This window comes from Delphinapterus leucas, chromosome 6 (genome assembly GCF_059928025.1).
Source record: "Delphinapterus leucas isolate spDelLeu-1000000601 "Yukka" chromosome 6, BTC_Dleu_Yukka2, whole genome shotgun sequence".
NCBI classification, from domain to species: Eukaryota; Metazoa; Chordata; class Mammalia; order Artiodactyla; family Monodontidae; genus Delphinapterus; species Delphinapterus leucas.
This window is the reverse complement of record NC_143134.1, coordinates 16,104,599-16,166,827: the sequence shown is the minus strand read 5'-3', so window position 1 is coordinate 16,166,827 and position 62,229 is coordinate 16,104,599. Positions and strand designations below refer to the sequence as shown.

The 62,229-nt window shown below is 51.9% G+C and overlaps 1 protein-coding gene across 1 annotated transcript; it reads right to left on the bottom strand.

The window, feature by feature from the left end:
- Positions 1–12,196: 12,196 nt before the first annotated feature.
- Positions 12,197–36,323, bottom strand: LOC111185376 (XK-related protein 6). Its single transcript, XM_022594926.3, is given in 3 exon segments — positions 12,197–14,490; positions 35,850–36,048; positions 36,050–36,323. Coding segments are annotated over 3 exon segments (1,245 nt in total). The 5' UTR covers positions 36,131–36,323; the 3' UTR covers positions 12,197–13,525.
- Between the last annotated feature and the right edge of the window lie 25,906 nt (positions 36,324–62,229).

Here is a 62,229-nt window from a genome sequence, read left to right as displayed (position 1 = left end):
CTTTACACTGCCCTGTTAAGACAGGTGGAATGCCATTCTTAGCCCTTACACCTTCCACGGTTTCAGGCACTGTTTTTCCTCTCTTGCTGCATCACCCATGGGCCAGGACTGTGTTGTGCATACAACAGGTGCTCAGTTCAATGAAATTAAATCAAGTTTTAAGAGCTTCCTTTTCCATCCAAAGGGGTCCATTAATTAGGCAGCCTAGGTTATCAGCCAAAGACATAAGGCTTCTCCTTGGCCTGTAACACAGGCTTCCCATAAGCAGTACCTGTGCAGGTCAGGTGTGATAAAGGGCAAGGGTACCTCCTTAGCCGTCCCCCACCTCTGGCTAAGCCACTCCCACATAGAGCTGCTCCGGAGAGAAGGGGCTACAAATAGGCTCATTTACATTCCCTTAGGTTGAGAATTTTGTCAACAGCAAGGTGGCCATAAACCTGCTGTATTTGGGAGGTTCAGCTGATAGGCTTAACCTTCAGCCTAGAGTTCACTGTAAGTTATCTTTAACACCAGCAAACTCAAGAGTCAAGGAAGGCATGGTCTGAGCGGTGGAAGCTGTAGTCACCCAGCTGCTTCATGAAACGGAGGAACTAATGATGAAGATGAGATACAGGAGAAGGGAGGGAGAAAAGATTCCCAGCGGGATGCGAGGGCGAGTCTCAGAAGGATGACTAAAGCTCCCGCAGCAAACTCCCACCTCGGCAAAACAAGAGAGACTAGGGCACTTATCATCCGATTGGAATTGCCAAGCTCTAGAACGTTCCTTTTACAGGTGCGTGTCGGATCATTTGTTCAGTGGGGGGATGGGGGCAGCAATAGGTGGAATCTCAAAATGAATGGTGTTTATGACTCTGCTTCCTTCAAACCCTCAAATACACATCCAAACCAGTTTCTCAGACCCAGCTCACACTCAAGAGTAGTGAAGAGAATATTTTGTTACCCCTTTAGGGAAAATTACAAATATTATGCACTCAAAGCTTTGAATTACCTGAGAATTTCAAATAGCTTTGCTCTATAAAGAGTCAGTTAGCAAGTCATCAGCTTCATTGGGGTTAAAATTGGAAGAATGATTGGTAGAAAAGTATCCCAGAAAAACTAAGCAACCGTCAGGAAACGTCCTAAAAATTAACCATTATCTGGGGAAGAGAGATTGGATTCCAGCCTTTTGACCCTGCAGGCAGCCTCCCCTCACCAGGCAGATGGGTTGGGAGAGCCAGTGACCAGGTGAGCCCAGAGGTGCCCAAACATCCCTGCAGGGTGAGCTCAGCAAGGCCAGAGCCACAATTCTGTGGCCTGTCTGCCAGGCATACGGAATCGGAACGCTGAGAAGCTCCAATAGCTGCCAAACCACAGTGACGACCCGCAGATGCGGAGAGATGGCAGGGACTTGATGAGAGTCTATTTCTCTTTCTGTCTTTGCCCTCTCTCCTCCTCCCTCCCTCCCTCCCTCCCTCCCTCCTTCCTTCCTTCCTTCTCTTCCCTCCCTCCTTCCTTTGCTCCCTCCCTCCCTTTCCTTTCCTGCTCATGTATTTTCTTCGAATGTGCACATTTTTTTTTAAGTAAAAGAAAAAAGCCACATTAGTCCCTCCAGGATGGTACTCCCATATTCCTGGGTCCCACCTCCGCATCTCCCTCCCTGTAACACCAATAGAAAAGAGCCTTCTTGGAAACACGTCTTGTCACAAGAGTCCATGCAGGGAAAAAGATAATGGAACTACTATACACTGGGGACTGGTGCTGGGGATAAAGGGACAAAAAACTGGGGGAGGAGGTGTCACGCATGCTCCTGGCGTGGTGGTCTGCAGCAGCTGGCAGCGTGCCACACCACCGGGGGTTGGGAGGCATAGACGTGCACATGTGACAGGTCAGGGGAGGGGACCCCAAAAGCTGCTCCTCTGGAGTGGGCTTGAAAAGGTTTCCAGGGGTCTTGTTCAGACTCTGTGGTTTTTCTCCCACCTGACACAGGTGTTTTGGATGGCAGCTCTTGTCTGGATCCCAAACATTCTTAGGACATGGCTCCACCCCTGGCTTTCCTCACTCTTCCGGTCAGAGGAGAAACCTCAGAATAGGATGCAGGTCAAGAGAGGCTTGTGACGCAAAGCACAAGTTCAGCACCTTTTCCCTCCTGGTAACCCCCAAAGCTCTTTTCCCCTCTGTGGAAGGACCCTTCCAGCATCGCCACATCCCCTGGCACTTTGGGTCACGTGCATCCCGTCACCTGAGAGGGAGGGAATTCGAATGACTTTTCCACTCCATGTACACCTGTTTCTTCCCAGGTCTGTCCCCAGATTTGTGACTGTCACTGCACTGGGGAGGGATGCGGCCCGGTTCTGAAGTCGGTTCTGCCTCCTAAGGGCGACTGCTCTGAAATGTCTCTGTTAGAGTCGCCAGAAGGGGGGTCACATTCCCCGAGTCGCTGGGGGCTTCACTAGGCAGCCTCACACCACCTGCAGATACTCATACTGCACGACCACACCCGTCAGGCGTGAGTTTCAGTGGCCAGAGACGCTGGTGGCCGAAGGACATCTAATGCTGCCTGGGCTCCAAGCAGTAACTTCCCACCTTCCTTGTCCACCTGTGCCTCCCTCTCCTTCCGCTCTGAGGACCACCGTGCTAACGATCAGAGTTCCCAGGTGTGATCTGAATTCTCAAAAGTGGGGAGCTCCTCAGTGAGCTGCAGCCCGGAGTCTCCGGGTTGCTCTGGAGACCTGCTACCCGTCCCAGGTGTAGCAGAAGCAGGCACATCCCAGCCCAGGGGAGCCTTCATGGCCCCGGCCAGGGAGAAAGAAAAGCCCATCTAGGCTGGGTCTATTTCAAGTCCGGCAAGAGCCCTAACATCAAAATACTCTGTTAGAGCGACTTTTTAAGCCCTTTAAGAAAATGACATATACAAATGTGTGTGTGTGTGTGTGTGTGTGTGCGTGTGTGCGCATATATATACACAGACACACGTGTCTGTGTATATATATACATATACGTGCCCAAGATTGGCGTATTTATGTATCTCGATGTGACTAAGAAGCTTACACTGCAGTTATATGATCATGGACTTCAATCAGGCCCCTCACTTCTGCACAATTCACCATAATCTCAAAATCTCAGATCACCTCACAGCTATGTGTCCACTCTCTCTCTCAAGCATTTCATAATCACTATAATTCCAAAAAAATAAAAATGAAGCCCTCGGTAAGGAGGAAGACAGCCTCCCCTGTGAGGTTGGAGGGGCCCCTACCGAGCTGTGAGCAATAACTTGCACAAAGGCTTTTTGTTATTTTGATGAGAGGATGCCCTAGATAGCCCAGGGACTGAGAAAACTTGTATTTTCACTTGGAGGCCCAAGTTGGCCTCCTAAGTTATTGGAGAGTGTCCCGGGCTGTTTAAGTAACATAATCAGCCCCTCTCTCCCACCCTCCAGCTTGAGCGTCTCTGCTGGGACCCAGGGCCGTGCCTTTTAAAGGCGTATGTATTTAAATGAAGGAAGAGAGGGAGCCTGTCCTTGACCTCAGGCAGGCTGGCCAGCGGAGAGGCTGGGGCCACAGCTCGGAGTCCTGCGCAGTTAGCAGAAGTATGCATCGGTGGAGGCATCCAGGCCAGGGAGAGGCTGAAGGGGCTGAGTCTGGACAAGCGGCCCCACCCGGAAGCTGTGTGCGCGTAAGGACTGGCCTCGTGGAAAGAAGGCCCTTTGGAATCAACGCCGGGCTTTGGGAGCTGTCAGGAGAGCACAGGCTAGAGAAGGGCAGAGAGGCGGCCGCGGAGCGCAAGATGCTCTGGGGCCAGGCAGCGCCAAAGCTGAAGACATCCTTTCCTCAGGTCCTGCGTCGGAAGGAAAGGATCCAGAGCCCCTGTACTACCTTGGGTTCCTGAAGGAACTCACACGGGGATCCCCCAATCCCGCATCCAAGGTAGAGGGGACCACTGTGGACCACTGAGTCCCACATCTTTTCTCAGTCACAGAAGAGCCACGTTTCAAACCTAATAACCTTCCCTTTCTCTTTGTTCCCTCTTCCCTCTGAAAGGCAGAGAAAGTAATTCTCTTCTTTCCCTAAAGACTGTCGTCGTATCATACTTTTCAGAGTAACAAGCGGTTTCACTCATGTTCTAACACACAGAGGAAGCCCCGCTGAGCTCTGAGAATGTTCTTTCTGGGGCACGAAGATTTCTGAGGATTCAGGGAGACAGCCCTAGTAATGCTGAAAGAGCATTCCTAAAACTATAGGGGACTGGGGGCACTTCCAGAAGCTTTGATTTGGGGCTAGATTTCCAACCTGCTTAGCTCAGTCGGTGGTTTTGGCTCTTTTGGAAACTAGTGAACCTTGGGCACAGCACTGGAGAAATAAATTGAGATGTGCTATACTTTAGATTATTTCAGAACCCAGGCTTGATTCCTTGAGTGTGTTTTGGAAGGGAAGAACTTCGCACGTGGAAAAACAAATGTGAAATTTAAAAAGGTTTCATCTTATGTGAGGCAGCTAAGGAACTCAAAATTCCCCCACCCTGCTGCCGCCACCAAAGAAAAAAAGGCAGTCACATGTTTTGATTTGTTTTCTAGCGAAGACCCTTGCCTTTGGAAGCCAAGACTTTCCAGCAAACAACAGTGTACCAGACTCTCCAAGGACACAAACCGACCAAAAAGCACCCAGCTATTCCAGCACAGCATAAGCAACCGTCTTCTGGGTCTGGAGAGAGAAGATGGAGGCTATGGTAAACTGACGCTGAGCCCGGAGGTATGACGGAAACAATGGAACCTCATCTGCTGGTCACAGGACACGCTCACTGACCCCCAAAGGGAGAAGGGTAACCAACATTTGTTTGCTTCTCAGAAGAGCATTCTCTGATGGAAGATTTATAGCTCTCCCTTCTTGCCCAAATACTTGGGAAAAAAAGGAGAGTAGCCTTTTTGGGGTAGAAAGACAGAGGACATATTTCCTGACCCATATTGAGAAAACTCTGTTAATTCTGTCCTCTTGTATTGTTTTAAAATATTCGTTAATCAAAAAAGAGAAAAGGAGCTAGATCGTCTTCCCCTTTCTCCACGGCACCCAGATGGTGCCTTGCACACAACAGGTGCTCAATGAATGTTTAAAAGGATTTTAAATAGGAAGCAAACTTGACAATAGTGATACTTTTATCCTCAGAGTGCTTTCCCAGACATTAATGACTTTATCCTCACAACACCCCTGTGAGGTAAGTAAGTAATACTCTTCTCATTTTATAGAAAGAGAATTTGGCCCCAAGAGTGACTTCACTTAGGTCTGCAGAAGGATAGAGTCCTGGGTTTTTACTTCCAATGACATGATCTGTTCATGAGAGCATGCCTTTCCTTCCCATAGATGCTTTCTCTGACCCTTTACTGAAACAATAATGCTTAAATACGTCACTCCATAAAATCAATTTCCTCTTTTTGAAAAGAATATGCCTTGATATTTCTGCCCCAGAGTGCGCAGGAAGTAGCGATTAGATGGTGGCCGCTATTTTCTTTCCACATACTTCTGGAAACCCTCTTCTCCTTTATCACTCTTCCTGCACATCTACTGAGTCATTTTGTTCTCTGTGGCTCCACGTGGCCAACTTCGAAGTCCTTGTTCATAAATGCCATACAGTTCGTCCGCCATCCATCCTGGTCAAAAGAGGAGTGCCGATGAGAATGGACGTCTCATTTATTCCTTCCTCTGGCTACCATCAGAAATGCTTGTGGAAAGAAATAATCCCAGCACGATTTGGCCTATCCACAGAACGATCAGATACAAAATCAAACAGAAGTCATTATTGAATTCCAAACTATGATCTGGTCCCTTGTGCTGTCAAAACAATAATATTAATTTTGGAGAGCAGAGTCAGAGCAGGTGGGAAAGGAGCTCTCGTCAGAGCTGCACAAAGAGCAGAGGAGGATTTGCAGCAGTACCTGGACCTTTAGGACAGGCTCAGGAGGTGCCTTTTTTTGTTTTTCCGTTTTTTTCGGGTGAGAATTTTTACATGAGAATACACCTGAACTCCCAGGAAAGGACCAGAGCCAGAGCCAGATTGACTGAGCTACAACTGGTGAAGCTTCTAGAATTTTCCTCTCCAAGGAGGTTCTCAGAGCCAACAGAAAATCAGTGTTACAGCTGGCCCTCCCAGAGAGCTGGTGTCGTTCTCCACTGCTCCCACCTGCCCTCACTCTGGTTTAGACCCTAAGAAGTATCATACATGGAGGTCCTTAGGATGGGTCTGCTTTCTTGCTCAAATGGTATCTTAATAGTTGAATTGATAATAGCCACCCCATAGTAAAAAGGAAAAAAAAAAGAAAAAAAGGAAAGAAAAACTCAACTGAACGTTTCCAATTCAAATGATGAGGGAAAAAAATACCCGGATTTGGATAAAAACCATTAGTGATATATCCAGCAACCCCTGTTTGTCTCTGAATCTTTGCCTGCAGGCTCCACTCAAAGCACACCAGGGAATGATTAAAACCCAACATTGGGACCCACATTTTGGCTGAAGGGATTGAAAAAAAACAACAACAACGAAGTTTTGTTTCTGTATTCTGCAGAGAGGCAAAGAGAAGGCCAGTCCGTTTGATGAGAGGAGCCTCAATGTTGAAAAAGATTGTAAGGAAGAACAAAAGCGAGAGCTATTTCCTAAAGAGCTTTCAACCACCTTAAAAACAATCTCCAAATACTCTCCAAATTCACCCATCCTCTTGTCTGCCCAAAGCTTAATGAATCTCAGTTTTCAAATTGATCCGTCCCTATATTCTCCAATACTTTAGGAAAAATTAACATCAGGACATTTGGTTTTAGAATTACGAGGGGCCGGCTTGAGCCAGGGGACTGCCGGTTGCCTAACCGGAGTCCCACTGTGCTGGGTTCACAGTGCTGTGCAGTATCTAAGAACTACGGGGATGTGAGACTTTTCCCTGTCCAGCCGTGCTGCTTGTCCTGGGAGCTTCCAGGTGGCCCTGCACCCAGAAAACACGCTACCTTTCTGTGGTTCCACTTCCCAAGTAACGAGGCCACCACTATTCCTTATATGATGCCTCCGCTACAGGCAATAATGACTGAATCCTCACAGCATCCCTGAGCAGGAAAGAAGCTGGCCTTCTTTCTCTCCACTTTACAGATGGAGAAACCAAGGCACCGAGAGGTGAAGTGAGTTATCCACGATCACAGTGGGGACCCTGAATCAGCCTGTGATATTTCCTGATCTTTCTGGGTCTAAAGATGAGCTTCTAGGAGGTCTACAGCTGACACAAATCTCCCAGCCCCACTCTAGCCCGAGGACCCCTGAGCTATAGTGAGGATGGAGAAATCGACCAAGGGAGTTCATCTACTAGGTGACCAGGTGTCTGTACCCACCATGTCAAATGGCCAAAGGCCGCTTCTAGAGAGATGTTTGCTGGGTGACCGCTTGGCACTATATCCAAAGGAAATTATTCCTTTGTTCTCCTTGGTCTGAGGATGTATTTTAGGAGTAGACCCTCCTGGACGAGCATGAGTGAGCTGACTGACTTCAGTTTCCTGCGTGGAGTCTTGCGATTCGTGTTAGGGGTTGGCAAGGGCAGGCAGCTCCCATTGGGGCGTGCATACTGTCCTGCATGGGATGGGGCACACCAGGGCAGGAGCCCCTGAGGCCCTGCCTGCTCATTTCCCATTTGGTCTATTCTTAGCCCTTGACACAAAGTGTTGGCTGTGTGCAGGGGGAACTCCCACGGCGTCCGCCTGCTGCCCTCAGGAGCTGCCATGAATAGGACTCCCAACCTTTGGCTCCAACACATACCAGCCTTGTCCTGCCAGCCACTACGCGGAAAGGTACAGAGGATAAGAAGGCACAGCTCCTTCCCAGGAGGAGGGGAAGAAGCAGATGGTGCCCGGGAGAGTCAAGTAAGGCAGACAGAAAGAGGCAGGCAGAGGAATAAAGCTGCAGGTAGATCAAGGCAGTGCCTTTGTCTTTTGATATTTGGCCAATAGCATAAGATGCAGTGTTTCAAGCAAGAAATGAAACCTTTCAAACAGCTCAGGATAGGTGAGAAAGATTGCCACTGCAGGAAATGAGACTGAGCATCATCTCTTTCCCCCAGGGAGACGCTTCGAAAAAAATCTCTGAGAAGGCAGGATGGCCTTTTCACAGGCTTTGCAACTGGGACAGGGAAACACTGATTTCAGATCCTCTGGGACAGTCCTCTTACGAGCTTATGGGTTTGTAGCCTGCGATAGGCTGACCACTGCAATTTCCATGTCCAGGAGGTCAAGCTGTGGATGAGGACGGAATGTGGCTTATGTGGATGGAATGTTTGTTTCTGTGCCGTGTGTGTGACTGTAATGTTCGCACAGCAGTGGCCGGTGTTGGATGAAGGGATTTCATGCGCGTCTGGGCTTTAAGAAAAGGAGCGGAGGTTGACTTAGATTCACTTCCTATAGGACACCTGTGTGTGCTTCACGAGGAAGGCTGCCAGACAGAATCTAGTACTCGATCAATGTCTGAGAACGAAATGAGCAGAGCTGCTACGTCTAAGGCAGATGCAGGCCCTGGGGATGAGTCTGCCCTGTGCGTCCTCCCCTTTCCCCTCATGCGGAGGCTCTTCCCGGTCTCCCCTGAGCTCTTCGAGATTTCCCTGGCCATTTTCTGGTCTATACTGGGAATATCACTGGAATCAGGGGAAAGTCATTGCAATAAGCCATCTTCTCTTCCCACTCTCCAGATACAGACCCCCTTCCCCATGCCAAATCTGGTAGTGTTAATTTAATATTTTTCAGTTTGGTGAAGAAATAACAGATTTTAGTTTTTTGATGAGAAAATCAAATGAATGTGCACAAGGAGTGTGCCCTTCACGAAGACACCCCCCCCTCAGCTGCTGTCATCATACATCAGAGGCCTCAAAAGGGCTCACTTTGAGTAAGAAGCCACTTTCCTTGGCAAAGACAATGCCATCATGTGGGCCAAGCGAATGCTAGGGGACCGACCCCTCCTCCCCATCTGAGAGCCAGCAGCAGGAGGGTGTGGAAGCTGTGTGTAGAAGACGCCCCAGCCCCCTTCAATGTAGGGCCTGACACCCTTTCCTCCAGCCCAAAGGCTCTGAGCGGGCGCACTGTTGTTCTCTTCTTCCCTCTGTTCCTAGGTAACGGAGAAACAAAATTTTGCTACGGTCTAGGGCCATTAGGTCCTGGGGCTCCTTAGAGCTCTCCCAACCCCCAGGAGCAAGGAGCAGAACAGAAAGGGAAAGAGGAAGTATGCCTCCAGCAGAGGGCCTGTCAACACCGTGAGGGGAGTCTCGGCGCATACAGTAAGGCCATGCCTGTTCAGAGGGCCTCTGGACAAGATCAGCACCGGAAACCTCTTCTTCTGCCCCTATGACCGTATGGGAGGGGATAAAAGTAGAGGGAGAATGGGGGAAATGATGTCATTCGATGCTTTTTAAGAACCTATAGATTTTTCTTCCTGAGAATAAGGCTCCTATTGGGACAGGGTCTGATGTCTGTGGTCCACCCTCAGGACCACGGTCCAGACAGGTGTTTGTACTCTTTTAAACCACCCTGGGACTCAAAGGGGCTGTGGCTACTGAGGGGATGGGTTAGGCCTCTGGGTGTCTGGGGTGACTTTGTGCCTGGGGAGGTGGGGTTTGGGGGATCTGGGAGGGATGAAGAGGCCCCCACGGGCCGTAAGAAAGTATTGTCTTTCTTGACTGAAGAGGGACATGCCGGCAGCATGTGCCACCAAGAGAGATGGAGCCTGCCCTCCACAGCACTCCCGGCCCCCTGCCTGCTGGGACAAGTCTGACCCCGCAGAACAAGGGGAACCTTCTGGAGACAGAGTGGAGGAATGTGTTGGAGAAATGAGAAACTCTGGGGGTGGGTAAGGTCATTGGGGCTCATCTGCTGAATTTAAATCCTCTTAGCTCTAGTTTGGGATGTCACAGGCCTGTGACAGTGAGCTCAGGGGACACTGCCTTGATGCTGTGTGAGGGGACTGAGGTTTCACGCAGGGGCCCAGAGAAGAGGCAGACCTACTGAGCAAGGGAGAAAAAGAGCTTATAGAAATGATGCTAACAAAATCAGCCTGATTTTAGAGATGCCACCATCTTTATTCTTCATTCTTTTCTGAGAATGAAAAGAAGGGCCAGATTTTCTGTGGGGGATTGTGGGCATATCTGATGGGGATGCAATAAGGAAAGTTAGTTTCCTATTTTATTCTCTAGGTCCTGGTACAGTATGCTTATCTCCTACCAGAACTAAATATTGGAGCTTGTTAATTAGTTTTCATCAGGCATTTCTGGGCAAGAAGTGGGCCCAGAGAGTTTTTTTTTTTAAACATCTTAAGCGTTCCCTTGGGGAGCAGCTGGGGCAGCATGAGCTGGTGCCTTAACGCCCTTAAGGGTTTGTCAGGGGTCAGGCAAATGCCGATCAACATGGGATTCCTGGGGTGGGCTGAGGCCACCACCTCTCATGGGGTAAGAGGACACATGAAAACTTTAAGTTTCCCTCCTCCCTCCCACCCTCCCATGTTCTTTACTTCTTTCTTGACTTTTGTTCCTTTTCCTGTCTCTTTGCAGAACTGGACCTCCCTGCTGCTGCTCACAGATGCGTATTTTCATCCTTAGGAAAGGCTGTGGCACGATGAAGGGAGTGGGGAATAGCATGTCAGGGGAGCAGGGCACCCTCCTGCCTGAGTCCTGTGGAGCCCAGTCCAATGCAGGTGGAAAGAAAGGCTTCCTGAAACATCCTGTGGTCTTCAACTCTGTTCCCAGTGGCTAAGCCTCCAGAGAGCCCTCCCTGAGTCACCCCGACTTTTGGCGCTCCAGGTCAACGGACGTCAGCAGTTTTCTCGGTTGCGTGTAAACACACGCACGCGCGCGCGTGCACACTGAATGTGTATTAGTAAAACGGAGGTGGCAAATTAAAGTCCGTGACTGCGTCGAAATGAAAAAGAGAAAGGAACTAAATCTAAGAACAAACAAGTCTGAGTGGCCGAGGTCCCAGAGGGATGCACAGGATGGACAGCATCAAGCCCCACTCTAATGGCCTCACCTTCTCCAGCCTCTGCAGAGTAAGCCATGAGCTAATAAGCCCTTGGTAGGGAAGCAGAATAAAAAGGAAAAGCACCTCTGACCAGATTGGAACTCCCAATTAATCTCCGAGGGCCCCCAGCCCTCAGAGGGGTGGGGACAGGCCAGCAGGGCTGGTCCTCAGCAGGCCTGGGTGTGCTCTGTGCGGAGTGCTTCCTGGACATGCCCTCCTGCCCTCTGCCCTCCGTCCCGCTGCCAGGGAGAACCCGAGGGGACAGCCACGTCGGGGAGGGAGGGGGCAGGACGGCACTGCAAATTTAGTAATAATCAAGGAAATCAAAGGGGTCTGAACAGAGAAAGGAGAATCCAGTTTTACAACCCAACTGAAATTTAAAATTTGTGGGGTTTTCTGTTTTGCTTTGTTTGTTTTTTACAGGTTTAGATAAACAATGAAGGGAGGAAAGGAGAAACCTCTTTGAATAATATATATTTTTAAAAGAACCCCACAAACATAAAAAAAAAAAATTCCTCAGTTTTTGAACTTCTCCTAAGAGTAGCTCAACGTGAGGTCTTGCACCCTAAACAGTTATATCTGGAATTAAGAAAAAAAATCGCCGCTACACACAACAAAGACTAACTGTATTTTTACTTAAAAATATTGTGTGTATATATAGAGAGACTTATATATATATACCTTTTTTGTGGAGATTTTTTTTCTTTTTGTCATTTTTTTCTTTTCCTTTTTTTTTTTTTTTTTTTTGTGTGCCCAAGTAGAGATAAGATGGGATTGAAACGATGCCCTAGAACAGAATATTCCTTACAAGAGCAATACTTTGAAAGAGAACATTTAAAAAATGGTTGAACATACTCGCAACACCTCCAGAAATTCAACTTGGTACAATGAGGAAATAAATAATTGAATCAAATCTTCACCCAAATGACACGGTCTCTAAGACCCAGAGTATGCTGCTGGTGTGACTCTTGCCATCATAAAGGGGCTCAAGGTAAAGCAACATCCCCTCCCCCTGCTCCCCACTTCCCAGCCCCTTACACTCCACCTCAGCAATACCCAGAGTCTGTCATATATTGTTTTTTCTACATTTCTGGCAAGACCTTGCAGCAGACACACAGACACACAGACACACACACACACACATATGTGTGCTCTGGGCGCACACACACACACACACACACACACACACACACGACACACACAAAATTTCCCACTCAACCCAGATGCACCAAGTGAGCTGAGTAACTTTCAGCCAACCACAATGGTGAAAGACAGAAGCACCAAACAGTCTTTGAAATGGGTCAGTTATTACAATTTAACTTATTTTTTATGTTCTAATTTTCCTCTTTGTGTTACTATTTTTAAAAAGCACAAACGAAAAATGAAGAATTCTTTCCAGATCAATTTAAGGCTTCCCACCAAATGGAAACAGAAGAGGCCTTACACAATATCACATGGGATAAATGTATACCTTTCACGGCCTTAAAATGACAGAACAAATCATTTTTGCCAGTCACTGATTAAGTATTGTGCCTTTAAATTGATGTCATTCTTTTTGCTACTATGCTGAGTTTTATTATTACTGATTCTCTTTGATTACATATATGGAAATCTCCTTTAACTTGCTTTAGAATTTCCCTTTCTTATCGAATTATTAGGGTGGTTTTTGTTTTGTTCTGTTTTGCTTTTTCACCAGGAAACAAATGTGATTCTTAATAGGTGAACGCTAAAATGGCACCTAGTCAGCCTTCAAGGAGCTTTTCCAACCATCTGAATTTCAAATGGCCCTTTGGCTCCAAGAAGGGGCTGAGAAGTTGGGGGCAGGGACGGGAGAAGGGGGAGAGAAACCAAAAAGAGGGAGGGGTTTCTATGCTTTTGCTTTTGGTCAATTTGTTTTCTTCAATACAAATCATCAGATAGGAAGAATGATTGCTTTGTGTTTTATTTGTTGGTTGGTTTTTGTTTCGTTTCTAGATTGGTTTCATTTGATTGTTTAATTTTCCCTCTCCCAGTGCAAAAATCACCAGAGAGTTTTGCATGAGAAAACGTGACAGTACTTAATGAAACTCAGCACCTAAGGGCATAAGGCAGTTGAAGGTTTTGTTTGTTTGTTTGTGTTTGTTTTGTTTTGTTCTTTCAATCAGCACCAATCCCGTAAATGACCTACACTTGGTGTAAAGGTATAAAACTTTGTTTTTCTTTTGGAGTGGAGACAACTCCTTCTTCTCCACCGTATGAACCATAGTGTGGGATTTTTTTTTTTCAATACTGTTACTTATGTGTAAAAAACAAAAGAAAGGTTTTCTTTTTGTTTTTACTTACAAAACATAGAGAATATCTTTGTATACATACAGCGACTGGAAAGAAAGCTTATCTGAAGGGGTTGTGACTTATTTTCTTTTTGTTTTTTGTAGCATTGGCGGTGGTGGTGGTAGTTCTGTGTATTGAAGGAAGGGAGGAGTTATATTTCTTGCAAGCGGCGTTTACCGCAAACCAAACTTAAGGTCCCCTTCTCAACTTGGGTCAAGATGCTCTTAGAGTGAAGACTCGTACTGTAGCAGCTCGTAAAGGAGCGGTCCATCTCGATACCGAATGCCTACCGCGGCGGGGGTGACATACTGCAGAATGTTAATAGTCCTTCTCAATCTCCTGTCTACAAAATGAGCATCCCAAGCTGGGTATCTCTTTCTTGGCATGTCAATCTTAATGAGGGGCCCTTCTGGGAGGTAAGGACGCCCCAACGGGGTAGAGGGCCCCATGGGTCTCACTTGGAAAACGGGCAAGCAAGTGTCAGCCGTGAGATCCTCCTGTTGTTCCGTTACGGCTCTGGTAGGCGTGACCTGGGTCCCCCGGTACCCAGGGGTCTGAGGCGCCATGGGCTCAACATCGGGGGGCAAAGGGATGCCCCAGAGCAGCTCGGCACAACAGGAGCTGGCCAAGATCTTAACTCGCGGCCCCGTGGGATGCAGCACACCATAATATAAGAGCATCAGTGCAATCCCAGCCACAAAGCTAATAAAGACACAACACAGTGCTGGCACCGCAAAGGAGTCAGTGGTCTCCGGGTCTCTGTAAAAATACCAAAGGAACGTCAAGGCAGCATTCTCGGTCAAGACTATCGTATAATATGCAAACATTCGATATCGAGTCCGCCCTTCCTTGACGTTAAACCAGCAGAAAATGTACACGATCCCTACCACCATGTTGAAGAGGATCTCCTCCCACTTGGACATGCAGAAGTCTGTTCCGCCATGGATAATCCAGAAGGCCATGGCACACCAGTGAACCACCACGAAGATCCCGAAGTAGAGCTGGAAGATGGAAGCAAAGAGGGCAAAAGAGATAACTCTGGATGAGATGGTGAAGAGGCGCCAGGAGAGGTGGACGAGGGCCCCTCTGTAGCTCATACTCTTCTTGTCGTCCCTGGAGTCCCGCAGAAGCTTGTGATAGGAGGCTAGCACCCAAGCCAGGGACATCAGGGAAGTCACAGAGGAGACACCTGCCGGAAAGACACAAACCCACACAGTCAGAACCGTGGACCTCAACCGCCGGGCACAGCAGGGCTGCCAGCCGAGGAGACGCCCACACACACCACGATCTAAAGGAGGAGGGAGAAAGAAACACAAAATCAGGACCCGAACTTGGAGGCCATGGCTGACCCCTAAGCTGACAGCTTGTGAAATCTAGCTTCGGTGTCAACGACCCAGGCCAGAACTTCTGGAGACCCACGGCTCAAGAGTGAAGCTGAGGTTGGCGTGCTCTGCCAAGGGGCTGGAGAGCCAGGACCGCTGTGCTGGCTCATCACCTCTGCTGTGGGAGGGACCCCACGTGTTCTATTGTAAGAGATCATAAGCTCACGGCAGGGTCGGTGTCCTTGTCACCACCAGGCTGTGCTCTCAGAGCAGCCAGTAGACGGGATCACCGATTGTGAAGACCGAGAGCTTACTAATGCCCCAAGGTGCACAGCTGTCCTACTTTGAGAAGGCTTTGGAGTCACCCTTCCCCTTCTCGCCAGCTCGCTCAAGGCCAAGGAGCCCTTAAGGGGATCTTCTTCTATCTGGCCTTTCCCCATCCACTCCCTAAGGCCACCCTGATCAAGGACCCGGGGACAGCCTGTGTTTCTCTGACTGCTTTCGCATTCACTCTTGTCTCTCGTGGTCTCCCCACGTTCCTTGTTGCCTTCTCCAATCAACCACTGCTCGAGGTTCCCTGAGGCCTTGACTGGTGAGGCCCTGTCCTTCTCTGCTTCTGTCCTGCAATGAGCAGTGTAACTTGGGCTTTGGGGATGCCTTTCCCCTCCCTAGCCCGGTGAGCTCCCCAAGGCCTCTGCACATCATTACCTACATGTCTCCTCAACGAGCAAGTGAATGTGTCTGATCCCAAGGGACGGTAGAGCAATTTTATTTATGACGCTGCCTATGTGATATTTGTAACTCAATCAATCTAAACACAATAAACAGTGGCTGGAGTCTCTCCAAGTCCACCCATGAGCAGGCGATCATGAAGTCAGGCGTCGTCATACCATCTCCTCTGGAGCAAGACCCCCTTGCCCCTCTGCTCCTTCAAGCATTATCTCCACTCAGTCCGTCTAGTGCCTCTTTTGTTTTTCTTCTCTCCCCGGATTTCAGAATTAAATGCAGCTAAATTCAGCTGGAGCCCTGAATACTACCCCATGGGCCACCATCTCCTAATCAAAGTCCCCACCTTCACCCCAGAGCACGATTCCCCTACGGCGTTCTCCCAGGCTGACATCAAAGTGACCTGGTCGTTTTCTCTCTTAAGGCCAAAGGTCAGATCCAGGAGCCTCATTCATCAAGAGACCCATGAAGCTGGCCCAGAGTTCCAGCCTTCTGTTGGTCTTTCCCCGGCCCCTCCTCACCTCTCCACTTGACCCTCAGTGAAGGATCAAAGTCCTCTGTCACTCCCTCCCCCCCGCCCCACGCATTTGTCCTTCCCCACCCAGCCCACGCGGCACCTCCCTTCCGACATTTCAGGGAGATGCGCCGGTTTGCAGCTTGCAGAACATTAGAGTCTGATGCCAAAAACCAGTGTGCTGGCAGAGCACAGAAAAAGCCTGGAGGGTTAACTGTGACGATGAGTCTGTGTTGCTTTTGCAAGAATCACAGCCAATGTGGAAAATAAACAGGGAAGAAACAATCCCAATTTCTCCATAGAAGCCAATCTTGAAAACACCTGATGATTTTCCTCTCACTTTTCTGGAAAGTTCTGAACACATACTTATGTGTGTCCTGCTTTGCCCTTTGTACACACAGGGCATTTCCACCAGCCTCTGCTGAAGCCATGTGGTCTCTTGCGACCATGTCACAGTGGCTATGCTAACCTTTCAGAGCCCCCTGTGTTCGTGTTCTTTTGAGGCTGGGGCAGGGAGGGGAATGGGTTCCCTTGGGAGTCACGTGATTTAGGCTGTAGGTTTCTGGACGGCAGGGAACGTGCAGTCATCTTGATCGTCTGGGCCAGGCTTATTACCAACACTGGAGCATCCTCGGAAAGCTTCTTTGCGGCATTACCCCTCTCCTGGTGAACCCATTTCTTGATGCTAAAAGTGATGCATCTCAGAGGTGCTACCGACCCTCAGTGATCAGGGGGATCTCTACAGCAGCTGAATGGAGAGAAGGCTTGCTTTTTCTGTTTCTTCTAATAAAGCAAAAGGTATTACTTCCCCTGTTTGCAGAAAAGCACAAGCTCATGAAGCAAGAGGTTAGCTTTTGCCGAAGTGTGGTCTAATCCAGTCTAACTCTGAGTGTGCTCTTGAACAAACTTGGGGTGCAGAAGCAGGACAGCCCCTCTGCTGTCACCGTCCTGATTTCATTGTTCGGCGTGCTGTGATGGTAGCCCCATCCATGCCCAAAATGAGCAAAGGAATTCAAACGTCCACTGACCACAATGGTGAAGCGAAATTCAATCCTTCATCGTCAATCTATCTTCTGGGTCACCTACGCCACTTCCAGATCCATGCCTGTGGTTTCAGGGTATTGCAGAAATCACTCCCCTCTAAGCCGACGCACACACTGCCTCGGTCCACGGTCAGCGCTTCTGGAAGTTCTCTCTAGGCTGTGGTATGAATGTTCCGCAAACGTCATAAGACATCGCTGCTAAATTACAAGGGGGGCTCGGGAGACAGTCACGTGGAGGACCGAGAGCCGACACTTGGCCGGGGGCCTGTGGGCTGGCTGATGTCCAGCCCCCGTCTTACCTCTCTGCCTCATCTGCTCCCGACATGGTGAAGTTGCAGATCGCCAAACCTTATATCCTCTGGAGCTTCACAGACCATCCACTTCAAACCCACACATCCAACAGGAAAGAGGCTACCCCAGAGAAACTACACACCATGATTCACTGAGCATGTATCTTATTTAGAAGAACCCTGTGATGTAGGCACTTGTTATGGGCAATGTCCCCACCTCTCCCACCCCCAAATTCTTATGTTGAAGCCCTAACCCCCAGGACCTTACTATGTGACTGTATTTGGAGATAGGGACTTTAAAGAGGCAATTAAGGTAACATGAGATCATTAGGGTGGCCCTAATCCACCCTAATGGCTATTGTCCTTATGAGAACAGATCATTTGGGCCCACAGAGATGCCTGGGATGTGCTCACAGAGGAAAGACCACGTGAGGACACAGCAAGAAGATGGCCGTTTGCAAGTCAAGGAGAGAAGCCTCAGGAGAAATCAACCCTGCCGACACGTGATCTTGGACTTCCAGCCTCCAGAGCTGTGAGACAATAAATTTCTGTTGTTTTAGCCACCTAGTCTGTGATATTGGATACAGTGTTCCAATTCCGTTTTTTTGATGAACAAGATATTTTTCAAAAATCATACTTCTATCAAGAAGTAGAATTGGAATTCAGACTTAGACTCCATGGCCTTGAAAGTAGCCACCGTACTAAACGGACCCTCCAGATTTGGTCTTAGAAGGGACTGGGCCCTCTGGGTGTAAAGGATTTGAATCTTTTGCCAAGAATGGATGGGAGGTGTAGAACCTACAGGTATCTGAGAGAGGGCCCTGATTATGGAGCTAAAAACCAAATCTGAATTCTCTTCCACTTTCCTCAGGAAAGTAACATTCAAGCCACAAAGAAAGAGATGACTCCAGCAGAATTAACTGAGATCACTTTCCCTCTGTTAAGTGATTAATCTTCAAAGGCCTGCAGCGTATATTATTACAGAGGGAGGAAGTGCAGGGTTTTCCTCCTGCAGTGGCTCACTTGGAAGATTTCTGTCTGGCCCGAGGTCAACCCAAAAGTCAATGCATTATCCTGGCCAAGACCCCAAGACCACAGCAACCGGCTGTGGAAGCAGCCTCGTGGCCCCCAGTGAAATTCTCAGACAGGCCTGGGCACATTTATGATTCCTCTCACTTACAGCTCCATCATTTTCTGCATTGCAAAGATCAGACTGGAAATTGTAAAACACTCCACGTTCGGCTGTGACGAGTTCTGGGCAGTGACCTTCACGGCTTGCTCTCTTTTCCTGCTGCAGACCAGGAAGGGGGGATTGCAGCTGGCCCACTGGGTGAACCAAGTTCAGCCCCACCATCTGGGAGGTCACTAAGCCAGAGCCTCGTGGGGGCCACCCCCTGAGAAAGGCTTGGGACAGGGGCCTTGGGGCTCTGATCACCAGACCCAGGGGCTAAGGTTTCCGGAAACAGGATGTCCACACCTTATGACCAACGGAGCAAGAGCATGAGGGGCTGCAGCCTGCAGTTGGAGGCCCTTGACCAAGGAGGGGCAGTCCTCTGGGAAGTCACCATCACCACCAATTTGGTGGTGTCCCTGCAATACCCAAGGGTCACTGTCAGTTGAACTGTTGCCAGTTGGGGAGCAAAGCAAAAAATGAGTGTGGATGTCCCACCACGTGAGAAGCAGACAGAGTGACAGGGTGTCTGGGGGAAGATCGGGACCCTAAAATCAGAGAGGGGTGGGGAGCAGATGAAGTGGAGGAACCAGGAGGAAAGGTGTGATGCCGTGGAAGGGACCAGGGTGGCAGGAGGGCCGTCATCAGGGTGAGGTAGGGAGGCTGCAGTCTGGCAAGAAGAAGCAGGGCCATGACCCGGATGGACCAGAGCAGAGCGGCACTGGGGGCCAGTGAATGGGCACCAGAAAGGGGACTTGAGGAGAAACCAAATCACGAGACAGTCTCGCCGGGGGAACGCTGCACGCGGGTTCAAGGAGTCTCTGAGAAGCCGCAGGAGCACCTGGATTGGCCCCAAGGCTGTTTGTGAGCCTGGGCGAGTGGGGTCCACTGCTGGACTTTGTTTCCCAGAGCGGGGGCGGTGAATGTCCGGCCCTGTCACCAGCTGCCCTGTTCTCCCTTCTGCCACAAAGAGCTCCCTTCTGGTCCCACCGCTAAATCACACACTGGAAAACACTCGAGGAGGAGGGACTGGATGGGGCGCTGAGCAGAGCAGAGCAGGCGTAGAAGAGTCAGCTGTGCAGACTCCTAGCTCCCAGTTCCCTCCTATCAGCGTGTCTCCGTGGGCAAGTACCGCCAGCTTACAAAGAACAGCCCCCTGGACCCTGCACCCTCTGCCGTGAGATCCCACCTCTCCCGTCTCTTCTGCAACCTTCTCGAGGGTAACCTCCTTGCTCCCTTAACTCTCCCACCTCCCTTCACTCCTGACCCCCGAGTCACAACCGAGAGCTCTCGGTGAGGTTGACGACCAATTCCTAAGGGTGGCATTCAGAGGACTGGGTCCATGCACCTCCCTCTGACTCTGACATCTGTCATTTGGATCTACTCTGTCTTTCACACTTGACCATTAGCTAGTCCCCAGTTATGGCATCCTTTCCGTGCTGGGCTGTTATCCTCATTTTACAGGTGAGGAGACTGAATCTGAATTTAAGAGATGTGGATGTGGCCACACTCCCGTTGTGACTCACCTAATTTATATGGCATTGTACCCCCATGGGCGGGTCCCCCAGAGATTCCCCAAACCAAGAAACAGGCTCAAGTTGCTATGTGTCTATCCACACGTCAAGGTCAACATCTGCCTCTCTCAGCCCTCACCTCCTCCCTCCTTTTACCACTGAAGCCAAGGTTTGGGGGAACTCCACCACCTGCTTTTCTAATTTCCACTGTCTATTTTCTCCAGATTGAGCTCCTATTAGACGGGCAATTCTTCTCTTTCCACCCATCAAACTTCACCCATCTTCCTACGTTTTAAAAAAGCCCAGTCTGTGCTTAGAAATGCTCTCAGAAAAAAGATAAGGCAGCTGTGGGCACAGCTCTCTAAGCATCACTGCCCGTCTCCTGTACTAACCTCCACCCAGGAGACACAGCAAGGGAGTGATGATACAAAGGTACTTTCCTACCCGGGCCACCAGGGAAAGGAAACCAGCCTCAAGGATGCCATCTGTGAACCAGGCTCAGAGACGTCAAGTAACTTGGCCAAGGTTACACAGGAGTAAGCAGGAGTGCGACCACCGACCCCTGGGATTATCTCACTCCTCACTCATGGTCTGTGTGCTGGGGCCAGTCATCCTGGCTTCCGAGATCCAGTTGTCAAATTGGCAGGAATTTTGTGGGCTGGCTGATGTCATGTGAGAGGCCTGAAATAGGTGTGGTGGGAATATTTACACCACAGAAATTGGCAAATGCTACAAATTAGGGTTCCTTCCAACCCTGCTAAGAACTGGTTGTTAAGCATTTACCAGCACACCCCTTAAACTTGCTGAACATTGTTGCCAATTAGAGGAGCCTCATAATGCTCTCCTCCACGTTCCTACTCCACACTTCTAAGCAAATCAGACGCACTGCCTGGCGATCAGTCAGAATTATATTCTGTAAGTCTGATGTGGCAGCAACAAAGAAATCAATCTCTTTTTTCAACTTACACTGAAAATACATCCACAGTAAATAACTTAAGGTCTAACAGTTTTCTTTGAGCTGTAGACTTTTGCAAGCACTGACATATTCATTTTAGTCCCATTTGGAGATAGCGTGATCCCCACGTGAGGTTACCACATGGGGTCACCTTAAGACACTCCTGACATTTCCAGACTGACCTTTAGGAAGGGTCATAATAAAAGATGGCATCCATCACTGTGGATGTAACCCTCAGGACAGACACATCGGTGGCTGAGGCAACCTGAAAAAACCCAAGGCCAGTCAGGGTGGCATGGTGTAAACACAGGAAGGAAGGGAGGATTGGAATAATTCAGGAGAGCTGACATCTGAGAAATTATACCTTAACATGCTCCTTAACGTCAGGGAGATGGTCCAAGGGGGACAGAATTCAAATCTGGCCACCACAGCAGTAGTCTCCGTTACAGAGCATTGTCTTACCATGGTTTCTGTGACAAATCTCTTTATTGACTCTGAATTCAGGCTCATTATGTCACCTGCTAATCTCTAATAAGTTTCCATAACAATAATACCCCCTCTACTGAACAGCTACCTTGGCCCAGACTCTATGCTGTGACACCCATTAACCGGATCATTCTTCCCTATAAATGTATCTGAGGCTGATTTCAAGATGCAGAAATGAAGGCTCACAGTCTAAGCCACTTTTCCAGATCAAGTAGTTAAGAAATCACAGAACCGGGATTTGAACACAGGCTACCTAACTCCAAAACTCAGATTCTCTTTTGAATCTCTGGAAAGGCATGTCTTCCCATCCCCATTCATGAGTGAAGGAATTAGCATTCAGGTTTATACATCAATTTCTTAACAATTTGGTAATCGAGCCCCTCTGATCATCTCTGTGAGCACCGGTGGCCAATCTGTAGGCCTGCAAAGCCGAGGACCCACCCTGGAGGTCCCTCCCTGAGCCTGCCAGTAAGTGCAGAGGTGGTGACACCTCTTTTTCATCTCTCTTGCCCAGATTGTTGGGAGGACCTCCTAGTGGGTTTCCCTGCATCTGCCCTCGTCCCGACAGGCCACTCGCAATTCCACCTAAGTGACTAAGCTGAGGTACGTCTCTCCTCGTGGCCTCCCAGGCATGGCGGCCTGTCAACGGTGCCTGACTTTCAACCTTTTCCCAGGGAGGATATGCCTTCCTGCCCTGCTGAACTCAGCTGTGCCCGTGACCTGTCCCAGCCACTGGCACATGAGCAGAAGCATGTGTGTGTCACATCCAGGAGGAAGGGCATGCTCCCTCACCCCCGCCACAGTGACCTGTGATAGACGCGCAACAGCAAGAAACGAACCGAAGTTGTTTTAAGCCAGGGAAATGGTTCTGGCCTCTAAACCCGGCACGGCCAGCCTCTCCTACTGACACACCGCTTTGCTCAGGGTTAATGCTGTGGTCCTTATAAGGCCTGTAGGGCCCCTCGTGACACTGCCTGGAGTTACAAGTGTATACCATCGAGTCCCCACCCACGCCCTTCACCACCTGCCTTCTCCGATGGCCTCAAACCTAAGTCCCTCTCATGGCACCAGGCTGGGCCCTACATGAGACGGCCCCTTCCTGCTCCAGGGTCACCTCACGCCAGCCCCTCGCTCCCCCTCTGTCCCATGTGGTCCAGGCACAGTCCCGCCTCAGGGCATGTGCGCTGGCTCTGTCCTCCACCTTGGGGGCCCTTCCCCAGGTCCCCAAGTATCACCTCACTAAGGCCTTTACCAGAGCTCGGCCTCTCAGCCAGGCCATCACTGGCCAGCACACTGAGAACTGCAACCCCCCAACTTCCAGGCTTAATTTCCCACCTTAGCATCTCCCACCACCTCCATACACTTTCTCTCTTACTCGTTCCCTTTTTCCTTAAGTTCGTAGGTACCGTGATGCATGTGAGCCCCCAAGGGCAGTGCAGCAATTGGTCAGGTCCTTCTGAAACTATGTGCAAAACCGTGTGGGTATTTTTCTCACGAGACAGTCCACAGCTGTCCTCTGATTCTCAAAGGGGCCCATAGGGAAAGGGGTCTGTGACCCACCAGCCATCTCCCCTCCCGCCATTTTCCCCTGGGGAAAGGGGAATTCCCCGGGAGCCTCCATTTATGCCTGTGTCCTTTAGAAGAAAACCTTGAGGGTAGAAGACGGAGATGAAGAGGAATACATTCAGTGAATGTTCCCCGTGCATCAGGCATTATGCCAGATACTTTGCATAAGTTATTTCGTTTCATCCTGACAATAATTCCCTGAAGTGTCTACTGGTGTCCCATTTTATAGGAGAGGAGACCAAGGCGCAGAGAGGTAAAAGGATCCGTCTAGTTACTGCACGAAGCATGTCCATTTATTCTGATGGTTTGCCTTGTGGGGTCTTGTTGATCCTGGAGGGACCGCCCCTCCCAGGTTTAGCAAATTCCTCAAAATAGCAAACCACAAGTGCTTTTCATATGCAAACCAACCAGTCCGGAACGCACACCTCCTCTATTGGGCTCTGACACTCTGGGCCACTATCCCCCTGTCCTAATCACCCCAGGGCCAGGTACCAGACAACTAGGGACAGCGCTGTGCCCCAGAGCCTCCTGAAATTATTCAGACTAGCCTATGCTAAGCCTGCTTCCCCTGCCTCACTCATTCCTTCCCTGGGAAACCACAATAAAGGCTCTTGCCCACATTTTCCCCTCACTCCCTCTGCCTGCTGATGGACACTGGTGCTTCCCCAGGTGGCCCCCCACCCCATGGTGTGGCATGCCCTCTTCTCTTGGGATCTCTGAGTAACAAACGATCTTTTCAATGGCAGTTGTCTCCTGATCTGTTGCCCTTGAGATGCCTAAATAACAACAAAAGCTGTCTTTTAAAACAGTTACAACATTAGCAAACTGTTGGAGAGGGAGCTTCAAACCCAGTATCTCCAGCTCCAAAGTCCCCCATGGCCTGGGGTTACAAGGCTAAAGCCTCTAGTAATCCCATGGGCTCAAATCCAAGCCCCCACTCATAGTGCCCAAGACCTCTGTGTCTGGGCCCTGCTCCCAGGCCCGTGGTCAGGACCTAGTGATATTAACGCACCCACAGAGGCAGGAGAGCACCGTGGTTCTGAGTGTGTGCTCTGGAACCAGGCTAGATTCTGCCACCCTGCTGTCAAGTGATGCTGGGCATCACGCCTGTTTGCTCACCTGTAAAAGGGCAACAATAACTGAATGCTCTTCTTGACGTTACCGTAAGGATCAAAAGACAAATGGCTACGCAAGGGGTTAGCTCAGTGCCTGGCCCTTGGCAAAGTACGATGCCCACATATGAGCGGCTGTGAGTAGAGACACGGACCCCCATACGCACGCTATGTTGTCTCAAGCCCCTTGGCCCTTGCTCGTGTCATCCCTCTCCCCTTTCCTGCTCATCCTCCAGGGCTGAGGTCGGCACCATCTCCTCCTGGGACCCCCTTCTGACTCCCCCTGAATGCACGGTGCCACCTCTGCACCCTCCACATCGTCCTGTGCATTCCTCTTCGATGGCCACTATTTTACAGTCACATTTTCTGCTGACTGTTGGTCTTTCTCCCTTAACTGTGACTTCCCTGAGGATAGAACTAACATTTATTCTTGAGGGTAGAAAAACTGGCTTATCCATTCCGGTAATCCCCATGCCTGGTGCAGAGCTGTCACCCAACAAATGTGTCACCTGCACAGATACACTTTCCCAAGCAAAGTCACAAATGCAAACCCCAGATAACCATGCGGTTGATGCCACATCTTGTAAACAGCTAGCTTCAATTGCTTAGTTAAAGAAAGCCACCTTCCCCTCTATATCAGTGTCCTATGGCCGCTGTAATGAATTATCGCCAACTTAGTGGCTTGAAACAGCACAGATTTATTATCTGACAGTTCGGAAGTCAGAGTCTGAAATGGGTTTCATTGGTCCCAATCCGAGGTGTCAGAGGTTTGGGCTCACTCTGTAGAGGCTCCAGGAGAAAATCTGCTTCCTTGCCTTTTGCAGCATCCACAGCTGCATTCCCTGCATCCCCTGGCTCACGGCTCCTCCCCTCCTCTTCAAAGCCAGCAGCATAGCATCTTCAACTCTTCCATTTGTCACATCGCCTTCTGTCCCTCTGATCCTCTGTCTCCTTCTTATAAGGACCCCTCTGATTATATCAGAAACAACTGGATAACCCAGAATAAGCTCCCGTCTCAAAATCCTTAAGTCAATCACACCTGCATAGTCCCTTTTGCATAAAGTGCCACGTATAGGCTCAGGGGACTAGGAAGTGGACATCCTGAGGGGCCATGTTCAGCTGACACAATCACCCATTTAATAGCAGGGCAAAGGTCCTCAATGGGAATGTTACGTTCTCCCAACGCCCCCCACCCCCAGGACATCTGGCAGACTTTCTTGGTTGTCACAGCTCGGGGTGAGGGCGTTGTGGGCATCTAGTGGGTAGGAACCAGGGGTATTGCTAAATATTCTGCAGAGCACAGGATAGCTCCCCAATACACAAGCAAAGAATGATTTGGCCCCAGATATACTAGTGCTGAGAATGAGAAACCCTGTGATGGGGTTCCTATTCCTATTTCCTCAATGTTCTCAAGTTACAAACAAACTGTGAACCTGCATGTGTCAAGCAGCTGGAGATTCAGGCTTTCTAGAGTTCCTCCTGAGAACTGCTCAATATCCTGAGAGAGGCCCCTGGGGTGCAGACCAGTGACCTTGGGAGAGGTCATGAGAACAGCATCTCTGTGGTCCGATACCTGGATAAGGAGTCTCTTCTGAGCGGCTGACCACGAGCTGACGGTCACTCTGGGAACATGGGGGAAGGCAACAGCCCCCTTCTCAAGGAGCTTCAAGGTCAAACACTGGTATTTAAAGGACCGGGCAGGAGGAAAGCTAAATCCAGCCCTCTGATTCGGTTGCCTCTTCTTTCTAAGATGCTGTCAGAGCTATGGAAATACCATCTTCACAGCCACCTAGGTAAAGGCAAACTTTAGAGAGTCTAGAACAAATGTCAGCCACTCAGCTGGTCACAAGCCTCACGAGCCACAAGCCTCGCGGATGCCTGGATCATGAGCCACAAGCCTCGCGGATGCCTGGATCCTGGTGGGCCTGAAGCAGCACACTGTGAAGAAATCCGTCTGCTATCCCTGGAAAGTTCCAGTAAATCCACCCTCATTGAGGCGCAAACAGCCAACCAGTCTCAATGCCCTGATGCTCCCAGACTGACTGCATTTTAACAGAGGCCATGAGATGCCCTGGAAAGCATGGGCTTTGGTACAAGCCCATGGGCATGGGCCTTAGGTTATTGTTTGTGACCCATGCGTAAAAACATGGATTTGGAACATTCAATATATATTTGATATATGTACATCTTTGATGTATTTACATACTATACTATATATTTATATATCTATATATAGTGTATATATATATAGAGAGAGAGAGACAGAGACAGAATGTGTATAGTACAATGTACATACATGGTGAATATATAGAGTGTATATATACAGTATTCTATAGCAATAAAGATGTGCCTACATGTCCTACTCCCCCATACACACATATATAGACTCAATTATATTTGAAATGGTATTATTCATGTGTTACTCGTTATTGCCTATCTCCACTAAGATGTAGGCCCCCGAAGGGCAGAGACCCGCCTGCCTGGCTCACCTCTGTTCCCCCAGAGGCTAGCACAGGGCCAGGCGTGCTCAGTGCAGATGTGTTTCAGGGGGCCTGTGTGATGTATTATCGTTGACCGTCAAACTTACCTATAACAGATTTTTTTTTTTTTTTGCAGTATGCTGGCCTCTCACTGTTGTGGCCTCTCCCGTTGCGGAGCAAAGGCTCCGGACGCGCAGGCCCAGCGGCCATGGCTCACGGGCCCAGCCGTTTCGCGGCATGTGGGATCCTCCCGGACCAGGGCACGAACCCACGTCCCCTGCATCGGCAGGCGGACTCTCAACCACTGCGCCACCAGGGAAGCCCATACCTATAATATTTTGACAAAGGCCTAACCTAACTGATTTTCTCACGCAATCATGCCCTCCCAAGAGAGAAGCAGGCCTGCAGCCGGGGGCAAGAGCATCTCCAGCTCAATCTCACCTTGCAGGGCCCTGGGATTCCAGGTTTGTAAGTGGGGGGAGAGGAGGGTCCTGCTGGGATTCTAAGCTACAATGATGTAATTTAATCTAAACCCCAAAGTCATTCCCTCACCCGAGACACAAAGTAACCGCATGTGTAACCCTTACCCCTAGTCCCCAGGTGGCTTCCCCTCTAATCTCACAGGGTCCCCACCCATCCCCTCTGAGTAGGTTATGGCAGGTACGATTATTCCCAACTTAAAAAGGAGAAACCGAGGCTCAGAGAGGTTAAGTGATGCGTCAGAGATCCCAGCCAAATTAGCGGGCAAGTGGGGTGGCTAGAAGCCGGTGCCCACAGCTGGAGTTCCCACCTTTTCTCCTGTCACATCCCCCCTCCTCCTCCGCGAACTGCTCCTCCAGCCAACCGGCTCTGCATCTCCCTGACAGGTCACCGCACGATCTGACCACCGCAAGAGAAATCCTGGGAGGAGAAGGGCTTGGGCCAAGGGCAGGGGCACCGCCCACTCCTGCACCAGGGACTGAAGGGTGGGGAGGAGGGAGAAGCGGGAGAAACGGCGGGGGGACAGAGGCGCGAGACTGGCCATCGCAGGCTGACCTCGCCGCTGCTGCTGCGCCCTCGGCACTGTGCTGGGCTAGAACCAGCACTCTCCACGGTCCTGGCCTGGTTACAGGAGGAACGGCCCCTGGAGCCCTGCAAGGGACTGTGTCAGGAGGCTGCGGAGGGCTCTCAGACCGCTGTTGAGCTCCACGGCAGCTCAAGCGAGCAGCCTGGCGAAGGAAGCAGAGCTGCCAAGCAGGTGACGTCGCCCAGCCAGAGCCTCGCTGAGCAGGGCAGCAATGCGGGCCTCGGATGGGTGATTGCCAGGGGGCCCCCTTTGTGAAACAAACAAATGTATTTCACTTGCTCCTGACAAAACCCCTCTGAGGCAGGAGTTACGATGCATGGTTTACAAACGAGAACCCCGAGGTTCAAAGAGGTTAAGGGCCTTATGGGACTGATGCAGTTTCTAAGTGCAAATCAGAGTGTGAAGCCAGGTCCACACCTGTTACCACTCAAAACAGGAGGCAGCACCTTTTCTTCTAGGCGACAGTCTCAGGAGACTACCGGAGGGACAAGCAGAGAAGGCCTCAAAGTACTTGGTTATTGCTGGGGCAGGGTGGGGGGGTGAAGGGAATGATGGGGTCCCCAAGAACAGCAGGAGGTGGGGATGGGCTCCACGCAGTCACAGGTGGGCAGGTATTACAGCGGGCAGGCTCCTGAACCCCAGGGTCTGGCAGCCTGGGGCACGTGGGGTCTGAACCCATAAGAGGGCCTGGAATTGAGAGAGGACTCAGCTCTCTGCTGGTCAGCGTCAGACCCAAACGTCACCCCAGGTCGGCCATGGAGTGACTGCCTCACCCTTAGGACTCCTCTTGTTGTCCTGACCCACCTAACACCTCCAATTGTGTCTAGAATGGAAAGGATCCCTTTTCTATTTTTACAGATGAAAAAGGTGAGGCTCAGACAGGAAGGAGAACAGCTTACAGGGACTCCCCCATTTCCTTCTCAGGGTCTCTTCCATTCCACCCACTCCCCATGAGTGAGAGATGTGTGACACAGGAAGACATCATTCATGAAATCTGTAGGCCTTCTTTCCTTGGAAATCTTAAGAAATAGAAAAGATCTTTTGAAGATCACTTAATTGCCATCCTTCCTGGAGCTGGGAGTTCCCACGAGACCTTGAGTTTGCGATTGCCTCTAATGTGAAAGTCTAGCCTAATAATTAAACATTGCTCCTGTCCGATTCTTGCTCAGATTCCCCCACTTTTCTCTTCCTTACAGTTACAGCCTGCCAGACTGAAAGGACTTCAGGAGTCCCTCCTGCCCTCACTCATATTACTCAGGCTCAGAGATGAGATGGGAGAGATTTTCCCAGCATCCCTTGCCACGTTCTAGCACAGTGGACCCAGGACCCAGGGCTCCTTCAGCTGCCCGCCTCCCTATGCAGGAAAGTTGCGGGGTGGGAGACAGGAGAGCAAACCTAAGAAGTGTGACGTGTCTCTGTGGGGCAATGAAACTGTTCTGAGATTGGTCGTGGTGATGGTGACAACTCCGCGGATACACTAACAGCCATTGAATCGTACACTTCAAGTGGGTGAATTTTACGGTATGTAAAGTGTATCTCAATAAAGCAGTTTAAAATTTTTTAACAAAGCAGAAGAGGAAGAGATGCTCTGCTGGCAGGACCCCCGGGGCAGGGCTGAGCCCAGGCAGGACACACCCACCTTCCCAGCCTCCTGGCTGCTCCCCAAACACTGGAGTCACTTTCTTAGCCCAAGGCCTTGCCCTTGGCTGTCCCCTCCTCTGGTACACTCACCTCCAGAGATCTGTGGGCTGGCTCCCTCCCTCCTTCATATCTTTGCTCAGAGGTCCCCTTCCTGCCACCCCATTGAAGACTGGGAGACCTTCCTGCAACACTGTTGAAGGCTGACACAGCTCTGCTCCCCCGCCCCTCTCTCTTCCCAGCTTTAGAGCTCTGCTGAGTACCTACCATTTTCTAATAGCTGTTTTGTTCGTTGTCTGTCTCTCCCTACAAGAAATGCAAGCTCCATGAGAGCAGGGCTTCCTGTCTGTTTTGTTTATTGCTCATATCTGTCCCCAGTGCCTAGAACCATGCTTGGTGCATAGTAGGTGCTTAATAAATAGTTACTGAATAAGTGGCCCCGTTACAGTTACGGCTCAGGCTTCTGAACTGGCAGCACTCAGAGCCTCCCCCGAGAAGCCCCACTGGCTTTGTCCCAACATTTCATGCACAAACATTTTCAGGTGGCCGATTGTTATTTCATCTGTGTTAACTGTAGTGAAATTGATTTAGCCTGCCTTTCTCAAACGTCTTCTGCTGCTTTAAGAACTCTCCCTCATATGTACATACTGCATTTTCTTTTACACTTAAAATTTGTTAAGAGGGTAGATCTTACATGTGTTCTTATCACAGTTTAAAAAAAAGAACTCTCCTCTCTTTTTGATGCACCAAAAGTGATGTCTCTGTTTAATATCCTTGCAAACTCTGTTTAAAAGTGTGAGGTTTTAATGTTCTGTTTGACAAGAAGCCACTGGGAGCTGAAGCAGAACTGGGAGCTGGAGTTGGCTGTTCAGGGCACCCTGTGTGTAGACGCCAAGCGGGTATCTGATGGGCAAGAAGGAGGGGCAGCTTCTCAGAAGGAGACAGAAACAGAGCTGGGGAGAGTTCGTACCCCGGGGAAACGAGAGAGGCCGAGTCTGTGTTCTGGGGGGAGAAGGAAGGCGTGTCCTTCTTCACTGCAGTTAAGGGTGAAGATGCAAGACAGCCAGGGGAAGGGCATGAACAGGGAAGTGCACATCTTCTCCTTTATCTATCCTGGAGGCTAAGACCGAGAAATGGCATGAGCAGCCTGGAGCTGAGATCCGAGGCTGGAAGATCTTGGTACCAACCTGGTCTGAAACCCCAGAGCATCTCTCAGAGCTAGCGGCTCCAGCTCAGCACGGGGCGGGGGTGAGGGCCAGGAGAGTCAGGGAGAAGGGGGCTACTCCACCAGGATTAAGTCAGGCGGTGGCTCACACAATAGGGGATCAGGGGGCACGGAAACCCCCCATAACTCTGCTCAAGGTGATTCATTATCTGATGGAGTTTGATGCAGTGAAATGGTTGTTTCAATAACGAATCTTCCTTCTTGGTAATGAGGAAAGTTGAGTAGGAAATTCTCAGGTCTGGTATAGAACACAGATCTGTGGTCATGGGCCACACAACCAGACCACCCTCACTTTCTGGGTGGCAGCTTCACCTAAGTGTAACCAAAATCCTAAATGATCAAGTAGCCAACTTTTGTGTCCCAGACTTGCACGGTAACAGCTAATGTCCATATGAGCGGGACTGGAGAGACAGGACAGCATTTTTCACATTAGAGAAAAGAAATCTCCGAAGGGGAGAGACATGGAGGTCTTTCACTGTGGGGAGGGGAAGGCAGGGAGGGCCGTTTAACCAAGCCCACAGCTGAGAAGCAGACCCTGGCCTTCGCTCTCCTGAGAACCGGAACCTGGAAGCCTAGCCCTCAAGCAGAATGGAAACCTGATCCCGAGAGGAAGCCCGGAGAGGGAGCTGATTGGGATGACTTTCGTCCTCACTCGGGAAAGGAGGAAGAGCTCCTGGGGTGGCCGCTGAAGAAAAAGGTACAGACGGGAGCAGAGAAACTGGACGAACACCTGCCTCTCTGCAGCGCTCTCTTGCTGGAGAAAGGAGCAAATGTGAAGCTAAGGTACACGCCACTGGTGGGCTTCTGATGTAAGCGGAGCTGACAAGTGAGGTTAAGAAAGAAGGAAACGACTAGGGAGGTTAACACCAAAGGGATGGAAAGACAAGAGGCCTATCTGGATCTCAGAGCTCAACGTTTGTTTAAAAGAAAACCAGTGCTTAAGGGCTTGGTGTTTAAGAACACCTACCGAAGGGTAGGTATCTTTGCAAACCCATTCCTGACACAGCATCTTGCCTACAGCAGAGCAGGTGCCTGACAAGTGGGGTCGTGAGGCCACGGGCGAGTGGTCATCAGAGCCCTGTAAGGAGGATAACTCCTCACGGTGAGCTCAACCCCAAAAGGCAGGCTCGGGTGCCGTGTGGGTGTCGCCAGTGGCGCTCGCCCAGCCCTGCCAATGTTCACGTGGGAGGGTCAGAAAACCCAAAAAGCCAGGAAAAGTGACAGAGCTACGAACTCTTGACCCAATCCCCGTAGAGTGTCCTCAACCTCAACATGCCCTGTTAGAAACCCCCAGCCCTCCTTCTATCACTGCCTGCACCAGGCCTGCTAAGTCTTGTTGATTTCCGCTCCAGAGCAGCCCTCCAACCCATGCACTTGGCTTCCACCCCCCCAAACACTCCAACCCCATCGTTTCACCCCTGGACCTCCACCGCTGCCTCTAACCGGCGTTCCTGGCTCAGCTCTTGTATTCCTCCCTGCACAGCAGGAAAGGGAATCTTCTTTAAAAGACTTCCTACATAACCCTCCCCGCGGCACTTGGTATAAACCCAAGCTGTCAGGCCTCTGCCTTCCCCTCCATCCTCCGCACATCACTCTCCTTCCCCAGACCGCCAACCTCCAGCTATGCTGAGTCCTTTCATTTTCTAGAACAAGCCAGGCGTTTCCTATCTCAGGGCCTTTACGTATGCCGTTCCCTCTGCCTGGAAGGCTGTATCTGCTTCTCCCATAGCTGGCTCCTCAGTGTTTATGCTCAGCCGAAATGTCAACTCTCTGGAGAGGCTTTCTCTGACATTCCTGCTCAAATAAGCTCTCTCCACACCCCACCCCGTGTACTGTGGTCTTGGCACCCTGATTGTTTGCTTAAAGCACTTCCCACAGCGTGCTAGCTGTCTAGCTGTTTCTGTTATGTCTCCCAAGAGAGAATGGAAGATTCACGAGGGCCTGGACCACATCTGTTCCCTGTTACCCTCAGCACGTAGTACGGCTCCTGACTTAATGCATCTTGTTGAATGGCAGACTGTATCAAGTGCCCATAATACGCCAGCCAAGGTGCTGTAGAGGGGTATGTGCTGCTCGTTAGACCTTCACTACCACCCAAAAGCAGTTATTATGCCCACTTTACAGATGAAGAAGCCCAGTTAGGAAATTAACTTGCCCCGTGTCGTAAAGTCAATAAATGGTGGAGGTGGAATTTATACGCAGCTCTGTCGGGCTTTTCTCACTATTCAGGACTGTTTTCCAAACTCTGTCACAGCCTAGAAGATTCGTGAAGCTTTCAGCAGACAAAAGACTCACTACTAGTGTAAATGGCATATCAGATAACATGCCCCTTTTATATCTTTATTTAAACTTTCAAGACACCAGATTTAAGGAAGACCCCACTGAAGTACCCAAATGACTCTAGCATAAGATTTCCATGATTTATTATTACTGTTACTATTGGGTTAGCCAAAAAGTTCGTTTGGGTTTTTACGTAAGATTCCTTAAGGTGTTACGGAAAAACCCGAACGAACTTTTTGGCTAACCCAATGTTATCTTTTGACTTGAGTCTGGTTTTGTGGGTAAATTGGATACAAATCCATCTTGCAGGCCAAATACTCTACTGCTAACCCAGTGATAAAAGAGGAATAAAAGGTGGATAGCTGGCAAAAGTAGCAAAAGTGGAAGAGGTTGGCATTGGACAAGATCCATGGAAAACTCACCTACTACAGCAATAGTGATCTTTCTAGCCATCTACTAGCATTAACGGTATAGAGTGGACAGGTGTCACCAAAAGCCCACCAAACAAGGCCAGTTAGCCATGATCTCACTAGTAACTCGTGGTCCAATTCAGAAAGTGTGTCTGCAGTAAAAGCTCGACCATCACCAACCACAAAATGACCAGATGCGGCCCGAGGCCCTTGACATTCATCACGTCAAAAATGCTCAGAACAACCCTCTGTGGTAGGTACCAATATTATCCCCATTTCAGAAACGAGAAAACTGAGGAACAGAAAGGCTCGGTCACTTGCTGAAGGTCACACAGCTGTCCAGCAGCAGGCGGAGTCACCCCATCTTTCCAGGCCACGGTCCTCTAAGAACTCACAGAGTCCACGTCGCCAACACGTCCCTTCCAAGTTCACAGACTTTCTCTCCTCTCCTCCAATTTCTACTATTTAAAATGGTTTTCCTTAAAGGGCATACATTTCATGCAGCTTTTTATGGGGAAAGACAGGGAAGGCACCTACCACCATAACACAAGGGTCCAGTGATGAGCAGATATTCTAGAAGTTAAGAAAGAGGAACATGGGACTTCTCTGGCTCCAGTGGTTAAGACTCCGTGCTTCCACTGCAGCGGGCACAGGGTCAATCCCTGGTCGGGGAACTAAGATCTCACATGCCGCACGATGTGCCCCCCAAATAAATAAAATAAAGAGTTGAAATTTTTTAAAAAAGGAAAAAGGAACATGCCAAGAGCTTACACTCTATGCTCCATGACAGTGACGGCCGGTTTCCTTCCTTCCCATCACCCCAGCCAGCCCTGCAGACCCTCATCTTGGGGACTCACAACTCAACAGCAAAGATTGCCACTGACCTCTGTCAGGCCCAGCAGTCCCCAAATGTACTTAACTGTGCAAGTCTATTTCGAGAAATAACTCTTCCACTCACCAAACATGTGGGGAAGTGCTCCCCCAACCTCTGAGCCGCTGGCATGAAAAGACGGGCGTGTGGGCAGAAGAGCCAGGGAGTGCTTCCCCAGGCCAAAGTAGCCCGGCTCTTGTCACTCCCAGGCTCCTGCTGACAAAGGCTCGCCCAGCAGCCCCTTAGCCTTTGCTGACATGGGCCACCTGGGCTCCCATGTCAGGAGGACCCCTAGGAAGCAACATCGGCTGCCCCTCGAGTTTCCTCTCTGGGGACTTCACATCCAGCCTCTCTGCATTTATAACCTGAGCAGTGATCATAGAAAGAGTGGGCTCAGCAAGGCAGCTGGGGCGGCATGACCCATGGGGCGGAAGATGGGGGATCACCCTAGGAGCCTGCCCACACCACTTCCGTGGCAATGCGAAACACACCCCCTTAGATGCCTGCAGAGCTGGATAACAAAGTGTTCTACGTGCCGTATATCATTGCACCCCCCCCCCAAAATTAGGTACGGTTGTCATCTCCCCCGTTATACCAAAAAGGCATAGTTCAATGAAAGGCCAGAGCTTGGGGCCACGTGGGGCAAGGGGGTGTCCCGCTGGAGAGCCCCCCTACAGGTGCTCATGAACTCGGTGGCACCCAGGGCCCGCTGGAGCAGCTGGGGAGCTGTGGGCCCAGAGGTGAGGACCCAGGAGGCCAGCAGGCCCCACTGGCCAGGGAGAGGTGGGCATGGAGAACAGACCCTCTGCCCCAGCTGCCTTGCTACTCCAGATCACACATGCTCGAGCCCTCTCGAGTCAGGAACCTCTGGGCTGAGTCCCTGCAGCAACAGCTCTGCTTGAATATTCCTCACGACGGGAAACTCTCTACTTCCTGAGACAGTCTTTCCATCACTGGACGGCTCCTGCTGTTTGAAATGTCTCCCACATGTAGAATCGATAACGGTCTCCCTGTAGCTCCCTCCAGACCCTTTGGAACCATCATCCTTCCCTGACATCCCTTCAAATGTTGAAATTCACATAGCTCAAGTCCTCCCCAGGCAAGACGTCCCCAGGGTCCCCCAAGTGTTGTGATCTCCAGCCCCTCCTCACCCTAGACCTTCTCCCCTGCTGGAGCTCCAGCCCTGCTGAAATAGGCTCTGACACGACGATGACACTTGCAGGCTGGTCTGACCTGGGGTCTGCCCTGACATTGGCGACCTGGGGTGAGGCTCCACCTTGACCAGAGGAGGGCAATGTGGAAAGGTCCTCCTTTCAGTCAGGTGGCCCCCAGAGGCTTCCCGCTGCTGTAGAGACCAGCGCTGTCCAGACCGGGCCCTGGGCGCTCCGAGACCATCTAGGGCCACAGTGGCCAGGAGTGGGGAGGTGCCGCCAGTGGGCGGGGCACGCTGGGCTCTGGACCCCCATCCCCATCTACCTAGAACAGAGCTACTTGAGCCTGTTTTAGAAGTGGGGCTTCTACATTTTATACGTGGGTCTAAAGCAAGAGCACCACAGCTTACAAACGTCTAAAACTGCTAATGCCGCCTGACGTGACTTAGCCTCTTGGGCACGTGCTGTCCTAAGGCATCTTCCCCATATCCCGCATATGTGCAAACACCGTGGCTCAGGCCAGCGCCAAGACAAGGGGCCTCTCCCCCCGGACTGGGAGACTAGGGCCCTCCGCCCTGCTGCTCCAGGGACACGGAGACCCAGCTCTGCTCTGCTCACATGACGGCGGGGCAGGCTCGCACGCAAGGGCGCAGAAATCCTGTGCGGGGCAGTGAGGACTCGGGGATCAGGGCGACGCCCCCAGCCCCGGGGAGGGGGAGGGGACTCACAGGGCAGCGTCTCGGCGCGGCTCTTCTGGATCATTATGCAGAGCTGTAGCACCAGTTGGGGGGCGCTTTCCAGGAAGGTCTCCAGGAGGCGCAGCATGTTAACGTCTGCATATTCGTACATCATAGCCCAGTAGAAGCGTCGCTGGTGTTCCTTCTGCCGCTGGCTCTGAATCCCCAGGTACATGGTGCGGATATACCTGCCGAGAGACGGGACAGAACACAGAGAGCGTGGGTCGGCGTGGGAGCTGTGGGAGGGTCAGGCCGTCCCCACAGACTAGCATCCCCTCCTTGGCGCTGAGGTTTTCCAGGTGCTTGGACCAGCTCCAGGGGTTCTGCCGGACCACAGACGGGGTGCTGAGGCTTCGGGGTGGGGTGGGGTGGGGGCAGGCCAGGGAACGGGTCCCAGGCAAGTTGTCCCCTCCCTGGCCTCACTTTGCTCATCTGTAAAATAAGAAATGGAAGAGTGGGACCAGGTGATCTCACAGGCCTGCCAGGGAAGCATCACAGGTGAGCTCAGGGAGCAGGTGGGCTGGCCGAAGTTCAGGGTCCCAGGGGGAACCTTCCTGCAGGGTTTTCACCTCTCTGGAGGAGGAGGTAAGGGAATTAACATTTATGAAGCTCCTACTAAGTATCATTGGCTGGCTGGCTACTGCGTATTGCCTGGGTCCCAGGCGACAGGCAGGTGTAGTTCCCACATAGGACAGACAGGCGGGACTCACTTGCACAGGCTCCAGACCTGATGGCGGAGCAACCAGGAGGCGGCCCCAGGCTACTGGACACCAAAGCTCGTGCGTGCCCCGCTCTACACTAGGGACAGCCTGCAATGGAGCCTCCATCCCTCTACACTAGGGATGGCCTGCAATGGAGTCTCCATCCCTCTACACTAGGGATGGCCTGCAATGGAGCCTCCATCCAGGTACAGCCCAAGACTCAGTCACACAAACCACTGAGCCCACTCCACCCGGGGGGGACAAGGGGCAAAGGGAGCAGGTGCAGGCAGAGGGCACAGGCTCTGGGTTCAAATCCCGGCTCTGTCATCTGCTCACTGTGGGACCTTGGACTAATTACCCAACTCTGTGTCCTCGTTACTCTTCTTTCACACAGCAGAATCACAGCATCACACGGCTGGTGGGAAGATTAGGGAGATAATCCGCGTGCTGGGCATGTATCCAGGTCCACGTGAGAAAGCCCCCAGGCCTGCCTCACTTTCAACTAAACTTTGGAAGCTTGTCTCCAAGCCACAGTCAAGGGGAGGATGGAAGGTAGCATCCAAGCCAGCCAGCCGTCTCTGGGGCCAGGCCAGGCCCAGAGGAGCCGGCAGGGCCAGGACAAAAGCAGGGTTCAGAAGGCACAGCTTTGCGGGCCTAGTTAGGATCAAGAATACGCACCATAAACTGAGGCCACAGACAACAGGACAGAGCCACACTTGCGTCCCTGGCCACCCCCTGGGAATGTATATCATTGTGTCTTTTAAACGGCCGAGCCGGAATCACAGAGGTTGAGAGCATGGTTGACCCCCCTACAGAGGCCCCACTGTCCTCAAGCACCATCAGGGGCCTACTTGGGGCTGCTGGACAGTTCCTTCTCTCTGTCCCCATCACCACCACCAGCCTGGTCCCCGCCACCACCCCTCTCTCCTGGATCGAAGCAGAAGCCTCCTAACTGGTCTCCCAGGGTCCACTCTTGCCCCAGAACGACCGATTCTTTGCACAGCAGCCAAGGTGCTTTGTGAAAATCACAAATGCAATCACGTCACCACCTTCTTTCAACACTCCCGTGGCTTCCCATCACGTTCAGAATAAAATCTGAGCCCCTCCCTCGGCTCATGGGGTCCTGCCCGCCCCTCCTGTCCCCCCACCCGGTCTCTCTCCCCGCCCCACCCCCGGCCCCCGTCGTGTCTTCTCTGTCTCTCACGGACACCCGAGCTTGTTTGTGTTCACGCCATCTCCCCAGTGGCTGTGGATGCAGAAGGAAGACTCCTGCCCCCAGTGCTCAGACTCCTGCAGGGCAGCAGTCACAACACAGCGAAGGCAGCTCTTGTCCACGGTTACACCGGATTCCTGAGAGGCTCACAGGGAGGGGCTCTATACCCCCCGCCCCCTGGGAGCAATGGGAGAAGTGGGTGTTGCCCAAGAACCTTGCATCCACGTTAGAGAAGCCCATGCTTTAGAGGCAAAGACGCAAAAACATACATTTGTAAAATAATTTAAAACTGTAATTGATGCCCCTCTCCAGGTCCAAAACAGTGGGCCTCCCTCCTGTGCGCTAAGCGTGTACTGGACCCACAGAGGAACGAGTGGGCCCCCAGAGTGGGCATCTGGGTCCCCCAGAGTGGGCATCGGGACACAAAGCAGCCCACCTGAACCATCGGTGTGACCTGAACCACACGTGCTGGTGACGGTGAGCCCATCCGACACCTGATGAACGCCTGATGGCTGCTTCTCTAGATTCCTAAGAGCCTTTAAGGGACTGGATCTCTGAAAAGACCCACCCGGGGGGCTGGGATGGACACCTTATTTTCTGCACATACACTCCCTGGAGTGAGTGGAGAACAACCCTGCAGAAAACTAAGGGGAGGGAGGCACCGCAGCGGGGACGGTGTCGGGGCCAGCATGGAGAGGCCGGGGGCGCCAGCATCGCCAGGCACTGCAGGCCGGGCATCTTCTGGAGGCCCCGCCGTGCCCTGTGGGGCAGGTCTGGTTGTCATCATTTAACACCTGGGGAAACTGAGGCTCTGAAGTGAAAAAGGGCCCTGAATTCTGTTCCGTTCCAGGTTCTGTCATTTATTGGCTGCGCCACTTCCCATGAGTCATTGCCTCTCTCTGAGCCTCCATCTGTAAGTTCCCAAAATCAAAGGACCAGGGGAGGGGCTAGGAAAGGGGCAGGGAGGTTGTTGTACCTGACCCGTAAAGCTATGGGGTCACTGAGAGACAGAGACAGAGAGACACAGAGAGACAGAGACACAGGGACAGAGAGACACAGAGACAGAGAGGCACACAGAGAGACAGAGACAGAGAGACACACAGAGAGACAGAGACAGAGAGACACAGAGACAGACAGAGAGGCACACAGAGAGACAGAGACAGAGACACACAGAGAGACAGAGACAGAGAGACACAGAGACAGAGAGAGAGACACAGAGACAGAGACACAGAGACAGACACACAGAGAGACAAAGACAGAGACACACAGGGAGACACAGAGACAGAGAGACACAGAGAGACACAGAGATGGAGAGACACAGAGACAGAGAGGCACACAGAGAGACAGAGACAGAGAGACACAGAGAGACAGACACACAGAGACAGAGAGACAGAGAGGCACACAGAGAGACAGAGACAGAGAGACACAGAGACAGAGACAGAGAGACACAGAGACAGACACACAGAGACAGACACACAGAGAGACAGAGACAGAGAGACAGAGACAGAGACACACAGGGAGAGACAGAGACACACAGAGACAGAGAGACACAGACAGAGAGGCACACAGAGAGACAGAGACAGACAGACATACAGAGAGACAGAGGCACACAGAGAGACAGAGACAGAGAGACACACAGAGAGACAGAGAGACACATGGAGAGACAGAGACAGAGAGACACACAGAGAGAGAGACACACATAGAGACATAGACAGAGAGATACAGAGACAGAGAGACACAGAGAGACAGAGACAGAGAGATAGGGACAGAAACAGAAAGACAGAGGAACAGAGAGAAAGAAAGAGACAGACAAAGTCGGAGACAAGGACAGAGAGACACAGAGAGAAACAGAGATGGAGAGACAGAGAGGGAGACAGAGACAGACACACAGAGAGAAGAGACAGAGAGACAGACAGAGCTCTGCAAGAGAGAATGGAAAGAGAAAGAGACAAAGGAGAGGGAAGCTACATCAGAATTTGGGGCCTGAAAGAGAAGACCGACTAGATGAGGTGGCAGTAGGAAGAGCCCGGGTGGGAGGCCGGCCCTAAGGACATGTGGTCACAAGTAGTTGGGAGGCGCTGGGAAGTCCGACTCTGAATCTAGGGCAGAGGGGAGGGTCAGATTAATCAGATTGGATGATGGCCCGGGAGGCAGAGCAGTGGGGGACGAGGGCGTACGGGTTAAGGTGATGAAGCAGGGCTTCGGGTCCAGAGGCTCCACACCAGCACCCAGAGCTGCCCTGTGGCTGGCGGAGCCTTGGTGCCATGGGTCTCCCAGGTCAGCTGTGGTCTCTGTGCTCCAAAACTCAGCTCTGCCCAGATGTGGCACCTGCAATGCACAATACTGTGGGCCACAGACTCCCACAGGGGCCAGACCACAGATCTATATTCTCTCAGGGGTACACTCAGACCACAGCCTCTACCTCTCCTAGACTCAGAAGGTGGCTCAAGGTGGAGGAATGATTAAGTAGCAGAGCCAAGCCTATGCTTCCAGGTCCCAGGCCAAGGTAACAGCGACACTCAGATTCACCTAGGTCTGCCCTACCAGGGCAGAGGGCGCAACTTGATCCGCCCCTCCATCCCCATGTTCCCCGAGCCACAAGCCCCTCTGCCCATCTTGGCCAGTGCAGTGGAAGACAACGAGCCCAGAAATGCTGGTTCAACCGTAACACCTGCCAGAGAAACCAAGCTTGCATTTCCTCTGTGAGAACATCCCCAAATATGGGAGTAGATGAGGGTGGGAGTGGGCAAAGCCAGAGCCTCTCCCCACCGATGAGCAAACAGATGCTAGGAGCCCAGAGTGCACTGGGATCGAGTCCAAGACCCAAACTGGAAATCATGCCTCGCAGGGACACCAGCTCACACAGTCACCCACCGTAGAGGAGGAGCTAAATCAGAGTCCAGTTCAAAATTCCCAATCAAGGGCCGTCGACCTATTCCACCTCCTCTGGCTCCTGCACCCCTCTCTTCTATCCTTAAGTCCTTGGGTTCCCAGTAGACCTTGTAAAGTCCACAGTGGGTCTAGGTGATCTCTCCGCCCGCCCAGCCAGCGGCCTCCTGCTAAGCCTTCAGCCCCTGTGCAAAGACAGCCTTGGTCCGTGGCCACAAGGTGGCGCCAGACCCTAAGCCACGCAGGAAGGCTGCTCCGCGCACTGATCCTCATCCCCAGCCAGCGGCCGCCTAAGGCCTGCACCTTCCGACGCGGCGGCAGCGTTGGGGTGCAGGGGACAGCAGGCGAGGCCTGGGGGCAGGCCCAGGTGTGACGAGTCCCCATGGGAAAGCCCGGCATCTGCAGGCGACACACGGTGGGCTGCTGCTCCCTTACCATCTCCCCTTCCCTGGCAGGTTCCAGAAAGCTCCCCTCCCTCGGGAAAGGTAGTGCGGAAGAGAAGACACGCAACTCTCCTCCTCCTGATTTGCTTCCGCCTGGATTTTGTGTAGCCTCCTGTCACACCATTCTCTCCTAAGAATCATGAAACGCACGGATCTAAAAGCAGGGGTACAGCGTGTCCTCATGGAGTGAGGACTCAGGAAAGCTGGGCCTGGCCTATGGTCTGCAGAGCTGCACCACCTTGGGCAAGTCACCCCCGAGGCCAGGCCTGCTGGATTCATCCAAAACAGAGGGCGGACGGGAGGATCTCTAAGCTTCTGCCTACCTTTCGTTAACTCCATCCTTCTGTGGCTTCTTAGAGCCTTAAGGATGGCCTAGCATCTTTACAAATAATACCCAGTGTTTATGTGGCACTCATATATATGTACCAGGTACTGTTCTGAGCATTTTGTACTTATTAGCTCATTTAATCCTTCCAACAAATGTATGAGGTAGATGCACTATTACCCTCACTTCAACATATGGTAAACTGAAGCACTGAGGTTAAGAAATGTGCTTCAGTTTACCCAGCTAAGTAAGGGGTTGAGGAGGGCTTCAAGCCCAGCAGTCTGCTTTGGGGCCAGTGCTTTTCACCTCCTACCCACACGCCCCCTCAGAGATAGACCAGTTGTCCCTTCTCTTTTAAACTTGCTCCAACTTGCTCCCTTCACTACAGTGGAAAATCACTGTTTGCCCCCAACACCTGGGCTCTCTTCCAGGTCTGTCACTGGCTGTGTGGCCTTGGGGAACATCTCCTACCCTCATGGAGCCTCAGTGTCCTCATCTATACAATGCCTGGCCCAGAGCAGGACCCTAGGACATGCTGAGCAAATAGATGCCCCCCCCCCACAAAGGGGCTCTCCTCCTGTCTTTCCTTCGGTCCACTCTATGCTCCTTCCGAGTCTATATCCTCCCCTTACTTTGTAAACCATGGAACTGTTTAAAGCTCCTTATACCTCCAGGAGAACTCTCTATAGTTTTTTGAGCACATTTTCACTTTTATAGCAGCTCTGTGAAGGAGACACATTTGTCATCTTTTTCCCGTTGGTTCATCTGAGACTCAGAGAGGATGAGTGATTTCCCCAAAGTCACACAGTCAGTCATGGTTCAGGCGAATCAGAGGTCTTGCCCAAATCGTGTTACCCCATTGGGAGTCAGCTATAGCTCTGCCTAAATCTAAGGGAAATGAGTGATTTCTGCAAAAGCAGGAGGCTGAATAATTTCACCTGTCTGGACCTATAGGCCCCTGCTGCTTCTTATGACACCCTCAGAAGCAGCATTGTGAAATCTCCGATTGTGGACAGCAACTCATCCTCAAAGCCCCGAACAGGACTGAGTCTAGGTTTTGTGGGGCCTGAAGCTTAGAGAATTCGCTTTAAGAAAAAAAGTAGTCTACCAAACATTTAAAGTAGAACTAGCCCGATTCTACACACTTTTTTCCCCCCAAAAATAAAAGAGGAAAGAACACTTCTCTGTTCACCTTATGAGGTCAGCATTACCCTATCAAAGCCAGACACATACAAGAAAATAAAACTACAGATAATATCCCTTATAAACATAGGTGCAAATATCTTCAACAAAATACTAGCAAAACAAATCCAGCGATATACAGAAAGAATGATATTCCATAGCCAACTGGAGTTTATCTTGGAAATGTAAGGCTGATTCTATATTCAGAAATCAATAAATGTAATCAATGATATTAACAAGAAAAACCACATATCACATTAACTGATGCAGGAAGAAAGCATCTGACAGAATTCAACATCCATTCTTTTTTTAAACTCTCAGCAAACTAGAAATAGAAAAGAGCTTCCTTAACCTGACATAGATGAAAGATATCTATAAAAATTAACGGTTAGGGAATTCCCTCGTGGTCCAGTGGTTAGGACTCCGCGCTTCCACCACAGGGGGCATGGGTTTGATCCCTGGTCAGGGAACTAAGATCCCGCGTGCCATGCAGCGTGGCCAAAAGAAAAAAAAATTAACAGTTAATATCACACTTAATGATAAAAAGACTGAATTCTTTCCTCCTAAGGTCAGGAATAAGGCAAAAATGTCTAAGTTCACCCCTCCTATTCAACATCATACTAGAAGTCCCAGTCAGTACAATAAATCAGGAAAAAGAAAGTATATACAAACTGCAAGGAACGAAATAAAACTGTCCCTATTTGTAAATGACATGATTGTCTAGATAGAAAATCCCAAGAAATATACAAAAAAAGCTCCTAGAACTAATTGGCAAGTTAAGCAAAGTCTCATGATACAAGGTCAGCATATAAAAATTAAATATATTTCTGTAGACTACTAATGAATAATTGGAAATTGAAATTTAAAAATATACCTACCACTTAAATTAGCTCCCTTAAGGGGACAGGAGGGGCAAGATAGGTGAAGGGGATTAAGAGCCCCTTGCATCACAAGGATGCAACGCACAGCACAGGGAATACTGTCAATACTTTATAATTACTCTGTTCAGAGTATAATCTATAAAGATATCGAATTACCCTTCTATATACCTGAAACGAATATAATATTGTAAGTCAACTATACTTCAATTTTAAAAATACCTCTATATTTTTGTTGTATTTAAATATAAGCAGCCACACCTCCAGGGGCATTTGACCCTTATCCTGGGTGGGCGTGGAACACACTCTCACAGCCACACACACACCACGTACCAGAACACTCCACACAAACACCACACAGACACACATGCACCAACCACCACGCACACGAACACACTGCACACGTCCAGGGCTCCACCTGTAGAGACACCTGTAGCCCATGATCACATCCCTGTGTCAACATGATCCAACCCCAGATCCCTGAGGGGGTGGGTCCCTGCCTGCCCTGACCATTCACTGTCATCACAGCAGGCACAGAGGGAAAGCCAAACGCGCATCACTTCCCACCCTAGAGAGGGAATCCACCCTAGAGAGGACGGGGCACTGCAGCTACCAGTCAGACAACATCCTGCCCCCGACACCAAGGACACAGCTGGGCCAGCTGCCACCAAAGCACCCAAGGGCTCACTGACATCTGAACGTGCGCAGCCCCCAGCCCTGTTCACACTTGTCCCGCTTCACCTCCACCTGTGCCTGATTGATTCGGGAATCCTGACTTGTGGTCGCAGCAAAGGCACTGAGGGCTGCTGTGATGTTGTGTGATCTGTACTCTCATCTGGTCCATCTTTTGAGGGGTGGAGGAGCTCCCCCCTTGTGTCCTTTCCATTGCTGACCACATCCCAGGGGTCTAGGGCCAGGTGGCCATGCAGTGGCTGTAGAAGAAAGTGGCCCAAAAGGGGGGTGGGGGAGGTTTCAGGGTCCCGGGCTACATGGGGCTTGTGCAGGAACCTTGTCAGTCGGGCTTGTCACCCGCTGAGGACTGCTGAGCTGGGTCACCAGGCGTTAACGGGGGCTCCAAGGCTGCTATGTCAAAAAGGCTGTGCTCCCACCTGCATGACATAGACTCTGTGCCCAGGTAGGAACCCCCACGGCTGTTCCCTGTGGTCCCAGGTCAGGACAGAGAAAAGTCCTTCAAGCTCTTCCAGACCATCACAGATCTCAGGGGCACCAGCATCTGAGCTGTCGCAGACAGCATCAGGGTTCAGCTTGCAAGCATCTGCCAGGTTATTATTATCGCCATTCCCATATTACAGATGAGGAAATCAAGGCTAACCTGGACTCAGTAACCTGGGTGGCTCCCTATTGGCTGTGCAGCCAGGCCAGTCTCCTGCCTTCCCCCGCCCCACACCTGCCCCCCACCCCTGGCCACACCTGATGGCCCTCCCATCCCAGACCTTCCCAGCATGTGCCCATCTCTGTGTCTTTGCTTCTGTTGTTTCCACGCCCAAGCAGCCACCCCTGGGCAAGGCCCAGCTCTCCCCACGCGCCTTATCCCACGCCTAGGTCCAAGTATTTCCCTCCCATCCTCCCCTTATACTGGGTCCTCAGTATAGTAATAGCTTCCATTTACTGGGTTCTCCCTACATACCAGACACAGTGTAAACTCTCTACATGTATTAAGTCATTTAACATGAGAACCTTACAGTCGTGTACAGATGAAGAAACTGAAGCACCTGAGGACGCCACTACCGGGACTCATACCAGGCCGCTGGACTCCAGAGAGGGTGCTTCTAACCCAGAACACTATATTCTCCTGTTCCTTATCTTTCTCTCATTCCCTCTCTCCTCAGTTCACTTACTTCTTTCCACAATTCTATGAGTTAGATTATTAGCCCCATTTTACACATCAGAAAACTGAGGCTCAGAGGGGTTAAATGGCATGCCAAGTTGGAAAGCCAAATTTCAGCCTCGATTTGTTTGGCTGTGCTACACGCCTGTTTTCCACCCCTAGAAGCCCCTCCCCTCTCCTATTACAGCTCTCCTCGCAGCCCACGCTGTACTGGAGTCACTTACGTACAGAGATGCCTCTCCAGCTAGACCTTAACCCCCCAGGAGGGACGTCTGTACAGCCGCTGCCCCCAGCCCACCATAGTAAACATCAAATCAGAGGCTGCTAAGGTGAATTTATCCCCTACTCTGACAGTCTCATTTGACCAAAGAGATGCCTGCAACACTACCTTCAAATACATAAAATACATGTTCCCCGAGGCAGACGACCCAAATGGGTGCAAGGAGCACAATTAAATCAGGAATGATTTGGGTTGGAGACAAGAGATAACTTACCAACCAGCCTGACAGGATAAGTTACAACGAGGCAGGTTTTTCGCCCCTCTCTGGACAGTTTCAGAGAGAAGCAAAGCTACGGGGCTGTCAGATGGCAGAGGTTCACAACTCACGGAGCACAGGGGCTGCAAGTGTCCTCTCAATTTATCGTAGGCGTGGCGCGGTGTACCCAATGTCCGCTTGGGCACACACGTGTGTGTTCATACACAAGTCCTAGCCGAGGACCCCCTCAAACCACCCAAATGCAGGTCTGGGTGGCTCAAGGGGCCCCCAAGCTGGCACAGCAGGAACAGTGCACCAACGCAGCCCTGGCTGTGGGCCATGGGCTCTATCTGAGTCTGAGAATGGACTCTGCAACCTTCCCTCTGATTCCCCACCTCACACTCCTGCCCACCCCCCCAACTCCAGCTGAGATGCCTTCAGCGTGTAGGAAAGATGGAGGGGCCAGCTGCCAGCTCAGCCCCCGAGAGCAGCACATCAAATCGGAGCTATTTTTAGCCCTTCTCTCCAGCATCTGACATCAGCTGAGCAGTGGTGGCCGGCTTGGGGCACGCATCCGAGAAAGCAGGCGTGAAATGGCATTGCTTTGCCGGGCCCAGGGGAGATAGCAGAGAAAAGCTCCACAAAGCTTCAGGGAAGGGAGGTGGCTGCAGTGGGTACCACTGGTAGTCTTCCTGGATGTAGGGTCTTGGTGGCAAGGTGGCCTAAGCATCCCTCAACACCCCAGGGCTCAGCACAGCAGAACGTGGGTGGAAACTTCCCCACCAGCCTCATTTTCCCACCGGCACAGTGGGGCCTGGGCTACTGCTCCTTCTCTGAGACTCTGCAAGAAACTTGATTTAAAAAATCAAAACACCTTTGCAAACCTACATGTTGGAGAAATGCTTTTTGTTCCCCCTTATAAACTCCCAGAAGGACAGAGACCAACGCGTTTTGGGGGTTTTTTGCTTGTTTTTTCTTTTTTTTTTTTGGCTGTGTTGGGTCTGTTGCTGAGCGGGGGCTACTCTTCGTTGCGGTGCGCGGGCTTCTCATTGCAGTAGCTTCTCTTGTTGCGGAGCATGGGCTCTAGGCACGCGGGCTTCAGTAGTTGTGGCACATGGGCTCAGTAGTTGTGGCTCGCGGGCTCCAGAGCACAGGCTCAGTAGTTGTGGTGCACGGACTTAGTTGCTCCGCGGCATGTGGGATCTTCCCGGACCAGGGCTCGAACCCGTGTCCCCTGCATTGGCAGGCGGATTCTTAACCACTGAGCCACCAGGGAAGCCCAAGACCAAAGTTTTGAGGTTTGGGTTTATCTTTGCATACCTGGTGCATGGCACACTGTCAGACACTCGGTGGGCATTTGGTGTTTGTCTCATGAATGCATGAAGCAACTGGGCAGGCTGCTAGTAAAATCCTTGTGCTCTAGGAAGTTTATAGTCCAACCTTCCAGGGCAGGTGTAAGGAAAGCCCCCCTCTTCTCAAGGCTCAGGTCAGCCTGGATCCTCCGGGAGCAGCAGCCCAGAGCAGAACCTGGGGCCCTCTTCCCTGCTTTTCTTCCCCCCACCCCTAACTTGTCTTCAAGCCTCCCTCTCTGGCCAGCTGAGTCCCCAGTCCTGGATGAATACGTGACTGCATTCCTCTCTCCAGCTGGCACAGACTCTTTCCAACCAAGACAGCAAGCCCATCACTGGCGCCGCCCTTGTGCTTTTCTGCTTGGAGTTGGAACCACTGCAGTGCCCACCGTGGGAAAGCCCGTTTCACCTTCCCCCAGATTAGAACTGAAGACTCTGACAACAGCCCAGCCCGTGCTGCTGTGGCTGCATCCTGGTGCAACGGATTTGCTCGATCCGAGGCAGCCGGTCCGCACCCAGCTGCCTGAGCGGTTTGGGAGGAGGTCGGCTCCACCCAAACAAAGGACACACTAATGTGTGTTCAAAGTACCTCACAACCAAAAGGCAAAAATCGTATATTAACGCATATGTGTGGAATCTAGCAAAATGGTATAGATGATCTTATTTGCAAAGCAGAAACAGAGACACAGATGTAGAGAACAAATGTATGGATACCAAGGGGGAAGGGAGGTGGGAGGAACTGGGAGATTGGGATTGACACATACACACTATTGATGCTATGTATAAAATAGACAACTAATGAGAAAATACTGTATGGCACAGGGAACTCTACTTAATGCACTGTGGAGACCTAAACGGGAAGGAAATCCAAAGAAGACACGTACATATGTATACGTATAGCTGATTCATCTTGCTGTACAGTAGAAACTAACACAACATTGTAAAGCAACTAGACTCCAATAAAAATTAATTTAAAAAAATTTAAAAATTGAAAACAAAAACAAGACAAAGTACCTCATGACCTTGACGGGGATCCAGTGGCCCGCAGTAAAGTCACGTGCACCTCGGTTGGAGCTCTGAATCACGCGATCAACATATAAACGTGAGCCTGCCCCAGGGCAGCGGCCCTGAGGAACCCTGGGCACTTGGCAGGAGGCCACGCCTGTGCCTTTGTCATAAGCCTCTCGTGCAGGGTGTGGCTAACATGTCCCAGCGCCCCTTTTCTAGCCCATACTGGGTCTGCGGCAAACGAGTTTATCTGAAACGTTCAAGGAGGTGTTCTGGTTTCCTGATACTACCTCTTGGGGCTTATTCTCCTTGTGGGCCGTCTTGTCCTTTCATGTGCCCTGAACTTGTCCCTTTCAGACTCTCAGGAGGGCTTCACTGCTGCAATCCAGCCCCCTCCCAGATGTACACCCCTCCTGCACGCCAGGCACTGCACCAGGCACGGGGGACCCAGCCTGAGTCCCCGTGTCCTTCCTCTGCATCATGCTGCCTCTCTGACCCACGGGAGATACAATCTCTGCACCAGTGTCGGGCATGGTTAGTGGTTTAGGCTCTGGAAACTGCCTTCCAGCTATGAACGCTGCCCTTGGAGGGTGAGGGATGGATCGAGGAGGAAGCCATGGGGCCACTCACTGACGGGTTTGACCCTGGCTTCAAGGCTCTTCTACTGTGTCCTGCTGCCACCATGTCCTGGCTCTGTGGCCTTGGGGACGTTCCTCCCCCGTGTTTCCTTCTCAGTGAAATGAGCAGATAAGACCAGATGAACTCTCAGGCCCTGGCACTACCTTGACCTCACAGGCCTCGTAGGGCCTGCTCTGCTTCCCAGAGATCTTTCCAGATCAGTGGTCACCCCGGAGGACCTGGGCCATCTCCTCTTGGGCACCCCCCCACCAAACCCCCCTGAAGGCTGCTCTCCTGCATGGCAGAGGCTCAGGGCTGCCCGGGAGAGCAGCCTCTGCCCCTCCAAGCCCACTTCCGTATTCAGGTCCCCATCCCCACTCTGGGAAGCCAGACAACATCATGTGTGCTGCTTCCTGACAATTTTCAGGGAAGCAGGCTAGAAATAGGACTAGAAGGTGACATTTAGTCGAGTTTGCACTGCACCAGGAGTGAGGCCAGTGACGTTTCCACATCTTAGAGCCCATCTCCTGGTGATGCCCAAGCCCAGCTCGCTTACCAACACCCTGGGCAGTCCAGCCTCCCCGGGAGGCCGCCAAAGTCAGACACGAGAGAGGGTACCCAGGCCAGAGTTCGCTGTGTGAGCCTCACACTCGTGCTGCTCTCTCCGTGACAGTGTCCCAGTGAGCTGCTGGGGACACAGGGGATGTAGGAAGAGCACTGGGCTGAGAGGACGCCTGGCAGCCAGGGCTGCCTCTGCAGGTGACTGGCTTTAGAGCCTGGCAAGGGGCTTTGTCCCCCTTACCCAACCCCGGCCTCCCCATCCGTAAAGAGCTGAACGATCGTTTCTAACTTCTTTCCGGATCTCCACGTCCAAGGGGCAGCCGTGCAGACTGTCTCTAACTGCTCCCCGGCCTGCAGGGGGCCGGGCCCATCTTGGTGACGGCTGCAGTGCCTGGGACGAGGCCACAGAGCCAGGGCAACACCTCATACATGCAGGCAGGCTGAGAGCCGGCCGTTTCCACCTGGGCTGGGAGGCAGCGTCTGGCCTTGAGGTCAGATCACCTGCTGCGGGGGGGGGGGGGGGGGGGTGCCTTTCTGGGTCCGTCCCACCAGATCCCCTGCTTTCAGGCAGTGGCACTACCTCTCAGGCCCACAGACGGGGCTTAAGAAGAATAATAAACAATACAATGACTCTCTGGTTTCTCTCTCTGTTTGTGTACACTCGCCGCTCCCTCCGACACACCTGCACTGACCTTTCCTCGTCACCTTCTTAAGGTTCCAGCCAGGGGTGGTCTGGAGTCTCTCCTGCAGTCAGGGCAGAAGGCGGTGGCCCACAGCAGCACAGGGCACAGGCTGTAAGTGCGGGGGGCCAGCCCTGGGCCCAGTCCCCTCCCTGCGGCTCTGACCTCTTGCTCTTGTGGCTGGGAGGGCACGTCGTTCATGGAACAGTCACCTGACAGGAGTTCAGGAGGCCTCCTACGTGCTGGACACAGAGCCAGGTGCAATCGGGCCCCAAAGGAGCTCCCATCCAGCAGGGAGACAGGCAAGGGCACCTAATGCTAAGTGGAACGATGCTACTGAACACGGTGCATCTATTGTTACCCCCATTTTGCAGATGAAGAAACTGAAACACATGGGCATAAATAACTCATCCAACGACACAGAGTCAAGGGCCAGAGGCTACGGACTGTACCCTGAAGCAGGAGGGGCTCTGAGCACAGAAGAGGAGCTCCTAACCCAATGTGGGCGAGCGAGGAAGGTTCCAGGAGGAAGTGAAGTCTGGGCAGAACCTCAGATACCAAAGGGACCAATTCTACAGCCACAAGCCCCTTTCCCAGTGTCGCCTGCCTCGACCCAGGGGGCACAGGCTGAGCTTACGGTTCCTCCACCATGGCGCTCTCCTGGATCTTTCTAATGAGAGATAACCCATGGGGCTGAAATTGGGAGCCTTCTGAGGTCACGAGCTGGGTTGTTCTCACCTTGCCATCCTCCCTAGCCCATGGATGGATGGATGGATGGATGGATGGACGGACGGACAGACGGTAGGATGGATGGGGAGGGTGTGGCTGGGACCAGAGGAGGCCAATGCTGAGAGAGAGGAACGGCTTCTGAGCAGGGGAGGGTGGGACTCCGCTGCCTCCTGCAGGCGGTCTCGGCCTGGCCAGTGGGTAGTATGGGGGCTTCTCTTTGCTCTCAGTCCCCAGACCCTCTAGGCCCTGCTAACAGGGTGCCCCCTGAAGCCAGTGTGGCACAGGGCACCCTCTCAGCCCAGTCTCAGATGCCCCAGCCCCCAGGGGCTCCCGAGGCCAGGACGCAGCAAGCGCCCCTCCTAGGAGCCTGTGAGAGTAGAGCATCCACCCTGGGCCAGCAGCCCCAGGCAGGGCAGAGGGTGGCTACAACAGGGCCCAGGGGCCCAGGCCTTTTCTGTCATCCCCACTGACCAGGCCTGAGATGGCCAGAATCACATCAACATCTTAAGCACCAATCGCGTCATCCCTAAAATGGGGATAAGGGTCTCTCGTGGCTTCGCTTTTGATTTCCTACAGGTACAAATGAAGAAAGTGATAAGTCCGTACAAGCCTCGGTCTAAGAATATGTAACAAGACTATAAAGCCTGGCCTCAGACACAGAATGCTTAATTATTCATTAATTCATGCCTCAGCACATTCTGAACAGAATTTGAGATGCAAGAGCATATGATACAGCTGAACGGCACCACAGGCCCTTCGCTCGCAGGCCAAACCATTCCCCTCCCAAGGTTGCCCATGAGTAATTGTTGGACGTTTTCTATGAGGCAGGCAGTTTGCTAGAAGTTTCTCGTGGGCCACCTTACACAACCCTCATAGCTAGCTGCCCCATCAGGCAGGTACTATTATTGTGCTATTCTATACATGAGCAATCCGAGGTTGACCCAGAGATGGTATGTTACCTGCCCAAGGTAACACAGCAAGGATGGAAGAGCTGGGATTCAGCCCCAGAACCAAAGCAGCATGCTCTACTGTCTCCCTGTGATGGTGTCTTCAAAACCGCCACGAGCTACCCAACCAGAGTCCACCAGCTTCCCCAGGGACAGCTACCCTGCGCAGTCCCTTGTACCAGGTACTCGGGAAGCCTGGAAAACACGGCATCTCAGGCCCCAGCCCTTGAACTCATGTTCCAGGTGGAGGCAGACAATAAACAAAGGAGCAAATAATTATGTAACATCATCCCCGGGGTGGTAAGTGCCTGGCGCGAACAAAGCCCAGGGATAGAGACGGCAGAATGCGCGTGGGTGCGTGTGCGCAGGCGTGGAGCCAGGGGCCCAGCCATGCGGAAGGAACAGATGGTCCACAACTCCGAGACGGGAACGGGCTTGGGCAGGGGCTGCAGGAACGCGGCGGGTCTGCAGGCTGGGCAGGCACGCGGGGAGATGGGATGACCTGGGGCTCATCACCGAGGAACTTGGTTTTAGTGCCCAATAACAGTAGTAGCTTCTTGTGTATTACACATCGCACTTTCCCTTCTGATCTTTGTGCCCCGGTCTCTCCACCTCCTTACACAAGTCCCTCGACCTCTCAGGACCCCAGTGTCCTCACCTGTAAAATGAGAAGCCTGGCCACGTGGCCTTTACCGCCCCTCATCTCACTCCATATCTACTGGCCATCAATGGGCATTTGGGACCAGAACTGACCTTCCCCTGGGGACATGCAGCCCGACCTGTGCTCCCTGCTCGGGTGACGTCCTCAGGGAGGAGGCTGTTGAGCACCTCCTGGGCAGGGGACCCCGATGGACATCTGCACGTGCTGGGATGTCCGGGAGCCCTGTGCCCCTCCACGGTCCACTGTTGCTTGGTCCAGCGTGAAATGGGCCGTGCATGGTAGGGGGCCTCGGTGGGGAGCTGACTGGAGGGACGAGGTTTCCTCCTTACCAAGCTGAGCTGGGTGTGGGGAGCCTGAGCCCAGGGAGGGGGTCAGAGCGAGGAGTGGGCATCCAGCCCCTAAGAAACTGGGATCAGCTTCAGCGTGAATTGGAACTGGGACTGGGTGGCTGGGAAGGAGAAGGGCCAGATGTACAGGTGTGTCTTTCTCCTCTGGGCTCAGCACAGGTCCCCAGCATGGCCTCCCACTGCCTCTGTGAGCCTGTCTCAGGCCTTTCCAGAGCTCCCACCCCATGCCTCAGCCCCACCTGCCTCCAGGCCAGCCCAACACCACTACCGCTACCTAACTGCAGAACATTTCCATCACCCCAGAAAGAAATTCCAGACCCACTGTCACTCACTCCCCACCCCTCACACCACAGCAGCTGGCAAGCACTAGTCTACTTTCTGTCTCTATGGGTTTGCCTACCCAGGGCATTTCCTATACATGGAATCATATAATATGTGTCCTTCGGTGTCTGGCTTCTCTCACGTAGCACCCTGTTTTCAAGGTCCATCCACACTGTAGCATGTGTCAGTACTCTAGTCCTCTCTATTACTGAATAATAGTCCATTACATGGATATACTACCCTTTGTTTATCCATTTATTGGTTGATGGACATTTGGGTTGTTTCCACTTTTTGGTTATTATGAACAATGCTACTGTGAACATTCATGTACAAATATTTGTGTGGACATGCGTTTTCAGTTTCCTTGGGTACAGAACTAGGAGTGGAATTGCTGGGTCATATAGTAACTCTAGGTTTAACTTTTTGCGGAACTGCCAGACAATTTTCCAGAGTGGCTGCACCATTTTACATTCCCACCAGCAATGCACGAGGGCTCTAATTTCTCCACATCCTTGCCAACATTTGTTATTAGCTGTCTTTAATTTTAGTCATCCTCATGGGTGTGAAGTGGTATCTTGTGATTTTCACTTGCATTTCCCTAATGACTAATGACGTTGAGTATCTTTTCATATGCTTATTGGCCATTTGTATATCTTCTTTGGCAAAATGTTCATTCAGATCTTTTGTCCTTTATTAATTGGCTTATTCATCTCTTTATTACTGATTTGTAAAAGTTCTCTGTGTAATCTGGAGACTAGTCCCTTATCAGATACATGATTTGCAAATATCTTCTCCCATTCTGTAGCTTGTCTTTTCACTTTCTTGATGATGTCCTCTGAAGCACAAAAGTTTTTAATTTTGATGAAGTCCAATTTGTCTATTTTTTCTTTTGTCGCTTGTGCTTTTGGTGTCACATCTAAGAAGGTTTTGCCTAACCCCAGGCCATGAAGATTTATTTCTGTGTTTTCTTCTGAGAGTATTATAGTTATAGCTCTTATGTTTAGGCGGATGATCCACTGAAGTTGGTCTTTATGTAAGATGTAAAGTAAGGCCCAAGTTCATTCTTTTGCTTGTAGAGAGCTGGCTGTTCCAGCACCATTTGCTGAAAAGAATATTCTCTCCGCATTTAACTGTCTTGGAACCCTTGACAAGTATCAACTGCACATAAATGTAAGGATTTATTTCTGGACAATTCTGTTCCATTGACCTACATGTCTGCCTTTACGACAGCACCACTATTTTGTTTGCTATAGCTTTGTAGTAAGGTTGGAAAACAGGAAGTTTAATTACTCCAGCTTTGTCATTCTTCTTCAAGATTGTGTCTCTCACTCTCTCTTTGCCTTCTAACATTTATTGAGTGGAGACCTATGTCAGATGCAGGTCTAAGTGCCTTGTGTGTATTAATTCACTTAACGTGACCTGTGAGGTAGGTTCTACCACACTCCCACTTTACAGATGAAGAAACTGAGGCACAAGAAAGTCAGATAACTTGCCTAAGGTCACACAAGTGGTAGGTGGCAGAGCTGGGAGGGGAACCCGAGCCGTGTGGCTCCTGTTTTCCCTGACAGACACCCAGAGAGATGCCAGACATGGAGTGAGATAGTCTGGGGCTCCCCTTATATAGAGAAGGAACTGGGGTTCAAAGAGGCTTGTCCAAGGTTCAGTGTGACAGAGGCAGGATGAGCTCCTGGGCTCTGCCCCCGCTGGCCACCTCCTCTTTCCATGCAGCCCTGCATGATCATTTCAATGTGGATGACTTGTCAGAATGCTGGGAGGGGCACAGTGGCCGTGCAGTGATTCCCTTGGCCCCTGGGCAAGAGGGTGGGGCCGTGATGCTGGGCCCAGCCCTCCACAGATCCATGGTCCTTCTCACAGCGTAAGGGGCCCGGGACGGGGACTGCATGGGGTCACTGTGCCCATCATTCTGCATCTAGTACCATCCCTGGGCCACCAGCTATAAGCTCCAGGAGCTTAGTGGCCCCGTCTCCCATGCTTGTGACCCTGCGGCAGCCAGCCCAGACCCTGGCAGGGATCCAGCAGCTCTGGCTGATGCTGGCTGAACGGGGTGACCAGGTCAGTGCTACAGGCCCCCCCATTTGGGTGCTAGTCTCTCGCAGCTGTCAGTCAGCAGCTTTCACTGGATTCGCACTGCCTGGACCTCACGAGCGCTGGGTGAGACCTCCCTGCCCCTCCTGGCCCTGCAGAGAGTCCCACTGGGCAGAGTCCGGCACTGATGTCACAGCTGTCTGAGAACGACAGGCCCACCAGGGCAGCAAGAAGGTCGGGCTGGGGTGGCTGAGACTCCCCTGTCCTGTCCCCCCTGCAGTCCCAGAGAGGAAGTGGGCTCCTGACTCCTGAGCCACCTGCCCCAGCACCTCCCTCCTGGCCATCCCAAGACACCCTCCTCAACACTTCCAGGGCCAAACCCTTCCTCACTCCCTTGTTCACGCTCTGTGGCCTCCTGGGATGCCCTTCTCCCTTTCACTCCTCATTATTCAATACCCAGCCCCAACATCCCTTCTGGGAATTGTCTGATTCCTCCCCTCCCCTCCGCTCCCCTGGGGAGTGTGTGGCACCCTCTCTGTTCCCCTCCCGCCCCGGCACCTGTCACCATGGCACTCAGCACACTCTATCGTACTTGTAATTTTGTGTTGCTTGTTTTGCTTTTCCTTTGCCTCCTTCATGAGAACATGAGCTCCTAGAGCAAGGACTGGGCCACACAGGGCCAGGCTCGCGGCTGGTGCTCAGTTGATTTCTGTGAGTGAATGAATGAATGAGTCTTGATTAAATCAATGGATGGATCAGCAGTGGATCGCCCCCGGGAAAGCACTGGAAAAGTCACCCAGTTGTTCAAGCTGGTCTCTCGGCAGCTCGTTGGATCACTGCGGCCCAAATTCCCCACTGACGCAGCTTAGCAAGGCTCCTGGAAGCCCTGCAGGAGCTCCCAGGGGCCAGCCGGGAGCCCACCTCCTCATTCCCGGCCCACCCCCCCTTAACCCAGAGTCGGGACCCGTGTTCTTCAAATTCCTTTTGTCACAGAAGAGAAAAAATGATCAAGCTAATTCACACGAAGATAACAGTGGCTTAAGGTACTATCCCTCCAAACAAGGGAGAGAAATGTTTCAAATAAAAGGAATGATGGCTCCTGGCGTCCCAAAGGGTTCCCATCGTTGCAGCATGGGCCATGTCCCCCGCCCCGCCCCCCATCCTTCCTTCTACGCGAAGAATGGCCTTGCCTCGCTCCAAAGCCACCTTTCTGTAGAGAAGAGTCCATCTGACCAGCCACAAAAATTCGTCCTTGAACCCAAAGGACACGTGTTTCCCCCAAGCAGACAGAGCAACCAGTGTACACAGCGCATCATGCTGTCCCGTTTCCTTTGTGTCTGTGACACAGGCAAGGTGGGCTTCATCATTCGCCTGCTACAGATGAGAAGAGCGAGGCCGTGAGGTTGCCTCACTGACTCTCACCTACCAAGACCTGAGGTCAGGCACAGCAGCCCAGGCTGGTCTTCTGGCGTCTCCAAGATCACCCTCTGTAGCCACGTGGCTCCCTGCTCCTGCTACCTCCCCGCAGCTCCGTCCACCATCATCACCCTGGAGTACTGTCACCCTGTTTACAGGGAAGTCACTCCCAGAAGTGTCTGCCTAGGACTCTGTTATGAGCTAAACTGTGTATGCTGAAGTCCTAACCCCTCCGACTGTGAGTATATTTGCAGATAAGATCTTTAAAGAGGAAATTAAGGGAAGATGAGGCCGTAGGAGTGGACCTTAATCCAATGTGACAGGTGTCCTTGTAAGAAGAGGAGATTAGGACACAGGTAACACACAGACTAAGGGGTGACCATGTGAGGACACAGCAAGGAGGCGGCTGTCAGGGACTGAGCTGTGTCCTCCCACCCCCCGATTCATATGTCGAAGCCCTCACCCCCACTGCATCTGAAGGCAGGGCAATGAAGGAGGTGGTTAAGGTTCAATGAGGTCCCTAACCTTATGGGACTGGAGTCCTTATAAGAAGAGGAGGAGACACCAGCGATCTCGCCCTCTGTGCTCACCCAGACCAGACGGGGGGCCGCGTGAGGACACGGGGAGCAGGCGGCCATTCACGAGCCAGGAAGAAAGGCTTCAGCAGAAACCAGCCCTGCTGGCACCTGATCTCAGGCTTCCAGCCTCCGGAACGATGAGAAGATAAGTTCTTGTTGTTTAAGTCCCCAGTCTGTGGCACTTTGTCATGAAGTCCTGGCAAACTAATGGAGTCCTAGGACCATCCATAGAGAAGGGGCATCTCTGTTTGTTCCTTCAGCTGACGGTTTCTGGGCGAGTGCCGGCCCTGTGGTCGTCTGGCAAGGAGGTGGGTGGGTGCAGAGTGTGGGTGAAGGGGCTCTGAACTCGGGGGTTCAAATTCCGGTCCCCTTCCTGCTGTTAAGACAGTCATTCCTTTGACTTAAGCCAAAGGAGGTAGCACATCCTGTCTCGCTTTGCAAGAATAACAGAGAGTTAGAGGCAGAAGGGGCAGAAATCCAACCAATTCCTTTACAGACAAAGAAAACTGAGGCTCCAAGAGAAGAGTCTGGCTGTGATGCATCCCAGGTCTCCTGGCGCCCGGCCTGCATTTCTCTGCCGTCTTCTGCCTCCTCTCACGGGTCCTCTTCTGGGGTCAGGTGCTATGGGGGGGAAGGGGGCAGGCAGGAGAGCTGGGCTACCATGTTACTCTCACAATTTGCCTCCGGCTGGAAAGGAAAGCTGCAGAACCTTCCTCTGGGGCCTGGGGGACAGATCACCCCCCTCAACCCAGTGGTCATTGGCTTGGCTTCACTCCCCTTTACTTTCTGCACCGCCCACCTGGGTGGGTGGTAGGGGTGGATGCTGGCAGCTTGTCACGCCTCTAGCCCTGACTTGGGGTTCATCTTCTCGGCCCTGGGGCGCCAGCTCCACCCTTTCTATGAGGCAGGAGCGAGCCTGCCCCACACTCGAAGGAGACATCTCCCAAGGGGCAGAGAGCTCACCTGAGGGCAGGTGGGACACTCAGGCACGGTGATGCGCACACACCACTGGAAGGACAGCTCTTCCCACCTTGGCGCCGAGAGGCCAGGCAAGCCCCAGGGGGTGAGGGGTCCGCAGCCAGGCAGGGGGCTTCCCAGGAGAAAGCAGCAGGGGCCAAAGAAAGGGGCCACAGCCAACAACCGCCGCAAAGTGGCCGCCGCCCCCTCTGCATCTCCCGCACCACCTCCACCCCACTGGCGGGTGGGGAGAGAGACTGGACCAGAATTTGGAATTAAACTGCCTTCAGTTTCTTGGGTACAGGTGAGGCCTCTCTCACAGCTGCGTCCCCATGGGAAGGGAGACCCCATTCCCTCCAGACAGGTCCTTCCACTCAGCTGGGCATCGCAGGCCTGAAGGGAGCTTCCAGAAGCAGACCCGAGGTCCCCTGTGTGTCCCCTACCCCACTCACTCCCCCTTGGCAGTGACAGGCTCCAGGCGACTGAGGGATTAAGTGTTAACGTCTGGTGGCCACCCAGGAGACAGACAGGCAGGCCCTGGGGTACCGATGCCGCAGTCACCGACAGGAAGAAGAGATGAGACGGGCGGCTGGACAGATGGCGACTCCACCTGCCGAGGCCCACTCTCCCTCCGTGGCGTGTTCCCATCCCTCCCTGGCGTCCAGTCCCACTGCCAGGGTAGGATGGGGCTCGCCAAGGGGGACCTTCACCCCAACCCAGGGCAGGCCTCTCCTTCCCTCCTCCGAACCAGCCAAAATGGAGACTGAGGAAATCCATTCAGATCAGAATTGGTCATGTTTGGTCCAGAAACTTGAACTAAACCAAATGAAGAGCCGACAAGTATACCTAATCTCAGAATGAACCCCAGTATATTATTCTTTTTTTAAGCTGATTTTTTAACTGCTAAAAAAAAGTTATTATAGTTAGATTCGTAATTAAACACAGACGTTTCCTATATGTACTAGACCAAAACAAGTGGACGAAATCATGGTGATTTGTAAAGTCTGTTGGTCCAGGGATGTGCTGTGTGACCTTGGGTAAGTCACTCGCCCTTTCTGGGCCTCAGTTTCCCTCATTTGCGTCAGGCTAGAAGATCAAAATGGCTCTTAGCCCTGCTTATCTAATCCCTGAATCTCAAAATAGTCTCCAATTGGACTCTGCACAGCCCTTCCATGAGATTCAGTTCCCCTGCCTGGATGATAACCAAGGCAAGTCGTCTGGAAAAGGAAGGTTCTATACGTGCCATCTGTGAGGAGCCTGGGAAACGGGACCGAACCCTGGGACTCGGGGAGCCTGCTGACTCTCTGGAGCCGGCACTAATGTAATTATGTGATTAGGACGTTCATCTTGGTTTTCACTGCGCTTCATGTGGTCACATCAAAAGTGACAATGAGCTGCCTGGTGGGTGACACCATTCTCCCAGAAGGGCCCACTGGAGAGTTATTCTGGGCGGGGGTCATTCCCAAGACACGAATATCCATTGGCAGGACGGGCAGTTTCGGAGGCGTCTGTCACCTGGGAAGGGGCGTGCCCGCTGCTGTCAGGGGTGGGAGTCGCAGAAGCAGGGGTGGGAAGAGCTGAGGCCACTCCCACCCCCGTTCCCCGTTTCCAGATGGAGAAGCAGGCCGGTCACTAGCTGACAAAGGCGGTACCGTTTCAGCTGCAATTTCTCATCTTTGCAGGGGCTGACTCACTCCTTCGTCTCTATCCCACAAGGCACGAGGCGCCCAGCTGAGAAAGTAACACCAAGTCTGAGAGTCCCTGGAGACGGGACACAGGGGAGGCGTCAGGAATGTTGACTGTGCTGTGGGCATCCTGCCCTGAGGGCTGGGCAGCCAGGCCTGGAAGCAGCACGTGCTTTGGGAAACGGGTCCCTCCTTCTGTGCAAAAGACACGTCTATGCTTCAACGGGAAAACATTAAGCCCGAGAAGGGGCCCCAAACTTCCCGGAGGCCGGAGGACACCCCTCTCCAGGGCTCCTGCTGCCAGCAGTGGGGTGCTGATGCCCTGAGTTCTGACCACCTCGCCTGCTCACCCTGGGCTCCACTTGCTCTGGGGCTCCTGCACGTGGACTCACGCAGGGATAAGGACAGTCCACGTGGCTTTCCCCACCCTCCAGGATGGCTGAAGGGTTTCTCCGGTGCCTCTCCTCTCACCCCTCTGCAGTGAGCTTGGCATGGAGACTGCAGAAATGACAGAGGAACTGGGCTCCCTCTGCTGCCCCCTGTCCCCTGTGACCCCGGAGGGCAGGGAGCAATGGATCGACATTATAGAGAGACCGGTCTTGCCCACCGTCTCCGTCAGCTGGGACTGCTCTAACCAAATACCGTAGACTGCGGTTGGGGGGAGCACTTAAACAACAGACAGACATCATTTCTCACATTCTGGAGGCTGGGAAGTCCAAGATCAAGGTGCCAGCAGGCTCAGGTCTTGGCGAGGGCTCCCCTCCTGGCTTGCAGATGGCGACCTTCACACTGTGTCCTCACACGGTGGAGAAACAGAGCTCTGGTCTCCTCCTCTTCTTATAAGGACACAATCCCGTCACAGGGGCCCCACCCTCATGGTCTCACTTAAACCTCATTACCTCCCAAATCAGGATGCCATTGCCTTAGGAGTTAGTGCTTCGACACATGACTTTTGCGGGGGAACACAAGCCTTCAGTCCGTACCACCCACTTCAGAGAAGACAGGAGGAAGACATAGAAGAGTCAACCGTCTACGGAGCTGGATACCCCGTGTTCCAGGGGCAGGAATGGGTGGGAGGTCCTTCTCAGGGTCCCTTCCAAACAAATGGCTGGAGCCAAGAGGGGTGAAGGGAGAGAATTCAAGGTGTCCCCCGCTCTCAGGTGCGACCCTGCCCTTGCACAGCCCCAAGAGTGACGGCCTCCTTACTTTGTGCCCTGGCGCCCTGCTCACCTCACGTCGTCTGGGCCCTGTCTTCAACCTGCCCGAGGTCCAGGCTGCCTCCTGATGGGGAGTGCACACAGATCTCTTCCCAGGGAGGTGGGTCCAGGTATAGTTTCCAGGATGTCAAGGGAAGCCTCAAACCCATTAACCCATGACTAGCACGCGGTATTAGAGGCATACCCTTGACAGCCCAGTCCCGGGGAAAGGATTCACATGCTCCCAAAGGCAGGGGGGAAGCAGATTAAAGTGTGAGCTGAGGCCCTTCCTTTGATCAGGGAGTAACCCTACACCTCTGCTGGAGGGGAAGGGAAAGAAATCTTGTGAATTTCCACCACGGGTCTGCCACTGAGGCATGATTATCTGATTTGATCCCCAAAATAGTCCAGCGGGGGAGGGTTGTTCTCCATTTACAGATAAGGAAGCAGAGGCTCAGAGGTGTCAAAGGATTTGTCCAAGGTCACAGAGGATCGGAATTTCGGGTCTGACATCAAAGCCGCGTCGCGTCCCAAGGCCTGAATTTTCACTCACTCTCACCCCCTCAACCATTTAACAACTCACACCCCCCACAGACAGTATTCAAGAGCCCGGCACACAGCAGGAGTTGCTCCAGGCGCTTGGGACACAGCTGGCACCAAGAGAACAAAACTAGGGCCGTGTGACAGGGAACGCCTGGGCGTGCCCAGGTTGGACTGACCAATAAGAAGGTCTCTCTGAGGAAGGGACACGTGTCCTGAGACCTGAGGTCCAGGGTAAGAACGCTGCGGGCAGAGGGCAGGGTGAGGGCCCAGGTCCCCGGAATGGCTGAGGCACGGTGAGCAGGGGACAGCAAACACCATGACACGAGGTCAGAGAGGAAAGCAGAGGTGACCCATGAGCCCCCACAAGAAGGTGGGTTTTTTCCTAAGTAAAAAGGGAAGGCTTCAGAATGATAAGATTTAAAGATTTAAATGGCAAAGTGGCAAGACCCAATCTACTAGTTAAGAAGCTGGCTCTGTCTTTTGTGTGCCCACCAGCGGGGAAGCTGGGTGCCACAGGGTAGCCAATTGGCTCTTGGCCACATTCTAGACAAGAGAGGGCAGTGGTGTGAGTGACGGTGGGCAGTGGGGAGGACAGACGTCATGACACACAACGGCTTTTAGACCGAAAGCTGTGTGACTTCCTACCAGCCTGGCAGGGGCCGGCGGCAGAAACGGGAGTCAGGGGTGGGACTCGCTATGAGCCGGAATCCAGACACCCCTGACACGTGGAGGGAGAAACAGGAAACCTCCGATGAGCGAATAAATGAAGAAAC